The 72,089-nt window shown below is 45.2% G+C and overlaps 1 pseudogene; it reads left to right on the forward strand.

Annotated features, from left to right (window-relative positions):
• Positions 1-18,878: 18,878 nt before the first annotated feature.
• On the forward strand, positions 18,879-20,563 carry LOC140070243 (3-galactosyl-N-acetylglucosaminide 4-alpha-L-fucosyltransferase FUT3-like; annotated as a pseudogene).
• Positions 20,564-72,089: the final 51,526 nt, after the last annotated feature.

Genomic DNA, 72,089 nt, shown 5'->3' on the forward strand with positions numbered 1-72,089 from the left:
CTAGTGAAAATGGGATTTAGTGACAATATTTTGAGAGCCATTAAAGCTTTATACTCAATACCATCAGCTAGGGCAGTGATGGCGAACCTTTTAGAGACCGAGTGCCCAAACTACAACCAAGACCCACTTATTTATCGCAAAGTGCCAACATAGAAATTTAATTTGTGATTTATATTCCCTGCTCTGTCACAGCTTTCATTGATATCAGTACCCCGAGGACACCAATAAAGCATAAAATAAAGAAATTTGGATGATCATTGTAACTTCCCTCCAGGGTCCCATAAACAGGAAGAATTGTCAGGGCCGGAGCCAGAGCTACAATGATAATCCAGATCTGTCCACACCTTCCCACTCCTCCAGCAGTCCCAGATAGCACTGCCACGTTAAAATTGCTCTGTGCACAGCAAGTCCTGGGCTGTCTGGGACTGTAGGAAGATACCTGGAGTCCTCTCTGGTGATGGCCTGAGTGCCCACAGAAAGGACTCTGAGTGCCACCTCTGGCACCCGTGCCATAGGTTCGCCACCACTGAGCTAGGGTATACGCTAATAGTATGCTATCTGACCCTTTTAACATCACTAATGGCACGCGCCATTGTGTCCCCTTTCTCCCTTAATATTCATATTATCCCTAGAACCCCTATCATATTTACTCAAGAACAGCCCCTCCATTAGTGGAATACAAATAGTTAAAACTAGACATACAGTATCTCTTTATGCGGATGACATTATCCTATCCCTAACCAATCCAGAGGAATCTGTCCCCGCAGTCATGGAAGTAATCCAGGATTTCGGTAGGATCTAATATTATAAGTTAAATACGGCAAAACCTCAAGCCTTGCCAATGTTCTTACCGCAGGGCACTTTGTCTTTGTTAACCCCTTCGTGTCTATGCCATTTTAGACCTTTAGGACCAGGCCTGATTTTTTAAATTTGCCCTGTGTCATTATAGGAGGTTATAACTTTGCGACGCTTTAACATATCCAGGGGATTTTGAGATTGTTTTGCCGTCACACATTGTACTTCAAAGTAATAAAAAAATTTTGATGATATCTTTTGTGTTTAGTTAAGAAAAAAATTGAAATTTGGCAAAAATTTCTGAAAATTTTTCATTTTCAAAGTTCAAAATTTTCTGCTTTTCAGGTAGATAGTCATAGCACCCAAGTAACTTTATAACTAACATTTCCCGAATATCTGCTTTATATCGGCACAGGGTTTTATGCATCCTCTCTCTTTTCTAGGTTGCTAGGAGGTTCAGAATTTTGGGTGCAATTTTTCTCATTTTTATGAAAATCGCCAAAACCCCTATTTAGAGGCACCTTCTCAGCTTTAACTGACTTTGAGAGGCCTAAACAGCAGTAAAACCCCATGTATCACGCCATTTTAGAAACTACACCCCTCAATGTGTAAAAAATCAACTTTAAGAAGTGTGTTAACTAGAGATGAGCGAACATGCTCGTCCGAGCTTGATGCTCGGTCGAGCATTAGGGTACTCGAAACTGCTCGTTGCTCGGACGAATACTTCGCCCGCTCGAGAAAATGGCAGCTCCCGCCGTTTTGCTTTTTGGCGGCCAGAAACAGAGCCAATCACAAGCCAGGAGACTCTGCACTCCACCCAGCATGACGTGGTACCCTTACACGTCGATAGCAGTGGTTGGCTGGCCAGATCAGGTGACCCTGGGATAGACTAGCCGCTGCCCGCGCTGCTCGGATCATTCTGTGTCTGGATGCCGCTAGGGAGAGAGCTGCTGCTGGTCAGGGAAAGCGTTAGGGTGTTCTATTAGCTTACTGTTAGGCAGGAGTGATTCTCAAAGAACCCAACAGCCCTTCTTAGGGCTACAATAACGTTCTACTTTTTTTATTTTAATTTGCATCTAGTACCATTTTGTGAGGAATTAGCAGGGGGACTTGCTACCGTTGTGTTTAGCTCTTAGTGGCACACATATCCATAGCAAAGACCGAAGTGGGAAAATTTAGTAGGGGTTGGATTTCAATTAGGCACTAACTCAGTGTCATCTCATCTGGCATAGTAGTGTGCTTTGATACTTGGCTAGAAAATAGCCATAGGAGAATACAAAGAGCTTACTTACGCCTACAGTAGCGTTCTATATATTTGATTTCTGGTTGATCTGCTGGTGGCTGTACTTTCTGCAGTGCATGTACTAGGCAATTCTGAGCAATTTGTAGTGAGACTTGCGACCGCTGTGTTCTGCGCTTAGTGACGCACATATCCATAGCAAAGACCGAAGTGGGAAAATTTAGTAGGGGTTGGATTTCAATTAGGCACTAACTCAGTGTCATCTCATCTGGCATAGTAGTGTGCTTTGATACTTGGCTAGAAAATAGCCATAGGAGAATACAAAGAGCTTACTTACGCCTACAGTAGCGTTCTATATATTTGATTTCTGGTTGATCTGCTGGTGGCTGTACTTTCTGCAGTGCATGTACTAGCCAATTCTGAGCAATTTGTAGTGAGACTTGCGACCGCTGTGTTCTGCGCTTAGTGACGCACATATCCATAGCAAAGACCGAAGTGGGAAAATTTAGTAGGGGTTGGATTTCAATTAGGCACTAACTCAGTGTCATCTCATCTGGCATAGTAGTGTGCTTTGATACTTGGCTAGAAAATAGCCATAGGAGAATACAAAGAGCTTACTTACGCCTACAGTAGCGTTCTATATATTTGATTTCTGGTTGATCTGCTGGTGGCTGTACTTTCTGCAGTGCATGTACTAGGCAATTCTGAGCAATTTGTAGTGAGACTTGCGACCGCTGTGTTCTGCGCTTAGTGACGCACATATCCATAGCAAAGACCGAAGTGGGAAAATTTAGTAGAGGTTGGATTTCAATTAGGCACTAACTCAGTGTCATCTCATCTGGCATAGTAGTGTGCTTTGATACTTGGCTAGAAAATAGCCATAGCAATAGGATAGCATTGTTTGGTTTTAAAAACTCAAAAAAAAACAAAAAACACAAAAAACACAAAAAAAAACAAAAAAAAGTTAAAAAAAAAATAAAGTTATAACTCTCATTTTAAAAATGTTTAACCCGAGGGCTAGGGGTAGAGGACGAGGGCGGGGACGTGGGCGTCCAACTACTGCAGGGGTCAGAGGCCGTGGTCCTGGGCGGGGTGAGACACCACCTGCTGATGAGGGAGCAGGGGAACGCCGCAGAGCTACACTCCCTAGGTTCATGTCTGAAGTTACTGGGACTCGTGGTAGAGCACTGTTGAGGCCAGAACAGTGCGAACAGGTGATGTCGTGGATTGCTGACAATGCTTCGAGCAATTTGTCCACCACCAGTCAGTCTTCCACGCAGTCCACCCATGTCACCGAAATCGCCACTCCTCCAGCTCCTGCACCTCAGCCTCCTCCCCCCCAGTCTGCCCCCTCCCAGGAAAATTTGGCATTTGAACCGGCATACTCTGAGGAACTGTTTTCTGGACCCACAGTCACAAACCACTTGTCCGGTTGCTGCTGAGCAATTTTCCGATGCCCAGGTTTTCCACCAGTCACAGTCTGTGGGTGATGATGACCTTCTTGACGTAGTGGAAGTGTGTAAAGAGGTGTCGGACGATGAGGAGACACGGTTGTCAGACAGTGGTGAAGTTGTTGTCAGGGCAGGAAGTCCGAGGGGGGAGCAGACTGAGGGCTCGGAGGATGATGAGGTGACAGACCCAAGCTGGGTTGAGAGGCCGGGTGAACACAGTGCTTCTGAGACGGAGGAGAGTCCTCGACCAGAACAGGTTGGAAGAGGCAGTGGTGGGGCCAGACGGAGAGGCAGGGCCAGAGCTGGTGCATCAGCGCCAAATGTGTCAACTAGTGAAGCTCCCGTGGCGAGGGCTCTTGCGGCGAGGGCTAGATCTTCAGAAGTCTGGAGGTTCTTTAAGGAAACACCGGATGACCGACGGACTGTGGTGTGCAACATTTGCCAAACCAGGCTCAGCAGGGGTTCCACCACTACTAGCTTAACTACCACCAGTATGCGCAGGCATATGAATGCTAAACACCCCACTCAGTGGCAACAAGCCCGTTCACCTCCGGCCGTGCACACCACTGCTCCTTCCCCTGTGTCAGCTGCTAGTCAGCCCCCTGCCCAGGACCCTGCCACAAAAACCCCATCGTCGCCTCCACGATCCTCCACAGCATCCACCAGCGTTCAGCTCTCCATACCCCAGATGCTGGAGCGGAAACGCAAATATAGTGCAACCCACCCGCACGCCCAAGCCCTTAATGTGCACATCTCCAGATTGCTTAGCCTGGAGATGCTGCCCTATAGGCTAGTAGAGACCGAGGCCTTTCGCAACCTCATGGCGGCGGCCGCCCCTCGGTATTCGGTCCCCAGCCGCCACTACTTTTCCCGATGTGCCGTCCCAGCCCTGCACCAGCACGTGTCAGACAACATCATCCGTGCCCTGACCAACGCCGTTTCTGACAAGGTCCACCTGACCACGGACACGTTGACGAGTGCTGCCGGGCAGGGCCACTATATATCGCTGACGGCACATTGGGTTAACTTGGTGGAGGCTGGGACCGAGTCTGACCCTGGGGCTGCTCATATACTGCCGACGCCGAGGATTGCGGGGCCTACCTCGGTCCAGGTGTTTCAGGCCTACTATGCCTCCTCCTCCTCCCACCCCTCCTCCACCTCCTCCTCCGAACTACCATCCGTGGGCACGGCGCCATCAGTCGGTAGCTCTAGGCACAGCAGCAGTGCCGTCGCTAAGCGACAGCAGGCGGTGCTCAAACTGCTGAGCCTAGGCGACAAAAGGCACACCGCCCAAGAGCTATTACAGGGCATCACGGCGCAGACTGATCTGTGGCTGGCACCGCTGAACCTCAAGCCGGGAATGGTTGTGTGTGACAACGGCCGTAACCTGGTGGCGGCTCTGCAACTCGGCAGACTGACACATGTGCCATGCCTGGCCCATGTGTTAAATCTGATAGTTCAGCGTTTCCTCAAGACATACCCCAATCTGTCTGATTTGCTCACGAAGGTGCGCCGCATCTGTGCGCATTTCAGGAAGTCCAGCCCAGATGCTGCCACTCTCAGGGCAGCGCAGCGCTGCCTCCAACTGCCCGCTCACCGACTGTTGTGCGACGTGCCCACGAGGTGGAATTCAACACTGACCATGTTATCCAGAGTTTACCAGCAGCGCAGAGCGATTGTAGACTGCCAGATGTCAACTTCCACCAGAACTGGTAGTCAGGTCAGTCAGCTTCCTCAAGTCTACAATGAGGAGTGGACGTGGATGTCTGATATCTGTCAGGTGCTGAGTAACTTTGAGGAGTCAACACAGATGGTCAGTGGCGATGCCGCCATCATCAGCCTCACCATCCCGCTGCTTGGCCTGTTGAAAAACTCTCTGGTCAGCATGAAGTCGGAAGCTTTGCGCTCGTCACAAGAGACAGGGGAAGAATATTCCCTTGTTGATAGCCAAAGCACCCTCAGGTCTGTTTCTCAGCGCATATCGGAGGAGGTGGAGGTGGAGGAGGATGAGGAGGAAGAGGAGGAGAATGTTGGCGAGACACAAGAGGGGACCATTGTTGAGTCCTTCACTGTTCAGCGTGTATGGGCAGAAGAAGAGGAGTTGGAGGAGGAGGAAATGGACAGTCAGGCCAGTGAGGGGAGTGAATTCTTACGCGTTGGTACTCTGGCGCATATGGCAGATTTCATGCTAGGCTGCCTATCCCGTGACCCTCGCGTTCAAAGAATTTATTCCAGCACCGATTACTGGGTGTTCACTCTCCTGGACCCACGGTACAAGCAAAATCTTTCCACTCTCATCCCTGCAGAGGAAAGGAGTGTGAGAATGCATGAATACCAGCAGGCCCTGGTGCACAAGCTGAAACAGTATTTCCCTTCTGACAGCGCTAGCGGCAGAGTGCGTAGTTCTGCGGGACAAGTAGCGAGGGAGAGTAGGCGAGCAGGCAGCTTGTCCAGCACTGGCAAGGGTACGCTTTACAAGGCTTTTGCCAGCTTTATGTCACCCCAGCAAGACACTGTCACCTGTCCCCAGTCTCGGCAGAGTAGGGCTGATCTTTACAGAAAGATGGTGAGGGAGTACGTAGCTGACCATACCATCGTCCTAAATGATCACACAGCTCCCTACAACTACTGGGTTTCAAAGCTGGACATGTGGCACGAACTGGCGCTGTACGCCTTGGAGGTTCTTGCCTGCCCTGCCGCTAGCGTCTTGTCCGAGCGGGTTTTCAGTGCAGCTGGTGGCATCATCACCGATAAGCGTACACGCCTGTCGACTGACAGCGCTGACAGGCTGACGCTTATTAAAATGAATAAAGGCTGGATTTCTCAGAATTTCCAATCTCCACCAGGTGAAGGAAGCTCAACCTGAATAATTGATCCACTCCTCCTCCTCCTCATTTTCCTCCTTCTCCTCCTCTTTGTACAGTAAAGCAGAGGAAAATGGCTATTTTTTGACAGGGCCCACTGGCTCTTGCTATAGTACTTCATGCATTTAATTTTTCTGGAGGGCCACCTACCCGGTCCTCTGTTTGAAACAATTTTTGTGAGTGCCACATACAGGCACTCAATCTATTCCATTTTTCTGGAGGGCCACCTACCCGGTCCTCTGTTTTAAAAAATGTTTGGGACTGCCACATACAGGCACTCAATCTATTCCATTTTACTGGAGGGCCACCTACCTGCTCCTCTGGTTTGAAAAATGTTTGGGACTGCCACATACAGGCACTCAATCTATTCCATTTTACTGCAGGGCCACCTACCTGCTCCTCTGGTTTGAAACATTTTTGGGACTGCCACATACAGGCACTCAATCTATTCCATTTTACTGGAGGGCCACCTACCTGCTCCTCTGGTTTGAAAAATGTTTGGGACTGCCACATACAGGCACTCAATCTATTCCATTTTACTGGAGGGCCACCTACCTGCTCCTCTGGTTTGAAAAATGTTTGGGACTGCCACATACAGGCACTCAATCTATTCCATTTTACTGGAGGGCCACCTACCTGCTCCTCTGGTTTGAAAAATGTTTGGGACTGCCACATACAGGCGCTCAATCTATTCCATTTTACTGCAGGGCCACCTACCTGCTCCTCTGGTTTGAAACATTTTTGGGACTGCCACATACAGGCACTCAATCTATTCCATTTTACTGGAGGGCCACCTACCTGCTCCTCTGGTTTGAAAAATGTTTGGGACTGCCACATACAGGCACTCAATCTATTCCATTTTACTGGAGGGCCACCTACCTGCTCCTCTGGTTTGAAAAATGTTTGGGACTGCCACATACAGGCACTCAATCTATTCCATTTTACTGGAGGGCCACCTACCTGCTCCTCTGGTTTGAAAAATTTTTGGGACTGCTACATACAGGCACTCAATCTATTCCATTTTACTGCAGGGCCACCTACCTGCTCCTCTGGTTTGAAACATTTTTGGGACTGCCACATACAGGCACTCAATCTATTCCATTTTACTGGAGGGCCACCTACCTGCTCCTCTGGTTTGAAAAATGTTTGGGACTGCCACATACAGGCACTCAATCTATTCCATTTTACTGCAGGGCCACCTACCTGCTCCTCTGGTTTGAAAAATTTTTGGGACTGCCACATACAGGCACTCAATCTATTCCATTTTACTGCAGGGCCACCTACCTGCTCCTCTGGTTTGAAACATTTTTGGGACTGCCACATACAGGCACTCAATCTATTCCATTTTACTGGAGGGCCACCTACCTGCTCCTCTGGTTTGAAAAATGTTTGGGACTGCCACATACAGGCACTCAATCTATTCCATTTTACTGCAGGGCCACCTACCTGCTCCTCTGGTTTGAAACATTTTTGGGACTGCCACATACAGGCACTCAATCTATTCCATTTTACTGGAGGGCCACCTACCTGCTCCTCTGGTTTGAAAAATGTTTGGGACTGCCACATACAGGCACTATCCAAATTAAATTGTCTCCATAGCAGCCTCCACACGTTGTCTCCATTGCTACCTCCAAAAGTCGTCCATATAGCTGCCTCCATACATCGTCCCTTTATCAAACGAGGTGTGTCAGGCAGAAATTTGGGTTGTTTTCATGGATTCCACATCAAAGTTGTTAACTTTGTCGCCACCCTGCTGTGTTATCCACAAAATATACTGGCAAACTTTTACCATTTAGGGATATTATTTCAGCGCTTCTTGCGCATCTGTTTACATTCCCCTCACCCGGCATATCCTAAACTTATAAGAACGCTACTACACTTGATCTTATACAAAAGGTTCTTAGAAGTGCTGTTTGGGGAGTAGCCTAGAGACAGGGGCTTGGATTGGCGAAAGCTCGCCTGGCAGCGGAGCGCCAGCTCCATGCGCATCATGCGCTTCTTGCGCATCTGTTTACATTCCCCTCACCCGCCATATCCCAAACTTATAAGAACGCTACTACACTTGATCTTATACAAAAGGTTCTTAGAAGTGCTGTTTGGGGAGTAGCCTATAGACAGGGGCTTGGATTGGCGAAAGCTCGCCTGGCAGCGGAGCTCCAGCTCCATGCCAAGATCCAACTAACATAGTTTTAACTGCAGCACCTTTAATCTACTACTAGTTCACTGCCTCCATACATGGTCCCCTTATCAAACGAGCTGTGTCAGGCAGAATTTTGGGTTGTTTTCATGGCTTCCATGTTAACTTTGTCGCCACCCTGCTGTGTAATCCACAAAATATACTGGCAAACTTTTATCATGTACCGATATTATTTGAGCGCTTCTTGCTCACCTCCTTTGGTTCCTCTCTGCCACCCATTGGTTTGAAGCCTGAGTCCATTTAGGGTATGTCGCCATGACACTCTCTAGCCTGCTGCCGCTGCCTCTGCATGCCGTCCCCTATAGTGTCAGGGTCAATTATTGGATGTTTTAGATGCTATCTAGCTTCATTCTGTCACTCTGTCATGGCCATGCTGTTGCCCATAATTTTGGCATAATGGTGCGATTAGGCAGCCTCAGAGGCATCCATGCATGCTGCCCCTGCTGTTTCCTGTCCATTTCCGTGGTGTTTCCATCCTTTTCTGAGGTTCCCAGGTGTTTGGCCAAGCTTCCCTGTGCAGAGCCTTGGTCCCCTTGAAAAATGCTCGAGTCTCCCATTGACTTCAATGGGGTTCGTTATTCGAGACGAGCACTCGAGCATCGGGAAAAGTTCGTCTCGAATAACGAGTACCCGAGCATTTTAGTGTTCGCTCATCTCTAGTGTTAACCCTTTAGATGCTTCACATGGGTTAAAACAATATGAAGGTGTAATTTACAAGCTGTAATTTTTTTAGACAATGCATTAATTTTGGCCAAAAATTAAACCGTTACAAAGTATTAAACGACAAAAATCTCCACAAAGTTTGATACCCAATTTCTCCCGAGTATGAGGATGCCCCATATGTGGTGGTGACTGCTGTATGGGCGCACAGCCGGGCATAGAAGGGAAGCTGCGCCATTCAGAGCAGATCTGCAATGTCACATTTTACAGGCTATAAAATGTTTATTTTTTTTTGTAATTTGGACATTTGGGAGATTATTATTTTTTGTGGATGAAATCCACTTTTCAGGGACATCATTTACAGGGGAGGGTTCTCAATAGCCAATAATCAGATTTTATTAACTCTTTCTTGGTGGTGGTTAAAAAAATCATTAATTCTTGTTTATGGTTTTTAGCATTTTTTTCGCCAGACGTTCACCATACCATAAAAATAATGTATTATCTTTATTCTACGGGTCATCACGATTACGGCGATACCCCATTTATATGGCTTTTTTATGGTTAACTTGTTTTGCAGAATATAGAACTAATTTTGTGAGAAATGGGCTTGTTTTTGTATCGCTATGTAACAATGGGCAGAACATTTATATTTTTTTGTTTACAGAGCTGGTTTATAGCTTATTTTTTGCGGGACAAGCTGTACTTATTCTTGGTTTCATGTCGGGGTAAATTTTACTTTTTGATTACTTTTTATGCGCTTTTTATGAGGTCAAAGTTTTTTTGTGTTTTTTTTTACCCCGTTCACCGTACGGGTTTAGTGACGATTTTATTTTATTGTACGGGTTGTAACGGACGTTGTGATGCCCAATATGATGTGTTTTTTTGATGATTTTCACTTTTTTATGTTTCATTGTATTATTGCATGGGATGGGACTTCAAGGGACTTTTATTCTTTTTTAATAATTTTTTTTAATTGCACTTTGTTTTTTTAAACTTTTTTTTACTGTTTTATTTTGTCCCAGGGTGGGACATGAACAAGTGATCATTTGATCACTTGTTCATTGTAATATACTGCAATACTAATGTATTGCAGCATATTACATAGTCAGCCTATGCATTCTGCATAGGCTGACATCAGCACTGTTAGATCGTGCTTACAGCACGATCCTAACAGGCTTCTAGTAAAGGCAACCCTGGGGTCCTTATCGGGCTTCAGGGTTGCCATGGCAACGATCGGCACCTCCGTACCATGCACAGAGGGTGTCAATCGTCACGGCGATTCATTATGACATAGTATCACGTCAGGGTGCGCGAAGGGGTTAAAAAACAAATTCCCATTTGAATACACGACATACAATATTTGGGATTAAAGGTGACACATCCTTCATTCAAAATGTTTCCGGAAAACTATGAGGCAATATTAGATATGCTAGAAAGAGAGACCAAGGCTATGCTTAATAAGGAGGTATCATGGCTGGGAAGAATTGCCACATATAAAATGATGCTACTCCCCAGGCTTCTGTACCTGTTCCGTACACTCCCTATACCCCTACCAGGTGCCAGAGCCCAAAAAATATTGTCCAATTATATTTGGAAAGGTATGAAACCTCGCCTTACTCATAGAATAATGTCCAAACATAAGTCAGTAGGCGGACTAGGTGTCCCATGTATTAAAAGCCACTACATAGCTACGGTTCTACAACAGGTATTTCAATGGATGACGACTACAACCACACTACCCTGGATGCAGATGGAGCAAGATATAGCTTCTATCACAGACCCTAAAACTCTATTCACTGCTAGCCTTTGGGAACTAACAAATGACAAACCTATGCTCCCCCTAACCCGAAATATGGCTCAAATCTGGGAGCGTATACACAGATCGGGACAGGGAGAATATGCAACTCTGCCTCTATCTGAACTATCCATAGACGCAATTGAGTACCATATTCAGGATATAGATCTTAGAGGTTGGGAGAAAGCGGGAATTACTACTGCTAAACACTTAACCAAAGAGGGAAAAGTCATACCTTTTGGTGATCTCCAACATCAATACCATCTCCCAAATAAGGCGATTTTCCCCTATCTCAGGGTAAAACATTTTTTAGAGTCAGTTAGAAGCAAATCTTTCATTTATGATCAGAAGTTACTCCGTATGCAATCTCAGAAAGGGAAAGGATTAAGACTAGAGATGAGCGAGCACTAAAATGCTCGGGTACTCGTTATTCGAGACAAACTTTTCCCGATGCTCGAGTGCTCGTCTCAAATAACGAGCCCCATTGAAGTCAATGGGAGACTCGAGCATTTTTCAAGGGGACCAAGGATCTGCACAGGGAAGCTTGGCCAAGCACCTGGGAACCTCAGAAAAGGATGGAAACACCACGGAAATGGACAGGAAACAGCAGGGGCAGCATGCATGGATGCCTCTGAGGCTGCTTAATCGCACCATTATGCCAAAAGTATGGGCAACAGCATGGCAATGACAGAGTGACCAAATGAGGCTAGATAGCATCTAAAACATCCAATAATTGACCCTGACACTATAGGGGACTATGCAGAGGCAGCGGCAGCAGGCTAGAGAGTGTCTTGGCAACATACCCCAAATGGACTCAGGCTTAAAACCAATGGGTGGCAGAGAGAAACCAAAGGAGGTGAGCAAGAAGCGCTCAAATAATATCGGTAAATGATAAAAGTTTGCCAGTATATTTTGTGGATTACACAGCAGGGTGGCGACAAAGTTAACAAGTTTGATGAGGAAGCCATGGAAACAACCCAAAATTCTGCCTGACACAGCTCGTTTGATAAGGGGACCATGTATGGAGGCAGTGAACTAGTAGTAGATTAAAGGTGCTGCAGTTAAAACTATGTTAGTTGGATCTTGGGATGGAGCTGGCGCTCCGCTGCCAGGCGAGCTTTCGCCAATCCAAGCCCCTGTCTCTAGGCTACTCCCCAAACAGCACTTCTAAGAACCTTTTGTATAAGATCAAGTGTAGTAGCGTTCTTATAAGTTTGGGTTCTGGCGGGTGAGGGGAATGTAAACAGATGCGCAAGAAGCGCTGAAATAATATTGGTAAATGATAAAAGTTTCCCAGTATATTTTGTGGATTACACAGCAGGGTGGCGACAAAGTTAACATGGAAGCCATGAAAACAATCCAAAATTCTGCCTGACACAGCTCGTTTGATAAGGGGACCATGTATGGAGGCAGCTATATGGACTACTTTTGGAGGCAGCTATGGCGATGACGTGTGGAGGTAGCAATGGAGACAACGTGTGAAGGCAGCTAAAAAGACGACGTGTGGAGGCTGCTATGGAGACAATTTAATTTGGATAGTGCCTGTATGTGGCAGTCCAAAAAAGTTTTCAAACCAGAGGAGCAGGTAGCTGGTCCTCCAGAAAAATTACATAGATTGAGTGCCTGTATGTGGCAGTCCAAAAAAGTTTTCAAACCAGAGGAGCAGGTAGCTGGTCCTCCAGAAAAATTACATAGATTGAGTGCCTGTATGTGGCAGTCCAAAAAAGTTTTCAAACCAGAGGAGCAGGTAGCTGGTCCTCCAGAAAAATTACATAGATTGAGTGCCTGTATGTGGCAGTCCAAAAAAGTTTTCAAACCAGAGGAGCAGGTAGCTGGTCCTCCAAAAAGATTAAATAAATTGAGTGCCTGTATGTGGCAGTCCAAAAAAGTTTTCAAACCAGAGGAGCAGGTAGCTGGTCCTCCAGAAAAATTACATAGATTGAGTGCCTGTATGTGGCAGTCCAAAAAAGTTTTCAAAGCAGAGGAGCAGGTAGCTGGTCCTCCAAAAAGATTAAATAAATTGAGTGCCTGTATGTGGCAGTCCAAAAAAGTTTTCAAACCAGAGGAGCAGGTAGCTGGTCCTCCAGAAAAATTACATAGATTGAGTGCCTGTATGTGGCAGTCCAAAAAAGTTTTCAAACCAGAGGAGCAGGTAGCTGGTCCTCCAGAAAAATTACATAGATTGAGTGCCTGTATGTGGCAGTCCAAAAAAGTTTTCAAACCAGAGGAGCAGGTAGCTGGTCCTCCAGAAAAATTACATAGATTGAGTGCCTGTATGTGGCAGTCCAAAAAAGTTTTCAAACCAGAGGAGCAGGTAGCTGGTCCTCCAGAAAAATTACATAGATTGAGTGCCTGTATGTGGCAGTCCAAAAAAGTTTTCAAACCAGAGGAGCAGGTAGCTGGTCCTCCAAAAAGATTAAATAAATTGAGTGCCTGTATGTGGCAGTCCAAAAAAGTTTTCAAACCAGAGGAGCAGGTAGCTGGTCCTCCAGAAAAATTACATAGATTGAGTGCCTGTATGTGGCAGTCCAAAAAAGTTTTCAAAGCAGAGGAGCAGGTAGCTGGTCCTCCAAAAAGATTAAATAAATTGAGTGCCTGTATGTGGCAATCCAAAAAAGTTTTCAAACCAGAGGAGCAGGTAGCTGGTCCTCCAGCAAAATTACATAGATTGAGTGCCTGTATGTGGCACTCCCAAAAATTGTTTAAAACAGAGGACAGGGTAGTTGGCCCTCCAGAAAAATTAAATACATAGAGTACTATAGCCAGAGCCAGTTTAAATAGCCAGTTTCCTCTGCTTTAGTGTACAAAGAGGAGGAGAAGGAGGACAATGAGGAGGAGGAGTGCATACATTATTCAGGTTCAGCTTCTTTCACCTGGTGGAGAATGGAAATGCGGAGAAATCCAGGCTTTATACATCTTGATAAGCGTCAGCCTGTCAGCGCTGTCAGTTGACAGGCGTGTACGCTTATCGGTGATGATGCCACCAGCTGCACTGAAAACCCGCTCGGACAACACGCTAGCGGCAGGGCAGGCAAGAACCTCCAAGGCGTACAGCGCCAGTTCGTGCCACATGTCCAGCTTTGAAAGCCAGTAGTTGTAGGGAGCTGTGTGATCATTTAGGACGATGGTATGGTCAGCTACGTACTCCCTCACCATCTTTCTGTAAAGATCAGCCCTACTCTGCCGAGACTGGGGACAGGTGACAGTGTCTTGCTGGGGTGACATAAAACTGGCAAAGGCCTTGTAAAGCGTTCCCCTGCCAGTGCTGGACAAGCTGCCTGGTCGCCTACTCTCCCTCGCTACTTGTCCCGCAGAACTACGCACTCTGCCGCTAGCGCTGTCAGAAGGGAAATACTGTTTCAGCTTGTGCACCAGGGCCTGCTGGTAATCATGCATTCTCACACTCCTTTCCTCTCCAGGGATGAGAGTGGAAAGATTTTGCTTGTACCGTGGGTCCAGGACAGTGAATACCCAGTAATCGGTGCTGGAATAAATTCTTTGAACGCGAGGGTCACGGGATAGGCAGCTTAGCATGAAATCTGCCATATGCGCCAGAGTCCCAACGCGCAAGAATTCACTCCCCTCACTGGCCTGACTGTCCATTTCCTCCTCCTCCAACTCCTCCAACTCCTCTTCTTCTGCCCATACACGCTGAACAGTGAAGGACTGAACAATGGTCCCCTCTTCTGTCTCGCCAACATTCTCCTCCTCTTCCTCCTCATCCTCCTCCACCTCCTCCGATATGCGCTGAGAAACAGACCTAAGGGTGCTTTGGCTATCAACAAGGGAATCTTCTTCCCCCGTCTCTTGTGACGAGCGCAAAGCTTCCGACTTCATGCTGACCAGAGAGTTTTTCAACAGGCCAAGCAGCGGGATGGTGAGGCTGATGATGGCGGCATCACCACTGACCATCTTTGTTGACTCCTCAAAGTTACTCAGCACCTGACAGATATCAGACATCCACGTCCACTCCTCATTGTAGACTTGAGGAAGCTGACTGACCTGACTACCAGTTCTGGTGGAAGTTGACATCTGGCAGTCTACAATCACTCTGCGCTGCTGGTAAACTCTGGATAACATGGTTAGTGTTGAATTCCACCTCGTGGGCACGTCGCACAACAGTCGGTGAGCGGGCAGTTGGAGGCGGCGCTGCGCTGCCCTGAGAGTGGCAGCATCTGTGCTGGACTTCCTGAAATGCGCACAGATGCGGCGCACCTTCGTGAGCAAATCAGACAGATTGGGGTATGTCTTGAGGAAACGCTGAACTATGAGATTTAACACATGGGCCAGGCATGGCACATGTGTCAGTCTGCCGAGTTGCAGAGCCGCCACCAGGTTACGGCCGTTGTCACACACAACCATGCCTGGCTTCAGGTTCAGCGGTGCCAGCCACAGATCAGTCTGCGCCGTGATGCCCTGTAATAACTCTTGGGCGGTGTGCCTTTTATCGCCTAGGCTCAGCAGTTTGAGAACCGCCTGCTGTCGCTTAGCGATGGCACTGCTGCTGTGCCTAGAGCTACCGACTGATGGCGCCATGCCCACGGATGGTAATTCAGAGGAGGAGGTGGAGGAGGGGTGGGAGGAGGAGGAGGCATAGTAGGCCTTTGAGACCTGGACCGAGGTAGGCCCCGCAATCCTCGGCGTCGGCAGTATATGACCAGCCCCAGGGTCAGACTCGGTCCCAGCCTCCACCAAGTTAACCCAATGTGCCGTCAGCGATATATAGTGGCCCTGCCCGGCAGCACTCGTCCACGTGTCCGTGTTCAGGTGGACCTTGTCAGAAACGGCGTTGGTCAGGGCACGGAGGATGTTCTCTGACACGTGCTTGTGCAGGGCTGGGACGGCACATCGGGAAAAGTAGTGGCGGCTGGGGACCAAATACCGAGGGGCGGCCGCCGCCATGAGGTTTCGAAAGGCCTCGGTCTCTACCAGCCTATAGGGCAGCATCTCCAGGCTAAGCAACTTGGAGATGTGGACGTTGAGGGCTTGGGCGTGTGGGTGGGTTGCGCTATACCTCCTTTTGCGCTCCAGCGTCTGGGGTATGGAGAGCTGAACGCTGGTGGATGCTGTGGAGGATCGTGGAGGCGAAGATGGGGTTTTCGCACGGGAGGTGTTTGGGCCGGGGTCCTGGGCAGGGGGCTGACTAGCAGATGACACAGGGGAAGGAGCAGTGGTGTGCCCGGCCGGAGGTGAACGGGCTTGGTGCCATTGAGTGGGGTGTTTAGCATTCAGATGCCTGCGCATACTGGTGGTAGTTAAGCTAGTAGTGGTGGAACCCCTGCTGATCCTGGTTTGGCAAAGGTTGCACACCACAGTCCGTCGGTCATCCGGTGTTTCTTTAAAGAACCTCCAGACTTCTGAAAAGTCTACGGGCAACATTTGGCGCTGATGCACCAGCTCTGGCCCTGCCTCTCCGTCTGGCCCCACCACTGCCTCTTCCACCCTGTTCTGCTATAGGACTCGCCTCCGTCTCAGAAGCACTGTGTTCACCCGGCCTATCAACCCAGCTTGGGTCTGTCACCTCATCATCCTCCGATCTCTCAGTCTGCTCCCCCCTCGGACTTCCTGCCCTGACAACAACTTCACCACTGTCTGACAACCGTGTCTCCTCCTCGTCCGACACCTCTTTACACACTTCTTCCACTACGTGAATAATGTCATCATCACCCACAGACTGCGACTGGTGGAAAGCCTGGGCATCGGAAAATAGCTCAACAGCAGCAGGACAAGTGGTTTGTGACTGTGGGAAGGGTCCAGAAAACAGTTCCTCAGAGTATGCCGGTTCAAATGCCAAATTTTGGTGGGAGGGGGCAGACTGGGGGGAAGGAGGCTGAGGTGGAGGAGCTAGAGGAGTGCCGATTTCGGTGACATGGGTGGACTGCGTGGAAGACTGACTGGTGGACAAATGGCTAGAAGCATTGTCCGCAATCCACGACATCACCTCTTCGCACTGTTCTGGCCTCAACAGTGCTCTACCACGAGTCCCAGTAACTTGATGAACCTAGGGAGTGTACCTCTGCGGCGTTCCCCTGCTCCCCCATCAGCAGGTGGTGTCTCACCCCGCCCAGGACCACGGCCTCTGACCCCTGCAGTAGTTGGACGCCCACGTCCACGCCCTCGTCCTCTACCCCTAGCCCTCGGGTTAAACATTTTCCAAATTAAAGTGTAAACTTGAAAAAAAAAAAAATTGTGTTTATTTTTTTTTAGTTTTTTATTTTTTTTAACAAAACGATGCTATCCTATTGCTATGGCTAGTTTCTAACCTACACTGACAGCACACAACTGGATTTTGTGCTTTGCAAGATGAGTTTGAGCTATAAAATGAAATAATACAGCTAAAAAAAAAAAAAATCAGCAGACTCTGCCTAATTCTACTCAAACCCCTAATAAATTGTCCCACTTCGGTGTTTGAGGTGGATATGCGTGTCACTAAGAGCTAAACACAGCGGTCGCAAGTCCCCCTGCAAATTCCTCACAATATGGTACTAGCTGCACTACTAGTGCCAGCAAGCCCAGCCACAAGCAAACAAAAAAAAGGAAAATATAACGCTATTGTAGGCCTAAGTAAGCCGTTGGGGTTCTCCTATGGCTATTTTGTAGCCTACAATGAGAGCACACTGCTTTGCAAGATGAGTTTGAGCTATAAAATAAAATACAGCTAAAAAAAAAAAAATCAGCAGACTCTGCCTAATTCTAGTCAAACCCCTAATAAATTGTCCCACTTCGGTGTTTGAGGTGGATATGTGTGTCACTAAGAGCTAAACACAACGGTAGCAAGTCCCCCTGCAAATTCCTCACAATATGGTACTAGCTGCACTACTAGTGCCAGCAAGCCCAGCCACAAGCAAATAAAAAAAAAAAGTATAACGTTATTGTAGCCCTAAGAAGGGCTGTTGGGTTCTTGTAGACTCACTCCTACCTAACAGTAAGCTAATATAACACCCTAACGCTTTCCCTGACCAGCAGCAGCTCTCTCCCTAGCGGCATCCAGACACAGAATGATCCGAGCAGCGCGGGCAGGGGCTAGTCTATTCCAGGGTCACCTGATCTGGCCAGCCAACCACTGCTATCGACGTGTAAGGGTACCACGTCATGCTGGGTGGAGTGCAGAGTCTCTTGGCTTGTGATTGGCTCTGTTTCTGGCCGCCAAAAAGCAAAACGGCGGGAGATGCCATTTTCTCGAGCGGGCGAAGTATTCGTCCGAGCAACGAGCAGTTTCGAGTACGCTAATGCTCGAACGAGCATCAAGCTCGGACGAGTATGTTCGCTCATCTCTAATTAAGACATTATACGCTTAGGCTTTGGGAAAGAGATTTAGGATGCACTATATCCCCTATACAGTGGGGTAAAACCTTCTCCATTATTCATAAGACTCTAAAATGCACAACTCACATAGAAAATGCATTTAAAACTATACTAAGGTGGTATTATACACCAGACCGCCTGCACAAAATCTACCCTAACACATCCCCACTATGTTGGAGAGGTTGTGGTGGAATAGGCACTCTATTGCACACTCTATGGGATTGCCCTACCATACAGCCATACTGGAAAGCGGTATATGATATTATAGAGCAATTGACGGGACGAATATATGATAAAACTCCTGCTTTAACACTACTCGGAGTTGGCCTACATACTTTCCCTCCGATACAGATGGCAATGACCTGTAAGATCTTAACCCTAGCTAGAATAGTGGTAGCCAGCTATTGGAAATCTCCTCTTTGTCCACCAATAACGCAGCTAATCACCAAAATAGAAATGACTCATGGATATGAGAAGGCACTGATCTTTGGTTTCCTCAAATCCCAACCCATTGAAAAAATTTGGGCCCCCTGGGTAAAATTTAAAATTAAGCAATAAATATAAGAACGCTATGCGAGAGACCTCTCCGGAAATAGGGTAAAGAAATGGTTTCCCTTGCCTCTGTGAATGCAAATAAAATAATAATGTAATAAGTTTATGTGAACACAATTATTGCCTTGTGAAGGCTGTCTTAGGTCATTGACCACTGACAAGAATAGACATTGTACAAGTTTGTGAATGACAGCTGTAGCTGGACTCTGCAAGACTTCCCCCATCACTAAAGACTAGTTATATATTTAGTTGCACATTCTAGCTTTATCATCAGCTTTATGTAAAGGACATATATGGCATCATGCGTTCTCTTATGTCATAAGTCACATGTTTATGTAGATTGTGAGGGGCAGTCCCAGGATTTCACTATATATAATAAAGTTTATTTGAATGCTCTGGGGGGAGAAGGTGGATGAAGCACTAAGCAAGCACGTGTCACCTGTGTCTCTGTCCCTACTCCCTACCCCCACCATCTCCCATGGGGGGGATGACTATGTTCTCTCTGTATGTCTGTCAGTCTGTCTGTCTCACTCTCTCACACCCATAGATAACTTGCTGTAAGCCGCTGCAATGACACCTCCATAACAGTAGTCTAGCCCTTGGAAAATATACTAGTGAACATGAAAGAAGTAGTCCCTACTTTGACACTTATTGACTGAGAAGATCTGATTGTTAGTTCTGTTAATTATTGTTTGTGTTCCATGTTAAGAAACAACACGCCAAACAAATAGACCGATTAGTAATGTATATCGGTACCCGCAAATACTAGGAAAGCGACCAGAGGAATTGAGCGCATATATGCCAAACTAAGAGGTTATATATTCAGTTAATATGCAAAGCTGGATTATAGTGATGTGTAATTAGAACGAGAATTATAAACTTGAAAACTTGAAATGTGGAACTGTTTAATGTTGTTCAAATTATACATGTATTGAAAAATGCTAATAAAAAATATTTTGGAAAAAAAAAAGATCCAAATCTCAGTTACCACAATTGCCAAGGCCTCCCAATAAGTATTGGATCTAGTTTAATGTGGAGCCGCCCCCGCATCTGAAAAATCTCACCATCATGGACAATCTCATCAATATGACCATGTCCTTTAGGGCAGATTCTGACATCTTTACTCCCTATGGATGACTGGAAAAGTCTGATGACAAAGTAAATTTTACCATTCCTCAGAAGACCCGATTGGTTGCTTGGGTAGCAAGTAACTGGGGAGCAAAACAGAGAACTGAGTATTATACAGAGTTAAATAAGCATATCAAAGTAGATGTCTATGGAAAAGGTCATTTAGATCTTCCAAGACATCAAACATTGCAAACTCTGTCCACATATAAGTTTTACCTTGCTTTTGAGAATTCAATTCATGAAGATTATATTACAGAAAAACTCTGGAGAAATTCATTCCTTGCAGGAACAGTCCCAGTTGTTATGGGTCTTCCACGTAAAAACTATGAACGTTTTGTCCCACCAGACTCCTTTATTCATGTAGATGATTTTTCTAGTGCTCAAGAATTGGCTTCTTACCTCCTCAGTCTGGACAAAGATGATCAAAAATACCTGCTGTGTTTTAACTAAAGGTCTAGATATCAACCGGTAAACCTGAAAAGTTTATGGGTTTCTAGATATTGTAAAGTATGTAAAGCACTGAAAGAAGCCCCATTATATAGAACAATATCAAGTATTGCTGAATGGTTCATATAGCCATGAAATTCATAGATTACCCAAATTGTCAAGGATTGGTAGAGGGATGTGTTTGTTTTTCAGAGATAAACCCCTTTTGTCCATTAGCTTTGTGAATAAGATGTAGTTCAGGGGTCAGGAACCTATGGCTTACAAGCCAGATGTGACTTTTTCGATGGCTGCATCTTGCCCGAGAGCCATAGGTTCTTAAATAAAAAGTGATTGGTACTGTGTGCATATAAGATGCACACAGAGCTGATTACTGGAGCTGATTACTGTCTACCTGCATCCTTTGTGTGACCGAGGCACCATTGTTGTTCGTTTGGCACCTTGGTCAAAGAGAGTGCAACGAGGAGCTGGCTGCAGGGAGTTCAGGTAGGTGAGTATTATTTTTTTTTCTCTTTTGCTGTGACTACCTATCTCCTGGGGGCATGTGCTTGGGCTTCCTATCTACTGAGGGGAATGTGCTGTGGCTTTCTATCTACTGGGAGCATGTGTAGGGACTCCATATGTACTGAGGGCATGTTTGGTGACTACCCATATTATGGGGGCTTGTGCTAGGGGCTACCTATCTAATGGGGGGCATGTGCTGGGGCTACCCATGTACTGGGGGGCATGTGCTGTGACTACCCATTTACTGGGGGTGAATATCCTGTGGCTAATTGGGGTCTGTGTGTTGTGTCTACGTATTTACTGGGGGCATGTGCTGTGGCTACCTATCTACGGGGGGGGGGGGGGTGTATATTGTATGGTTCTTATGGAATGACATTTTACAATATGTGGCATTCATGGCTCTCTCAGCCAAAAAGGTTCCCAAGCCCGCTGATGTAGTTGCTCATGGAGAAGTGTAGTTATACCAAAGTCTTTCTTATACACATTAACAATTTACATTTACATTTATATTCAAACATTGTGTGAAAGAATATTTAAAATAAATTGAATAGTATTTAAAGGAAATGTGCTTCTAAATTTATTCCAATAGGTAACAGGTATAGAGGGGTTAGATTACATATTGAGTGGCTTACAGCTACAGTTAAAAGGGGACAATGAGGCTCTGGTGGCTGGAGACCAAGAGACTGCGGAAATACTAAATTACAGGCCTGTAAGCTTAACTGCAATTGTGGGGGAAATATAGGAAGGGTTAGTAAAAGACTGCATACAGGAACAGGAATGTGACATCACATATTATAATAAGTGATAACCAGCATGGGGTTACTATGAATAGAAGTTGTCAGACTAACCTGATCTGCTTCTATGAAGAGGTGAGTAGATGCCGGGATGGAGGAGCTGCTGTGGATATTGTGTTCTTGGACTTTGCAAAAGCCTTTGACACTGTCCCTCATAGACGCCTGATGGGTAAAATAAGGTCTAGTGGTTTGGCAGGAATCATTTGCAATTGGATAGAGAACTGGCTGAAGGATCGTATCCAGGGATTTGTGGTCAATGATTCCTACTCGGAATGGTCACCAGTTATGAGTGGTGTACCCCAGGGTTCTGTGCTTGGCCCACTACTATTTAATATATTTAATTATATAGAGGTAGGAATTAATAGCACTGTGTCTATTTTTGCAGATGACACCAAGCTGTGTAGTGTAATACAGTCTATGGAGGATGTTCATAGGCTGCAAGGTGACTTGGACAAACTGAGTGTTTGGTCATCCACTTGGCAAATGAGGTTCAATGTGGATAAATGTAAGGTTATGCACCTGGAGGCTAATAATCTACAGGCAACATATGTCCTTGGCAGAGTAAATATGGGAGAGTCTCTCATTGAGAAGGACCTGGGGGTCCTAGGAGATCATATATTAAATAACAGCATGCAATGTCAATCAGCTGCCTCTAAAGCCAGTAGGACCTTGTCATGTATCAAAAATGGTATGGAGTCCCGGGATAGGGATGTAATATTACCACTGTACAAGGCATTGGTTCGGCCTCACCTGGAATATGCTGTCCAGTTCTGGATGTCCTGGAGTTGGAGAGGTTTCAAGGGCCACAAAAATGATAAGGGGGTATGGAGGGTCTCAGTTACAAGGAAAGATCAAAAGAACTAGATTGATTTAGTCTGGAAAAGAAACGACTAAGACGGGACATGATTAAATTATATAAATATATGAATGGTCCACATAAATAAATATGGTGGAAATAATATGTCTCAGTTTGGAGAAATCAAGGTTTAATCACCAGATGCGACAGGGCTTTTTTGCTATGAGAACTGTCAATCTGTGGAATAGCCTGCCCTAGGAGGAACCTTCCTTGGTTGAACTTGATGGACATGTGTCTTTTTTCAAGCCGGAGCAATCCGAAGAGGAACCAAAGGAACACAAAGCAAGAAGAGGAGCAAGAAGAGGAGCAAGAAGAGGAGCAAGAAGAGGAGCAAAAAGGGTGAGTCAGAAAATTGAGTACAATCGGGCTGGGACTGGCCCACAAGTGAACAGGTAGATCCACTGGTGGGCCCCCAGGCCCTGTATTAGTGGTGCTGTACAAGATATCCTTAATTAACTTCATACAGATATTCATCTCAATATGTATTCATACAATTATATGCAAAAATATAATCCAAGCAGCACACAAAAAAGAAAAGCTGGGTGCCCGATAACCAGGGCCGGGATTCAGGTCCTCCAAAAATTGTATATAGAAAGGTAATAATAGCACTCCAGATGTAGAATTGTGAAAAAAGATAAGTGGATATATTCATATTCAAAGGGACTTTTCGGCTCCAAGTGTGAGCCTTCCTCAAGCTAAATACATATAGTGACAACCTCATGTATATATATATATATATATATATATATATATATATATAGCAGGCATAGAGTGTCAGATGACACAAACCAGGCCCCTTCCCAAACAAAGTGCTATAGTGCAGGTGTGGAGTGTCACATGACACAAAACACGCCCCTTCCTAAACAAATGCTATAGTACAATGAAGTCTAGATACATTGTAACAAAATATATCTAAATACACATATTTGTGCCAACACATGTATAAAAGTGCAATCAGTATATTTAAAAAAAGCATTTTTTCACTGTTAAGAGATATCGCCGTGATGTATCAGTGTTCTGTGACAATCCAGTATATATAACAACACACTGGGGCTCATTTACTAAGGGTCCGTGGATCACACTTTCGTCCGGTATTCCGATGATTTGCAGCGCATTTAAAAGGGGTTTGTGTTGCACAAGATCGGATTTTGGCGCAGCCGGCTTTCATGCAACACAAAATGGGGGGGGGGGGGTGGCGGGCCGTTAGATGATCCGACTTATTCGGACTGAGGGGGGGATTTAACTATTAAATTGTGTCGCAAGCCCAAGCACTTACATCAATCGGGAAGAAGAAGGTGACCTCCAGAGGACCTGAGTTGGGAGCGACACATGCGGGATATCGAGCGCACGATTTTAGTGAATCGCGGCACAGTGCATGTTCGTCGGACATTCCAGTTCGCGGATCGCAATGTGGACAGGTAAGTAAATGTGCCCCACTGAGTTAAAAACATGCCCTTTCAGGGCGATGGAAGTGTTTCCCCGTCATCTCCCATAGTAGAAATACAGCTGATCGCTGTTGGCATAATAATAATAAACATGTGAGTTCAGCCGTGAACCGCACAATGGAACGCAATAGTGGAAGTATTCATTGCGGGTACGCCGTACTATTCCATAAGCACAACACATCTAACTGTATAATCATATACAGATGTTCAATTTTAGCCCGGATGTTCATACAGATATTCATCTCAATAATCCTATGTATTCATACAATTATATGATTATATGGATATGTAACAAACTGTGTTCACCGCATAGACTAAAAATCATGCTATCTTTATTCTATGGGTTGATACGATTAAGGGGATATCAGACATGAATATTTTTTCTTATGTTTTACTAAATTTGTCAAGTAAAACCCTAATGTGGGGAAAAAATCTATCATTTTTGCATTGCCGTCTTCCAAGTGGCATTACATTGTTATGTTTTTGGCTACGGAGCTGGTTGATATGTTTTTTGATCACTTTTTATAGCATTTTTTGTGGGAAAAATCATAATTTTTGGAGGGATTATAGCAGTTTTTTTTAACTGCGTTCATTGTTCGTGTTCAATAATTATTTATTGTTATTCTACGGATTGTTACGGACTTGGTGATACTATATATGTGGGGTTTGTGTTATGATTTAGACTTTTTTTGCGTTATACGTCTCTTTATATGTTATGGGGCTTATGGGCATTTTTATTGATTTCATACTTTATTTTTTATTGAAAAACTTTTTTTTTTAACTTTTGTTTTTTACTTACTGATGTATTGCAGGGTGCCGATCGTGGGAAAAAGACCGCCCAGAGGCACGTTAAATGCGCGGAAGTTGAGGAACACAATAAAAAAATTTATCAATATATAAAAATAGCATCCAAATGTCCAAAACACCACTTTTTAGTATTCCGCAACACATAAATTTTTTTATAAAAAGTGATCAAAATGTCATACAGTCCCCAAAATGAAGATTTCACCATGCCCTCCAAAAATGACACCTCACACAGCTCCGTTTGCCAAAGTGTGAAAAAGTTATTAGTGTCAGAAAATGGCAAAATGTAGAATATTTTTAAAATCCTATTAAAACAAATCATACCTGTATAAATCATACCTGTATAAATCATACCTGTATAAATATCCCCGTAATCACACCAACCCAAATAATAAAGTGGAGGTGTCATATGGGGCACACAATGAAAGCCGTAAAAACACGACTATGTTAAATGTGTTTGGTTATATATTAGTTCAATTAATTAGTTAATCTACTGTGTCATTCGCTGCAGCTCATGTTTTGTTTGCCAGGGCTTGGTCATAAATGTATGGCCCAGATTGTTGCTTGCATCAGGGACTGGTGGCACAGCATGTCCCTGACATGTTTTATCTTCTGTAAATTACTTGAAAAAAAATGCCAGGCCAGGGAAAACCTCTGGGTCGGCCTATGTCTGCTCAGCCCTGGGCATGGTGAGCAGTACCAAGCCACTTTGTAGCTAAGGGCTGTCTAATGCACCTTTACACCTATCCGCGTTTTCTACTGGCTATCTAGGGCTCTCCTCCAAACTATCATTGCCTTCGCGCCATGTTGGGTTAAGAACATCATCATCACTCTTGTCACCTTGTCTCCACATTGCAGAAAGACAACACTTTGTTTTCATCACCATCATGGAAGATTTCCTGCGATGATCCAATGTCCAAAAAAGTTGTTGGGAACTCAATGTTTGAAACTGGGGCATGGACAGGTGGATGGTCCATGGAATCTCAGCTAGGAAAGCATTAGTGACACATCCATGACCTGGTGCTGAGACGTCCTTGCTGATTTGAATGGGGTTGAGGTGGAAGTCATTTCACAAAAGAGGTAGAACTGGTTGAAGACAATCCAGTGGAACTAGAGGCACGCTTTGTGATGTAATTTGCCTATGCCTTAACTTTGTTTCAGCTCTCTATTCTTGCTATTCTTGCCATACACATTCAATACCTGACACTGCCTTGAAAAGGCCAATTATTTAAAATTTCTAGCTACCCCTTTCAGTTATTCTAGCTACCTCCTCTCCCACAAATAGTGCTAGTTCATCATTACCCATGCCGAATTCTAGCACAGTGACATTAACAGTATTTTTTTCTTTTATTATTATTATATTATTTATTTGTATTATTTATTAGTTTTTTTTAACCCCTTCCCGCCGCAGCCCTCTTTCGTTTTTGCATTTTCATTTTTCACTCCCCACATTCAAAAATCTGTAACTTTTTTTTTCTCCATGTACAGAGCTGTGTGACAGCTTATTTTCTGCGTAACAAATTACACTTCAAAATGGTAGTATTCAATATTCCATGCCATGTACTGGGAAGCGGGAAAAAAAATTCCAAATGCAGTGAAATTGGTAAAAAAACGCATTTGTGGCGTTTTCTTGTGGGCTTGGATTTTACGGATTGTACGTCCCAAATGACATTTCTACTTTATTCTTTGGGTCGGTACGATTACGGGGATAACAAATTTATATAGGTTTTATAATGTTTTCATACATTTACAAAAATTAAAACCTCCTGTACAAAATTTTTTTGGGGGATTTTGCCATCTTCTGGGGATAATAACTTTTTTATACTTTGGTGTATGGAGCTGTGGGTGGTGTTGTTTTTTGTGGATTTTGATGAAGTTTACAATGTTATCATTTTTAGGACTGTGCAACCTTTTAATCACTTTTCATAGTATTTTAAATTTTTTTTAAAATGGCAAAAAAGTGCCATTTTCGACTTTGGGCGCGATTTTCCGTTACGGGGTTAAACGCAGTGAAAAACCGTTATCATACTACAGTATGGCAGTATGGCAGTATACAGTATGGCAGTATATGTGTATTGTAATGAATGGGTTAACCAGAAGTAGCTTCTGGTCTTCATGAGACCCGAAGCTACCATGGCGACGGATCGCTGCTCCCCGATGACACCACGGGGAGCGACGATCCTCAGAAAGATGGCAACGCTCATGCCGGCGGCGATCAGCAGGAAAATAACCGCGATCGGTGCCGGCAATATGCAGCAAAGACTCAACGGCTATGGAGAGGGCTCGGCCCGCGAGCCCTCTCCATGCACCGGGACCCGATATGTGATGTACTATTACGTCACATGTCGGTAAGGGGTTAGTGTTGTATTTAAGTATTATTTAAGTACTTTCCTTAGCCCATTGTGGGCAGCGCAAGTGCAACTACCCTGTTATTCCCACATTTTTCAGCCCTCTAGCCCCTTCTAGCTATTTTTGAGTGCTAAAATTCAGGTCCCCATTGGCTTCGTGTTCAGCTCAAAGTTTGGCCTGAAGTCCGTGTCCTGAACCGAATTTTGTTCATGAAATTCAGACGAACGCGTCGAACTCTAATTTCAACCAACCCACTTATCTTGAATAATGATCAAAACTCAGTAGTAAGGTGAAGGATGGGGGCTTACCATATTTCAGTAGAGGATGGTGTTCATATGAGCCAGCTACACTGAGACTGCCTTATTGCTCTAAGGATATTGACCTACTAATTATTGCTTTAAATTACATCTATCACCAGAATCAAGTATTGTAAACCAAGTACACTGACACTCTTCTTTAAGCTCCCTATTTTTAAGAAAACAAGGCTTTAAAAATTATGCAAATGAGCCAGCGGGGATCCAGGCTCTATTTGCATAATTTTAAAAGCCTTTTTTTGTGAAAAAATAGGTTATAAGAGGCTAAAAAATAGAACATGCTGCAAGAGGGGACACAGACCAGTATGTCAGTGTGCTTGGTTTACAATTCTTGATCCTGGTGGTAGATGCCCTTTAACCCTTTCACGACCCGTGACGTAATAGCACGTCACGGGTCGGCCGCGGGTGCATGGAGAGGGCTCACGCGCTGAGCCCTCTCCATAGCCGGTAAGTCTTTGCTGCATATTGCAGCAAAGGCTTACCGGTAACACCCGCGATCGGTGCTAGCACCGATCGCGGGTGTTTTCACCTCGATCGCCGCCGGCAATGCTGCCGGCGGCTTCAAAAGGATGGCGGCGCGTGGGCGCCGCCATCTTTTCGAGGATCGCCGCTCCCCGTGACGTCATCGGGGAGCGGCGATCCGTCGCCATGGTAACCTCGGGTCTCGCGAAGACCCGAGGCTACTTCAGGTTAACCCATGCATTACAATGTGCTATCAGCACATTGTAATGTATGAGTAGTAAAATCCCCATATACTGCCATACTGTAGTATGGCAGTATATGATAGGATCGTGCAGACCCCCTAGGGTTAAAGTACCCTAGGGAGTCTGAAAAGTACTAAAAATAAAATAAAAAAAAGTAAAAAAAAAAAAAATTATAATAAAAAACCCTAAAAACTCAAATCACCCCCCTTTCCCTAGAACTGATATAAATATAAATAAACAGTAAAAATCATAAACACATTAGGTATCGCCGCGTCCGAAAATGCCCCATCTATCAAAATATGATAACGGTTTTTCACTGCGTTTAATCCCGTAACGGAAAATCGCGCCCAAAGTCGAAAATGGCACTTTTTTTGTCATTTAAAAAAATTAAAAAATTCTATAAAAAGTGATCACAAGGTCGAACAGTCCTAAAATTGATAACAATGTAAATGTCATCAAAATCCGCAAAAAACGACACCACCCACAGCTCTGTACATCAAAGTATAAAAAAGTTATTAGCGCCAGAAGATGGCAAAATCCCCCAAAAAAAATTTGTACAGGAGGTTTTAATTTTTTTGAATGTATGAAAACATTATAAAACCTATACAAATTTGGTATCCCCGCAATCGTACCGACCCAAAGAATAAAGTAGACATGTCATTTGGGGCGCACAGTGAAATCCGTAAGATCCAAGCCCACAAGAAGGCGGCACAAATGCGTTTTTTTACCAATTTCACTGCATTTGGAATTTTTTTCCCGCTTCCTAGTACACGGCATGGAATATTCAATACCATCTCTATGAAGTGCAATTTGTTACGCAGAAAATAAGCCATAACACAGCTCTGTACATGGAAAAATAAAAAAGTTATGGATTTTTGATCATGGGGAGTAAAAAATGAAAATGAAAAAACAAAAAAGGGCCAGGTCCTGAAAGGGTTAAAACCATATTATATAGATTTCAATCATCTTGGTACTGGGTTACCTTTCACCTTCAGCAGTGCTTAAGGACGCAAGTGAGGTTGCTAGCATTGAAACTCGCTGGTTATACCACTCAAGTGAGTATAATCTCTTCCCATAATTTGTGGTAATAACTGATTGCGCCTAAATCTCAAAAGAAAAAAAGACCTACTTGTCGAGTTCAGGTGGTCAAGGAGAAAAATCCATCAGTATAGATGGAAAGTTGTTTGATCTAGTAGATAAGTATGAGTACAGTACTCAGGAGTCTATATTGACAATTATTATGCTGTGAGGAGCATAATAATAAATAAAAAAAGGATCCAGTCAGCTTTATTTTTTAAGGTTACTCGGGGCATTTGATGTCAGCTCTAGGCTACTGAAGAGTTTATACCAAACAGTGGTGGAGAGTGTCTAATTCTATACTACCACGGTCAACACCCATCTTGAAAAGTTTTCTCCTTCCCATATACTTATGTTCCACAAACAGTAAATTGATATCACCAACCATTCCCATTTAGGTATATCCAGATAAATGGCCCAACCTGTATATAATATGTACAATGTGCAGCATAATGATAGAATTTACTCACAAAATTCTCTTTTCCTGGAGTCCAAAGGCAGCACAAGAACAATGAGATTATGGTCCTTAGGCATAATCACATAGAGACAGGTTACAATCACCATGGGGTGGAGCTAACCCCACCCATATAAGCTCCCATAGGAGCATGGGCACCTTGTAATATTAAACAGCAATAATTTCAAATATATTAAGAAGGGAGGGAGCCTTGTGCTGCCTTTGGATTCCAGGAAAAGAGAATTTTGTGAGTAAATTCTATCATTCCTGATTTTCCTTAAGGCAGCAAAAGAAGAATGAGACTTACCAGCAATATCTACTGTGAAGGGTGGGTCAAGCACACCAACTGCAACACTCTTTTGCCAAACTTAGACCCCTCTGCCACTAATGAGTCAAGCCTGTAGTGACGAATAAATGTAGAGGAGTTTGACCAGGTTGCAGCCTTGCAAATGTCATCCAGAGGAATATGACCCATCTCAGCCCATGAGGTCACTGTTGACCTGGTGGAATGGGCCCTGATTAGAGATGAGCGAACACTAAAATGCTCGGGTACTCGTTATTCGAGACGAACTTTTCCCGATGCTCGAGTGCTCGTCTCGAATAACGAACCCCATTGAAGTCAATGGGAGACTCGAGCATTTTTCAAGGGGACCAAGGCTCTGCACAGGGAAGCTTGGCCAAACACCTGGGAACCTCAGAAAAGGATGGAAACACCACGGAAATGGACAGGAAACAGCAGGGGCAGCATGCATGGATGCCTCTGAGGCTGCATAATCGCAACATTATGCCAAAATTATGGGCAACAGCATGGCCATGACAGAGTGACAAAATGAAGCTGGATAGCATCTAAAACATCCAATAATTGACCCTGACACTATAGGGGACGGCATGCAGAGGCAGCGGCAGCAGGCTAGAGAGTGTCATGGCGACATACCCTAAATGGACTCAGGCTTCAAACCAATGGGTGGCAGAGAGGAACCAAAGGAGGTGAGCAAGAAGCGCTCAAATAATATCGGTACATGATAAAAGTTTGCCAGTATATTTTGTGGATTACACAGCAGGGTGGCGACAAAGGTAACATGGAAGCCATGAAAACAACCCAAAATTCTGCCTGACACAGCTCGTTTGATAAGGGGACCATGTATGGAGGCAGTGAACTAGTAGTAGATTAAAGGTGCTGCAGTTAAAACTATGTTAGTTGGATCTTGGCATGGAGCTGGCGCTCCGCTGCCAGGCGAGCTTTCGCCAATCCAAGCCCCTGTCTATAGGCTACTCCCCAAACAGCACTTCTAAGAACCTTTTGTATAAGATCAAGTGTAGTAGCGTTCTTATAAGTTTAGGATATGGCGGGTGAGGGGAATGTAAACAGCTGCGCAAGAAGCGCTGAAATAATATCGGTAAATGATAAAAGTTTGCCAGTATTTTTTGTGGATTACACAGCAGGGTGGCGACAAAGTTAACAAGTTTGTTGTGGAAGCCATGAAAACAACCCAAAATTCTGCCTGACACAGCTCGTTTGATAAGGGGACCATGTATGCTTACAGTTCATGCCAGTCGCTGCACTGGCTGCCAGTCTCCTTTCGAATACAGTTTAAAATAATAATAACCCTCATCCATAAAGCTCTGTATAATGCTGCACCCCCCTACCTCTCCTCTCTTATCTCAGTCTATCGCCCAACCCGTGCTCTTAGATCCGCCAGTGATCTTAGATTAACCTCTACCCTAGTGCGGACCTCCCACTCGCGTCTCCAAGACTTCTCTAGAGCTGCACCAATTCTATGGAATGCTCTGCCCCGGACTATCAGACTAATACCTAACCTCCAAAGTTTCAAACGTGGTCTTAAAACCCATTTCTTTAGGCAAGCCTAAAACACTCATTAACTGCATGAAGTTTTAACTCTTCTACTAACCCGTCCTGTGTCGTCCTCCCATCTGTTATCCAGCAACCAACAGGCACCAGACTTCTCTGCAGTCCCATTCACCCTGGACCTGGTATATAAGATGACGGCTGAGTGTTTCAAGCGACAGCAATTCCATTTATTATATTTTGTTCTATTCCCTAAGAAGAATGGCTTGACCATTAAATATTCTTTTACCTCGTGTTACCCCATCATCTTCATAAACCGTAAGCTCTGGCGAGCAGGGACCTCACTCCTGTTGTTCCATACAAATGTTGTGCTCTGTTACATTACATTTGTATTTGTTTCCTATGATTTGTAAAGCGCTACAGAATATGATGACGCTATATAAATAAAGATTATTATTATTATTATTATGGAGGCAGTGAACTAGTAGTAGATTAAAGGTGCTGCAGTTAAAACTATGTTAGTTGGATCTTGGGATGGAGCTGGCGCTCTGCAGCCAGGCGAGCTTTCGCCAATCCAAGCCCCTGTCTCTAGGCTACTCCCCAAACAGCACTTCTAAGAACCTTTTGTATAAGATCAAGTGTAGTAGCGTTCTTATAAGTTTGGGATATGGCGGGTGAGGGGAATGTAAACAGCTGCGCAAGAAGCGCTGAAATAATATCGGTTAATCATAAAAGTTTGCCAGTATATTTTGTGGATAACACAGCAGGGTGGCGACAAAGTTAACAACTTTGATGTGGAATCCATGAAAACAACCCAAATTTCTGCCTGACACACCTCGTTTGATAAGGGGAGGATGTATGGAGGCAGCTATATGGACGACTTTTGGAGGTAGCAATGGAGACAACGTGTGGAGGCTGCTATGGAGACAATTTAATTTGGATAGTGCCTGTATGTGGCAGTCCCAAACATTTTTCAAACCAGAGGAGCAGGTAGGTGGCCCTCCAGTAAAATGGAATAGATTGAGTGCCTGTATGTGGCAGTCCCAAAAATTTTTTAAAACAGAGGACCGGGTAGGTGGCCCTCCAGAAAAATGGAATAGATTGAGTGCCTGTATGTGGCACTCACAAAAATTGTTTCAAACAGAGGACCGGGTAGGTGGCCCTCCAGAAAAATTAAATGCATAAAGTACTATAGCAAGAGCCAGTGGGCCCTGTCAAAAAATAGCCAGTTTCCTCTGCTTTACTGTACAAAGAGGAGGAGAAGGAGGAAAATGAGGAGGAGGAGGAGTGGATCAATTATTCAGGTTGAGCTTCCTTCACCTGGTGGAGATTGGAAATTCTGAGAAATCCAGCCTTTATTCATTTTAATAAGCGTCAGCCTGTCAGCGCTGTCAGTCGACAGGCGTGTACGCTTATCTGTGATGATGCCACCAGCTGCACTGAAAACCCGCTCGGACAAGACGCTAGCGGCAGGGCAGGCAAGAACCTCCAAGGCGTACAGCGCCAGTTCGTGCCACATGTCCAGCTTTGAAACCCAGTAGTTGTAGGGAGCTGTGTGATCATTTAGGACGATGGTATGGTCAGCTACGTACTCCCTCACCATCTTTCTGTAAAGATCAGCCCTACTCTGCCGAGACTGGGGACAGGTGACAGTGTCTTGCTGGGGTGACATAAAGCTGGCAAAAGCCTTGTAAAGCGTACCCTTGCCAGTGCTGGACAAGCTGCCTGCTCGCCTACTCTCCCTCGCTACTTGTCCCGCAGAACTACGCACTCTGCCGCTAGCGCTGTCAGAAGGGAAATACTGTTTCAGCTTGTGCACCAGGGCCTGCTGGTATTCATGCATTCTCACACTCCTTTCCTCTGCAGGGATGAGAGTGGAAAGATTTTGCTTGTACCGTGGGTCCAGGAGAGTGAACACCCAGTAATCGGTGCTGGAATAAATTCTTTGAACGCGAGGGTCACGGGATAGGCAGCCTAGCATGAAATCTGCCATATGCGCCAGAGTACCAACGCGTAAGAATTCACTCCCCTCACTGGCCTGACTGTCCATTTCCTCCTCCTCCAACTCCTCCAACTCCTCTTCTTCTGCCCATACACGCTGAACAGTGAAGGACTCAACAATGGTCCCCTCTTGTGTCTCGCCAACATTCTCCTCCTCTTCCTCCTCATCCTCCTCCACCTCCACCTCCTCCGATATGCGCTGAGAAACAGACCTGACGGTGCTTTGGCTATCAACAAGGGAATCTTCTTCCCCCGTCTCTTGTGACGAGCGCAAAGCTTCCGACTTCATGCTGATCAGAGAGTTTTTCAACAGGCCAAGCAGCGGGATGGTGAGGCTGATGATGGCGGCATCGCCACTGACCATCTGTGTTGACTCCTCAAAGTTACTCAGCACCTGACAGATATCAGACATCCACGTCCACTCCTCATTGTAGACTTGAGGAAGCTGACTGACCTGACTACCACTTCTGGTGGAAGTTGACATCTGGCAGTCTACAATCGCTCTGCGCTGCTGGTAAACTCTGGATAACATGGTCAGTGTTGAATTCCACCTCGTGGGCACGTCGCACAACAGTCGGTGAGCGGGCAGTTGGAGGCGGCGCTGCGCTGCCCTGAGAGTGGCAGCATCTGGGCTGGACTTCCTGAAATGCGCACAGATGCGGCGCACCTTCGTGAGCAAATCAGACAGATTGGGGTATGTCTTGAGGAAACGCTGAACTATCAGATTTAACACATGGGCCAGGCATGGCACATGTGTCAGTCTGCCGAGTTGCAGAGCCGCCAACAGGTTACGGCCGTTGTCACACACAACCATGCCTGGCTTCAGGTTCAGCGGTGCCAGCCACAGATCAGTCTGCGCCGTGATGCCCTGTAATAGCTCTTGGGCGGTGTGCCTTTTGTCGCCTAGGCTCAGCAGTTTGAGCACCGCCTGCTGTCGCTTAGCGACGGCACTGCTGCTGTGCCTAGAGCTACCGACTGATGGCGCCGTGCCCATGGATGGTAGTTCGGAGGAGGAGGTGGAGGAGGGGTGGGAGGAGGAGGAGGCATAGTAGGCCTGAAACACCTGGACCGAGGTAGGCCCCGCAATCCTCGGCGTCGGCAGTATATGACCAGCCCCAGGGTCAGACTCGGTCCCAGCCTCCACCAAGTTAACCCAATGTGCCGTCAGCGATATATAGTGGCCCTGCCCGGCAGCACTCGTCAGGTGGTCAGGTGGACCTTGTCAGAAACGGCGTTGGTCAGGGCACGGGTGATGTTGTCTGACACATGCTGGTGCAGGGCCGGGACGGCACATCGGGAAAAGTAGTGGCGGCTGGGGACCGAATACCGAGGGGCGGCCGCCGCCATGAGGTTGCGAAAGGCCTCGGTCTCTACTAGCCTATAGGGCAGCATCTCCAGGCTAAGCAATCTGGAGATGTGCACATTAAGGGCTTGGGCGTGCGGGTGGGTTGCACTATATTTGCGTTTCCGCTCCAGCGTCTGGGGTATGGAGAGCTGAACGCTGGTGGATGCTGTGGAGGATCGTGGAGGCGACGATGGGGTTTTTGTGGCAGGGTCCTGGGCAGGGGGCTGACTATCAACTGACACAGGGGAAGGAGCAGTGGTGTGCACGGCCGGAGGTGAACGGGCTTGTTGCCACTGAGTGGGGTGTTTAGCATTCATATGCCTGCGCATACTGGTGGTAGTTAAGCTAGTAGTGGTGGAACCCCTGCTGAGCCTGGTTTGGCAAGTGTTGCACACCACAGTCCGTCGGTCATCCGGTGTTTCCTTAAAGAACCTCCAGACTTCTGAAGATCTAGCCCTCGCCGCAAGAGCCCTCACCACGGGAGCTTCACTAGTTGACACATTTGGCGCTGATGCACCAGCTCTGGCCCTGCCTCTCCGTCTGGCCCCACCACTGCCTCTTCCAACCTGTTCTGGTCGAGGACTCTCCTCCGTCTCAGAAGCACTGTGTTCACCCGGCCTATCAACCCAGCTTGGGTCTGTCACCTCATCATCCTCCGATCCCTCAGTCTGCTCCCCCCTCGGACTTCCTGCCCTGACAACAACTTCCCCACTGTCTGACAACCGTGTCTCCTCATCGTCGGACACCTCTTTACACACTTCCACTACGTCAAGAAGGTCATCATCACCCACAGACTGTGACTGGTGGAAAACCTGGGCATCGGAAAATTGCTCAGCAGCAACCGGACAAGTGGTTTGTGACTGTGGGAAGGGTCCAGAAAACAGTTCCTCAGAGTATGCCGGTTCAAATGCCAAATTTTCCTGGGAGGGGGCAGACTGGGGGGGAGGAGGCTGAGGTGCAGGAGCTGGAGGAGTGGCGATTTCGGTGACATGGGTGGACTGCGTGGAAGACTGACTGGTGGACAAATTGCTCGAAGCATTGTCAGCAATCCACGACATCACCTGTTCGCACTGTTCTGGCCTCAACAGTGCTCTACCACGAGTCCCAGTAACTTCAGACATGAACCTAGGGAGTGTAGCTCTGCGGCGTTCCCCTGCTCCCTCATAAGCAGGTGGTGTCTCACCCCGGCCAGGACCACGGCCTCTGACCCCTGCAGTAGTTGGACGCCCACGTCCCCGCCCTCGTCCTCTACCCCTAGCCCTCGGGTTAAACATTTTTAAAATGAGAGTTATAGCTTTAATTTTTTTTAAACTTTTTTTTGTGTTTTTTTTTTTTTTTGTGTTTTTGAGTTTTTAAAACCAAACAATGCTATCCTATTGCTATGGCTATTTTCTAGCCAAGTATGAAAGCACACTACTATGCCAGATGAGATGACACTGAGTTATTAAACAAAATAAACGTAAAATAAAAAAGGACAAATGGCAGACTGTGCCTAATTGAAATCCAACCCCTAATAAATTTTCCCACTTCGGTCTTTGCAATGGATATGTGCGTCACTAAGCGCAAAACACAGCGGTCGCAAGTCTCACTACAAATTGCTCACAATTGGCTAGTAGATGCACTGCAGCAAGTACAGCCACCAGCAGATCAACCAGAAATCAAATATATAACGCTACTGTAGGCGTGAGCCGTTTGGATTCTCCTTTGGCTATTTTCTAGCCAAGTATGAAAGCACACTACTATGCCAGATGAGATGACGCTGAGTTATTAAACAAAATAAACGTAAAATAAAAAAGGACAAATGGCAGACTGTGCCTAATTGAAATCCAACCCCTACTAAATTTTCCCACTTCGGTCTTTGCAATGGATATGTGCGTCACTAAGCGCAAAACACAACGGTAGCAAGTCCCCCTGCTAATTCCTCACAAAATGGTACTAGATGCAAATTAAAAAAAAAAAAAGTAGAACGTTATTGTAGCCCTAAGAAGGGCTGTTGGGTTCTTGGAGAATCACTCCTGCCTAACAGTAAGCTAATAGAACACCCTAACGCTTTCCCTGACCAGCAGCAGCTCTCTCCCTAGCGGCATCCAGACACAGAATGATCCGAGCAGCGCGGGCAGCGGCTAGTCTATCCCAGGGTCACCTGATCTGGCCAGCCAACCACTGCTATCGACGTGTAAGGGTACCACGTCATGCTGGGTGGAGTGCAGAGTCTCCTGGCTTGTGATTGGCTCTTTTTCTGGCCGCCAAAAAGCAAAACGGCGGGAGCTGCCATTTTCTCGAGCGGGGAAGTATTCGTCCGAGCAACGAGCAGTTTCGAGTACGCTAATGCTCGAACGAGCATCAAGCTCGGACGAGCATGTTCGCTCATCTCTAGCCCTGATCTTCAAGGGAGATGGAAGTTTCGCTAGAAGATAACATTTTTCAATGGCAGATCTAATCCACCTTGCTAGCGTAGCTTTGCTGGCTTTCTGCCCCTTGTTGGGGCCTCTTAGCTGTAAAAAGAGTGCTTCGGATTCATGGAAGAAATTCGTTCTTTGGATATATATCAGAATTGCTCTTCTGACATCCAGCAGATGTCCTTTTCTCTGTTCCTCATCTTGTGGGTTTGGGAACAAAACTGGTAGACAGATTTCTTGTGTAATGTTCTTGAAAGTTTGAACTTTGGGAAGAAATCCTGGCATGGTTCTTAGGATAAGGCATTCTCCTAAGTCCCTTAAGTATGGATCCCTATGGGACAAGGCTTGTAACTCACTAACACGCCTTGCTGAAGAGATCGCCCCTAGGAAGAGAGTTTTCACTTACAACCACTTGATTGGAGCCTTTTGCAAAGGTTCAAATGGTGCACCTACCAGTTGTTCCAGAACCGTAGGCAAGTCCCAGGAAGGGGCTGGAGGATGAGGATTTGGATCCATTCTTGAGAGAGCTTTGAAAAAATGTCTTATCAAGGGGTTACCTGAGAAGATATTCTGCAATTGTGCTTTTATTGCATTAAATTGAACCTTAAGAGTATCGATCTTGAGGCCTTTTTGATATCCTTCTTGCAGGAACTGAAGTACTGAATTCAAGGAATCAGGAGTAGTGGTGTTTTGAGCACACTATGACTTAAACAGAGACCAGACTCTATTGTAGACGTTCACTGTAGAAGGTCTGCTTGATAATAGCAGAGTGTTTATGACTTCCTTTGAAAAACCTACATTTTTCAAGTTTTCCCTGTCAGTCTCCAGGCCGCTAGTTGAAGCATCCCTGCAAGAGTAAGTTTGATAGGATCTTCTTTTGAAAGCGACCACGCAAGTGAGAACCAGGCCCTGCGTGGGCGAAAAGGAAGGAAGGCTATGGCTTCTGCCTTGTCCTCTCTGATTTTCGTCAGGACCCTCGGTATGAGAACCACCGGGGGAAATACATATATCAGGTGATGTGACCATCTGATTGATAGACCGTCCAGAGCCAGGGATTTCGGGGAGCGAAATATCGTGCAGAAGTGAATGCATTTTGAGTTCTTGTCAATAGGGAAAAAATCTGATGATTTAGTGACCATTCCGCTTGTGGAAGACAATTCCTGCTGAGGCTGTCAAATGATTCAGACGACCTTTGATGTGGACTGCTGTGATGGACGGGACATTCATCACGGAGCGACTTCTGGTGCCGCCTTGTTTGGTTATATAATAAACCGTGGCTAGGTTGTCTGACTGCACCAGAATCTTGAAACCACGTAATATTGGCTGGAAATGTAAGAGGGCCAATCTGACCGCCTTCAGCTCTTTGAAATTCTAGGATAGGTAAGAATCTTTCTTCTTCCACTTGGCCCGGAACTGGAGATGATCAACATGGGCACCCCAACCCCAGGAGGATACATCCGTAGTGAGGACCTTCTGTGGCCGGGGAACCAAGGACACCCCTTTGAGGAGAGAGGACGGCGTCTGCCACCAGGAGAGATCTGAGATCGTCTGTGAAGAGACTGTTAGATATGATTGAAGATCCTTTTTGCCCCATCACCAAGCCCTCCAAAGATCTCTTTGGAGGGACCTCATTCTTGCTCTGGCACAAGGCACTGCGTCGATTGTCGAGGTCATCTTCCCCAGAACTTTCATAGCGAATCTGATAGTCACTGTCTGCTGACTTTTGAGATTGGACACCATTTGTTGGATAGACTGTATTCTTTCTGGAGATAATGAGATTCTCCAGTTGACAGAATCTACGATGAACCCTAGAAACATTATGTTGCGAAATCCATGATCTAGCAGTGTCCATAAGGTTCTCTGAAGTTGAGACTCCAGAAGTGCTTGGGATGAGGCCTTGACCAGCCAGTCATCTAGGTATGGGATGGTGCATATATTCTGTAGTCTTAAGACTGAAGTTAGCACTATTACCACTTTGGTGAATACTCTCGGAGCCGACAAGATTCTGAAGGGGAGGCACGTGAATTGAAAATGATGAATCCCCAGTCCATCTTTGATGGCAAATCTCAGGTCCTTCCTGTGAGGAGGAAAGATAGGAATGTGTAGATATGCATCCCGGAGGTCGATTTTGGCCATGATATCCCCCTTCTGTAAAGTCGTCATCACTGAACGAATGGTTTCCATCCGAAAAGCCTTCTGGACCAGGAAGCTGTTGAGGAATGACAGGTTGATCACTAGTCTCCATTTGCCTTCTGGCTTTGGAACTGGAAACACACGAGAATAAAAACCTTGTCCCCTTTGATCAGCGGGGACTGGCTCCAGGTCTGCTTTGTGGATGAACTCTTGGATCAGCTGCCAAAGGACCTAATTGGATCCTGTGTTGTACACAAACCTGTTCGGAGGGAACTGTTTGAACTCCAGTTGATCCTCTGCGTATCACTGAGGAAAGACAGGCGTCTGACGATGTTTCTGACCATTGAGGCCAAAAGTTTCCTAACCTTGCCCCACCTTTGGTAAGGGACTCCTGGCGTCAAAGGCCCGACTTTGAGGCAAAACCGTCTTTCTTACCCAAGGAGGGTTCCTTAGGAGTGTTGCTTAGGAGGAAGTTTCCCTAATTTGGCTTTTGGAGATTTTCTCCTTTGTGAACGGAAGAATCTAGTCGTTTGCCTCTTCTTCTCAGGGAATTTCGCTCCTTTGTTTCCTTCTAGCGATTCCAATATTGTGGATAGCTGAGGACCAAACATCGAGGCCGGCTGAAAGGGTAAATTGCAGAAGTTAATCTTAGATACCACATCACCATTCCACATTTTGAGCCACAGGGCTCTTCTTGCTGAATTTGAGGCTGCTAGGGATCTAGATGAGCACTTGAGGACCTCAAGATGAGCATCAGCAAGAAATTCGACTGCGGATTTCAGTATCAGCATAGTGTCTGATAACACCTCTCTGGGGGTACCTTCATCAATATAGTGGTAAGTAGTGGTAAGATCACTTAGCCAGACCCTGAGGGCTCTGGCTACTGGAATGGAAGCCAGGGAAGCTTTACACTGTAGATGTATATGACTTTTTCAAACTAGAATCTGCCTTGCGGTCCATTGGATCCGACAAGAGAGAAGAATCTTCTGTAGGGAAGATAGCTTTCTTGGATAATTGAGCGACTGCTAAACCTCCTTTGGGGATATTCTCCCAATCTTTATATGCAGACTCTTCAAGCTTGTAGAGGCTCTTAAACCTAGAACCTAAGTCCATCCTCTTATCTGGCTTAGACCAGTCCCTTTTCATCCAGTCTGAAAGAATGGGGTGACTAGGGAGAACCTTGTTTTTCGACACAGGAAACACACAGTTGTTCCTTTTTGGATTTATGATCTACATTTCTGTCAGATTCAATTGTATCCTTAACGGCTTTAAGCAAAGCTGGGAACTTATCCTTATTTAATAAGTAAAAGTCCTCTGGATCTTCCACATCAGAGGAAGATACATTCATTTCAGAATCATTATCAGATGAATCATACAAAACAACTGAACCAGAGGGGGATTTCCCAGTTACCTTCTCCTTTTTGCATCATTGAATGCGTTCGCCAGTTGATGCTTAAAACATGCAAAGAACTCTGCCAATGGGTCACTGGTAGGAGGAGGTGGAGAAATACAGCCGTTACACAAATCGCCATCCATGTCATCTGACAGGGGTTGCTGGCTGTAAGAGCAGAGTCTGTGATGAGACTTGCGGGATCTCTTGCGGCTTGTTCTTGAGTTAGAGGCTGACATCTAACAGATAACAGATAATACAAGCAGAGATAAATATGCACATATTCACGACTAGAAAGGTGCATAGCCCCTCACCATGTGCTAACCACAGTAGCAGAGGGGTCCGGGCTTGATGGCAGAGTGCAACCTGAAACTAGACTCGGGTGAGTTTTTAAACTTACCGCTCCTCCCCTTACTTCCAGTCATGCTGAGCGCGTGGGACGCCGATCTGGAACCTTTCTGCATTGTCTGCAGGGGAACACAAGGGGAGATGCACATACCTGCCAAAACCAGAAGTCGCGCAGGGCCACGCGACGTCACTTCCGGTCTGCCCGGAATACCATCCAGCCTGGCCCTGAGCGATGCCGAGGTCCCCGGAGGCCAGCCCACACCCGGATTGGTATCAGGACTCCCACGGCATGCGACCACCGCAGCCGGATAAGAGAGGAAAGGGGGGTATAAACCCGTGTGCCCCTCCGTTGGCCAGGGGGAGCACACCTTCTGAGCGAGGGATGCTACTACAAAGTGTATACAATCCGGGTGTTAGGGCTCGGAACCCTTACTGCGTCTTACATCTTGTCTCTTGGGAGACCTAGAGAAAATAAAATACAAGGTGCCCATACTCCTATAGGAGCTTATATGGGTGGGGTTAGCTCCACCCCATGGTGATTGTTCATTGCTGTGCTAACCTGTCTCTATGTGATTATGCCATGAAAATGAAAAACCTTTGAGAAAAATCAAGAGAAATCTGACCACCCACAAAATAAATTCTATACAGAAAGCAATAGTTATTATCAATACACTTTATGTGTAGATCTTCTTAGTCCCAGTAGGGGGTGTGAAGAATGTGTGGATTTGTTTAAAGTCCATATAATAGAGAACTCAATAAGGAAGAGATGTTTGTAATGATAAACTTTCAGACTCAGAATGGGGTTTGATGTATGCAAACTAAATTGCAGTAATAACCAAGGGTTGCAGTACGGGTTATTATGTTGTAAATTTTGTATATGTTTGTCTAAACATCTTATGTAGAGTGTTTCTGTCAGGAAAAAAATTACCTTTTCTCAACAAACATGAGATAATCTGTGGATAACATTTCACGCAGGTTGCACTTCAAAGAGGCACATGAGGGAATACGCAGAATGAAGTATTAACTTTTTAAAAATATTTTTGGCTACAGTGGCTGATGCGGTGGCTCAGTGACGTCATGACTGCTTTGGTGGCCCTCTGACTATATAGGCCAATGATAGGACACTCCCTATTAGCTATTGTGGGGCACGATGAGTGTTGGTTATTTTGCTTATTTTTGTTTTTTAGAATAAACACATATCCAAAATAAGTGCAAATGCTAGATAAAGTTTTAAAGTCATACCAACATAAAATCATAAGGTATATGATCACATCAACTATCCGTGAATCAGCTGGTGCATATATTAGTAATCGGTACCTGGCATCTCAATGTGTACATAAACGTGTCTTCAGTATGTAGGGATCGCGTCTCACATTGTATACTATGCATGGCCGGAAGATAATAGTCACGCATGCGCAGTCCGAAGAAGTGATTGCGGCGGCCATCAAGAGTAATAGCAGCCCTTGCTGTCATTAGTATATAACTATACACAGTGATATTGGGCAAAATTTATATGCAACGACCAGGTATGCAAACTGTATACAGCGCTATCGGGTAAAATATGTATAATAAAAGGTAATAATCTTCGGGTGACATAACAAATAGAAGAGACAGCCCAGTAGCCAGGCATGTCAAATATGAACATAACGGTAACAAACAGGCCCTTTCCTTTATAGGAATAGACCTTGTGAGACCACCAACAAGAGGAGGTCGCTGGGAGCGCCTTAATCTACAATGTGAGGCCAGGTAGATTTCCTCCCTCAAAACTGTATCCCCACTGGTCTCAATGAACAATTGAACTTCACATGTTTTTTATAAAATTCCTTTCGATTAGATGATCACCCTTTGGTTATTTGCCCCTCATCCTTAATTTCTTTAAACCTTTAAAGGATTTTCCATTTTGAACTATAAAGCTATATGTATTAGCATTACTTTTTGTCCATTTCAACAGCCAAATACGTTTATTTACGCAATTTTGCGCTCTTTCAGTCCACCTATAGGCTACTGTAGGGGACATCTGTTATTTTTTACATCGATACAGTTTGGCGCAATAGGGGTTGAAGTGATATCCATGTTTCATCCCCACTCTCCCTGCAGTATAACCTGCCCCTAGGAGGTTTGGATTATCATATATCCTCCTAGTTGTGTTATCTGCAGTGCCGCTATGTGCGGCCCATGCACAGTTGCTTCTTCCAGTTTTGAGCTAGAGCATTTCCGCTCCGCTCTCTCCCAAAGGCGAACAAGCGCCTCTCATTGGTTGGTGATGCTGCTCCACATGATTGACGAATTAGAATTGTTGGCTTAGTATCTTTGTATATATCTATTTAGGTGGGCATGAATAATTTCTTCCCCTGATAGGCCCACAAGGGCGAAACATGCCATGTCAGCAACTTTTGAGCATTTTCACCACTTCTATTGCTTAAATGGGACCACTGATCACTGAAAGGTCCCATTGGGACCTTCTAGGTTTTTAGGGACAGGTTTCTGTCAGGTTGGTAGTCGCTAGGACTATGGCCCCAAGTTGAGGCTAGTAGGGCATCTTACAATTAGTTTGTACCAGGTACCCTGGTCCCGGAGTTGCTCCATTTTTACACAAACATTACTTGCCCACTCTTGCCGTTTTGCATGCTGGTTATACTATACACATTCTATAAGATCAACTTGATTATTTACTGTGATTATTTAGGAGAATTAAAACATGGTTTTAACTGTCAAGGATTCAGTTTGTGGTTTGTAATACTGCTGGTATTATACATGATATTGTATTGATTTTATATGATAATTTAAGTAAAGGTTACATTTTATATTCAATTGATGAACCATTTGGATTTTCACATATCAGAGAGCTTGATTAATTTAAAGAACAACTGTAAAGTATAAAACTTTTGCATACACTGTACTAAGCTAAAATAAGCAATTCTCTAATTTACACTCATTAGCTATATGCAGCTGTTTGCCTGCTAGCAGGGGTTTACATCGTCCCTCTGGCTGTCTTTGTTGGTTGGTTGCCATGGGAATCCGTATCTATATGGTGGAGAGGAGTAAAAGGTGGGTGGATGTTGTTGGAAGGGGTTAGTAGCAGATGTGCATGCTCCTGATCAGTAGATTGCAGGGTACGGGAGAGTATCAGTCCCGGAAGCATATAAAAATCTCTAGGACCTACCTGCTTCACCATTCCTAGCTTCCTCATGTTACCTATTACAGGTCTAACTGGAAAAAGGTTGCAATGACCGAAACATCGTAAAATTTTTGATCTGCTTTGTATGTGATACTATTTCTTCATGTACTATGGTGAAGGCTTACTATTTTTCACATTCATGGAAATATTTATACCAATCACAGAAGAAAAATAGAAATAGAATCTACATGTGTGTTTGTCGATTTGTCCAGAAGGCAGAATCAATTTGTATAATCATTTGTTCTCAAAAAACTCAACGGCTATCAAAGTCATCTTTACTTTACTCATGTATTAAATACATTTTGTAAGGGGTGCAAACTAATCTTATGCAAAATTCTGTCCACAGCCTGATGTCATGTACTTAGGAAACTTTGTGGTACTGAGATGAGGATTTACAATGAAATAGAGTACAACATCAAACTGTTTATCCTCAGAAGTCGATGATTCTGGTCGACCAGAAATTTCTGCTGTTTCCTGTAAGCATCTATCAGTTCGCTAGGACTTAGAAATACAATTCTCTGAACCACGAAAATTAATAATGCACTTAGGCATACAACCTTACGGGGTCATCCCATCAACGCATCATTGAAATAGTTTTCTCTTCAAAAAGGTTCACCATTGCATTTGCATCAATCTGAAATGTTTCCAATCTAACTGATCAAAGTAAAATGAGGTTTGACAGTAGCTGTAAAGGGTGGACACAGACAGGGACAGTGCAGCCTAAATTTCCACACTGCCAAACTTCCACATGCCTATTGCTGTAGAGTATCCTAAGAGATAACTGGACAACCATGGAGATGTTACCTGTGAACACATTCAAGGAAAAACAAACATAAGACACAGATGGAAGGTCAACAAATACAGTAACTTTTATTACAGTCATATAAAACTTAAAAAAGATAGATAGCTGATGATAAAAGTAGTATTATGATAAAAGTGACCATGCCACAATTCATCAGGCAACATACATAAAATCCCAACATGGACAATAAGTGCACAACACACACAGTGCAGATAATAAATAGATCAATATAACCAGGCTCATATTTAGGACATCACAGGCATTAGAGACACTCCAATAGCCCGTCACATGAACCTTCATCACAATGGTGACCTGAGGGCTTTACGTTTCCTGCTCCCGTCCCAGCTTCCGATCCCAGGTGTTAGCTCGTGTCATCATCCACGCTGGTCCAGGAGGGCCTGACAGTAAGATCTGGCCATGGACCCGCCAAGGTGCTGCTTCCAAAACTGGCTGATCTTACCAGTGTTGTGGTCCATCAGTCCCAGCAGATTGCTTTGCAAGGACAACAGCTTGGAAAAGTCACCGCCATGCTGCAACAGTTGCTTGCCACTCAGCAGCAGGTCAGACTCCTGCAACTACTCCTGTGACTACTCCTGCTACCCTGGCTTGTCTACCTGCCGCTGAACCAATGCTAAGACTATCCATGCCCACCAAGTACTGTGGGGACCCCAAGCTGTGCAGGGGCTTTATTACTTAGTGCTCCTTGCACATTGAACTTATGCCATCTCAGTTTGTCACTGAACGCTCCAAAGTGGCATTCATTGTCAGCCTCCGCTTGGGAAAAGCCCTGACCTGGGCTACCCCTCTATGGGACAGAGGCAATCTAGTCACAGCTACTCACACTACATTCCTGGTGGAATTCTGGTCAATGTTTGGAAAATATGCACAAGCCTCCTCAGCTGAGACTGCGCCAAGGGGACTCGTTTGTGGGAGAGTATGCATTTCAGTTCGGCACCCTGGCCTCTGAACTCACCTGGAATGGTGCAGCCCAGTCTGCGACCTTTAAAAAAGGACTTTTGCCTCAAGTTAAGGACGCATTAGCCGCTCATAACCTGAAGTCTGGGAAACGCCAGCACCTAGGGATCTTGGGAGAAGCATCCCAAGGTGTGAGCAAAGCTTCTCCAAGCCTGACTATTCCTGTGGTCCTCAGCTTCAGCACCCGCACTCAGATTCAGGTCTCTGCTTTCTTGGACTCTGGTTCTACGGGGAACTTCAGGGATGCCGCTCTGGTGGTTCTTCTGGTGGTTCTTCTCAAGAAGCCTCTGGTCATCTCCTCAGTCAGTGGATAAATTCTCTCCGATCAAGTCCAGTGCCGCACTGAGCCAATCTCTCTGCCAGTAGAAGTTTTTCATAAGGAGAGACTGTCCTTTTACATGCTGCCACGGTCCACCTCTTCTCTCCTGCTGGGTCTTCCGTGGCTGCAACTCCACACACTGGTCCTTAACTGGAAGACGGGGGAGATCCTTCATTGTAGAACACAAGATTGCCTAAGGCAAAAATGGTTTTCCCATCTCCAAGTGTTATTAAAATATAACTTTTATTATGATGTTTAAAATTAACCAAAGTTGAGCAAATAAAGTGCTAACTAAAAACCCAACGATGTGTGGAGATTTGTTATTGTGGTCAGTTTTCCTAATTTGGATACTTGTACCCTGTGTCCTCTTTTTCTTCAGTATGTACACAGTCTGAGTTTACATAGGTTATTGACACTAGGTCTCAGTATTCTCCCTAGAGCTCACTATATGTGAGATAGATCTCTAGTGGTTCAACGTAGTTCAGCTGTTTATCAGTTCTGATTATATTGCAGGAGACTACACTAAGGTATTAAATTCTGACTCTGTAGTAGAGTATTGGCCCTCTCTGTCTGCAGTTCAGAGAACACCCCTAGCTAAACATTAGCTCCAATCTTCCACACACACATTGTATCTAAAAATAATATTTCTATCAGCCCCCCTTAGGCAATCTTCTGTTCTATAAAATTACCCTGCCAAGTGATTTTTTGTCCCTGCAGTTCTACCTGTCTTGGCCTCCTCCATGACTCCCAAGCCCTTAGAGGCCTACCCACGTGTTACCAGGACTTTGCCGAGGTTTTCTCCAAGAAACAAGCATAGACTTTGCCACTGCACCGTCCCTACGACTGCCTTGTGGATTTCCTGCCGGGTGCCTCTCCTCCCTGAGTTTGGGTGTATCCTCTCTCAGTTCCAGAGACTTCTGCTATGTCAGAGTATATTAAAGAGAACCCGCAGAGAGGCTTTATCCAAGAAGGATGGCTCACTCCGTCCTTGCATTGACTATTGCGGGCTTAACAAGGTCACAGTTAAGAACCACTATTCTTTGCTCTTGATTGTGGAGCTCTTTGACCGCCTGCACAGCTAAGGGTCTTCTCCAAGCTGGACCTTCGTGGGGCCTAAAACCTCATCCGGATACGTAAGGGTGGCGAATGGAACACAGCTTTTAACACTCCTGATGGACATTTCGAGTACCTAATGATACCATTCGGACTGTGTAATGCGCCAGCTGTCTTTCAAGAATTCATCAATGACATCTTCAGAGATCTGCTGTACACGTGTAGTGGTCTGTCTGGACAACATAGTGGTGTTCTCCCCAGACCTTTAGGCCCACCGGTCCCCCGTACGGCAAGGCCAAACTCTCACTTGCGTTTTTTTCTCTAGGACTGTTTCCCCCGCAGAGAGGAATTACTCCATAGGAGATAGAGAACTGTTAGCCATCAAAATTGCCCTGGAAGAATAGTGATATTTACTGGAAGGAGCTCACCATCCAGTTTGTGTATATACAGACCATAAGAACCTCCTATATCTACAGACAGCCCAGTGCCTTAATCCCAGGAAAGCCAGTTGGTTGCTCTTCTTTTCTTGCTCTCAACCTCGCTCTCAACCTGTTGATCCACTTTCATCCTGCAGAGAAGAATATCAAGGCTGATACCCTTTTCTGTGCCTTATGATGCCATTGGAGAAGAGCCGGTCCCTCGGCATATTATCTCTCCTGAACAACAGATTATTGCCCCTTTGGTGGATCTTCGGCAGCTTCCCCCCAGCAAGATGTATGTTTGACCTGCACTCCGGAAGAGGAATTTGTCTTGGGGACATTCTTCGCGTCTGACTGGGCACACTTGGGTGCAACGCTCTGTGGCTCTTATCTCCCACTACTACTGGTGGCCTAACCTAGTCAAAGATGTTTGGGATTTCATGGGGTCCTGCACTTTATGTGCCCTTACTAAGCCTTCTCACTCAAACCGGCTGGCCTGTTGCTTCCGTTGCTGATACCCTGTCGCCCATGGTCTCACATGGCTATGGACTTTGTCACAGATCTTCCACCTTCCTCTGGAAATACTGTCATCTGGGTGGTGACTGACCGGTTTTGCAAGATGTCAATTCCTATTCAATTTCTTCCGTCTGCTCCACGTCTTGCCAGTTTGTTCTTTCAGCACATTTCCAGCTTCATGGACTTCCTCTACACATTAGGGCACATTTACTTACCCATCCCGTTGCGATCCCCGAGGTGTGTTGTCCAACGAGGATTCAGAACTGTCGTGATTCATTAAGATTCATTTCCTGCATGTGTCGCTTTCCCGTTCAGGTCACATTTGCCACCAGCCCTAACTAGCTGCCTGTCCCCGACCTCGAGCCTGCTTTGTGTTTCTGTACCTCGACTCTGGCTGCCACCACGGACAAGTCGCACCTGTGGAACGACCTGTTTGCACCACGCCGCAGCAAAACCATCCTGCTTTGCGGCGCACTCTGGTAAAGACCAGTTGCCACTTAGATTCCGGTCCCAGGTGTCAGCTTGTGTCACCATCTGCGATGGTCCAGGGGGTTCACTACCCCAGAAGCCTGACATATATTCTGATTGAGTGTTTGTGCTTGGCATGCACCATTTACAGCAATTTAACTTTTTTTTTCACCCATCTTTTGCTATTTGACTGGTAATAGGGTGGTCGCTTTGCTATTAATTGTGTTAACATGCCACTTGTAGGTCGCCTATGGTTGTCACTGCACCGGCATCCTATTAATATAGCTGTGTTGCATGGTTACTAAATAACAAAATGCTCCCGTGATGGCGCAGCGATGCTCCCCCTTTATTAGTTTGTTCATGTGACATGCTCTTCAGGCGTGTCAAGTGACAAGCCAGTTCTCGCCAATGGTGTTGTCATTGTCACATGGGCAGTGATGTCATACTATAGTTCCCCTCCTGCGGCATATCTACAACGCAGTTAATTGGTACTGGCACTCCCACTGGAGGGGCTAATGCCTGGACCTCTCCCCTCCTGATGTCGGCTCTCAGTATTGATTTCTGATAGGCCTGACGCTGAAGTGAGGGGCGGGTAGTAATGGGGCAGCTGCCTTTTTAAACCACATGACTTTTCAGCCACATTGCGCCACTTGTTCTTTACACTACTGTGTGGGTATTTGGACCACTGTCCTTACCCTTCTGGCGACTGGAATGATACATCATGTTGTAGCGTTCTGTATATTTATACCCTGAAGAAGGCTCCACCAATGTGTGGACAGGGAAACGCATTTGGATATTAATTACTATCTGGCCTTAAATAGGGCTTTCCAGGGTCTGTTAGATGCCTCAAGGGACTTTTTGGGACTGCCCTTGTAAGGGCAGGAGCTATTATCTTGGGATTAAGGGACAGTACAGCTATAGGGATATCTAAGTGCAGTGCTGCTATCCTAATCTTGGCCGGATAACCCTCGGGAGTTGTTACCTGGAGCCCCATTGGCCTTCCCCTTTTTTTTTGTTTTCCTCCTGCCTTCGAGAAGACTGATAAGATTCATCTATTTATTATCTGCACGGTTTGTGTTGTGAACTTGTCCATGTTGGGATTTTATGTATGTAGCCTGATGAATAATGGTATGTCTATCTTTTTTATAAGTTTTTCTTTTTAAGTTTTATATGGATTTAATAAAAATTTTATTTTATACACCTTTCATCTCTTCCCTTCTAATCTATTGTGGTCGGTGAACTTATAGGGGCTCATTTACTAAGGGCCCGATTCGCGTTTTTCCGACATGTTACCCGAATATTTCCAATTTGAGCCGATTTTCCCTGTATTGCCCCGGGATTTTGGCGCACGCGATCGGATTGTGGCGCATCGGCGCCGACATGCATGCGACATCGGGGGGTGTGGCCGAGCGAAAACCCGATGTATTCGGAAAAAGCGCCGCATTTAAAACAATAAAAGTGTCGATTGGGACGCACTTACCTTCACTTGGTCCAGCTCGGTGAACTTGAGTGCGTTCTGATGCTTTTCAGCGCAGCAGCGCCACCTGGTGGGCAGCGGAGGAACTACCTTAGTGAATCCCGGCCGGATCTGAATCCACCGCAGAGAAGGCGCCACTGGATCGCAAATGGACCGGGTAAGTAAATCTGCCCCATTGTCTGGATTGACAGAGAAAGGTGCACATTAACTTACCTGGCCGAGGGAGTTCAGGTTCCGCGGACCCTTTATAAATAAGTTTTTACACATCCTAGATGACAATAAGATAGCAAACGAGGTACCAACTCACAAAAATGGAAGAGTAGTCGGGGAAAAAAACGCAAAGTATCAAAAACAATTAGAATCACAAAGTACAACTGTAGCTGGGGACAAAGGTTTAGATTTGACAGGCAAAACAACATGGTATACACAGAGCTGAAATCAGAGTACTCCAGGTATTACACCTAATACTTGCACTTTGTACATTGGTGCTTTGTAATTGTTTTAAATCCTATTGCCTTCTGTATTTCCAATAAATTATTTTTTGACTATACATTTGTGAGTATTTGGTTGTTTGCTTGTTGAGGAGATTGGACATCCACAATGACCGCAAAGTGAAACACAAATGTGAAACATTCCCTTTGAAACCTTCCCTTTGTGTAGCCGAATGTTTTAATACCTACCCCTCCTCTTTAGAATTATGGAAAGGAATTGCAGTTAATGAGGTAAAGGGTATTTCTGAACCAGGTGGGCTTATCTGTAGATTTCAAGAAAGTGGTGCAGTACTTTTTATAGATGTATATGTAACATCCATGCCGGTGGCATCCTCTGTCTCTAGAGACGCTGATGTTATCTGTGCATGTTATTTAACTGTTCTGTGTGAACACTAGTTTCGCTGCCTTGATGTTAGGAGTTGTTTGGAATTCAAAAGATAATTTTTTCAGAATACTTTATTACTAGAGATGAGCGAGCACTAAAATGCTTGGGTGCTCGTTATTCGAGACGAACTTTTCCCGATGCTCGAGTGCTCGTCTCGAATTACGAACCCCATTGAAGTCAATGGGAGAATGGAGCATTTTTCAAGGGGACCAAGGGTCTGCACAGGGAAGCTTGGCCAAACACCTTGAAACCTCAGAAAATGATGGAAACACCATGGAAATGGACAGGAAACAGCAGGGGCAGCATGCATGGATGCCTCTGAGGCTGCTTAATCGCACCATTATGCCAAATTTATGGGCAACAGCATGGCGAAGGCAGAGTGACCAAATGAGGCTAGATAGCTTCTAAAACATCCAATAATTGACCCTGACACTATAGAAGACGGCATGCAGTGGCAGGCTAGATAGTGGCATGGCGACATACACCAAATGGACTCAGGCTTCAAACCAATGGGTGGCAGAGAGGAACCAAAGGAGGTGAGCAAGAAGTGCTGTTCCTATGTGAACAAAAGGTTGACGGTACATTTAGTCGATAACACAGCATGGTGGCGACATAGTGACCAAGTTCCATAACGTATCTGGTGAAACACCCGAAAAATGAGCCTGACACAGCTCGTTAGATAAGGGGACGACATGTGGAGGCAGCCATGGAGACGACTTCCATGATTAAGAGTGACAGTATGGGGCATCCATATTGCGCTGCTATGATTGAAACTTCAGGTCTCCAGCATGGCGGCGACAGATGCGCTGAGTTCCATTATGTATCTGGTGAAACACCTGAAAATTCTGCCTGACACAGCTCGTTTGATAAGGGGATGATGTGCTGTATATCCTCTCGCGCTCCAGTGTCTGGGGTATAGAGAGTTGAAAGTTGCGCATGGAGACATTGGTGGACGCTGTGGAGGATCGCGGAGGCGAAATGGACAGGAAACAGCAGGGGCAGCATGCATGGATGCCTCTGAGGCTGCCTAATCTTGGGATGGAGCTGGCGGTCCGCTGCCAGGCGAGCTTTCGCCTGTCCAAGCCCCTGTCTCTCGGCTCCTCCCCACTCAAATGGCCCTGGGGCCAGAAGCGTTTACTTTGATAAAATTATAATTTTCAAAGCAGGTGGGGGCTACAAACAGCACTTCTAAGAACCTTTTGTATAAGATCAAGTGTAGTACTGTTCTTATAAGTAATTGGCTTGGTTATGGCGGGTGAGGGGAATGTAAACAGATGCGCAAGAAGCGCTGAAATAATATCGATAAATGATAAAAGTTTGCCAGTATATTTTGTGGATTACACAGCAGGGTGGCGACAAAGTTAACAAGTTTGATGTGGAAGCCATGAAAACAACCCAAAATTCTGCCTGATACAGCTCGTTTGCTAAGGGGACGATGTATGGAGGCAGCTATATGGACGACTTTGGGAGGCAGCTATGGAGATAATGGGGCAGATTTACTTACCCGGTCCGTTCGCTATCCAGCGGTGCGTTCTCTGCGGTGGATTCGGGTCCGGCCGGGATTCATTAAGGTAGTTCCTCCGACGTCCACCAGGTGCCGCTGCTGTGCGGAAGAGCATCGGAACGCACTCAAATACAACGGCCTATCCTGGATGAAGGTAAGTGCAAGCTCCACAACACTTTCGGTTTTTTAAATGTGGCGGTTTTTCCGAATTCGTCGGGTTTTCGTTCGGCCACGCCCCCAAATTTCCATCGCGTGCATGCCGGCGCCAATGCGCCAAAATCCGATCGCGTGTGCCAAAAACCCGGGGCAATACAGGGAAAATCAGCGCAAATCGGAAATATTCACGTCGGGAAAACGCGAATAGGGCCCTTAGTAAATGACACACAATGTGTGGAGGTAGCAATGGATACAACGTGTGGAGGCAGCTACAAAGACGACGTGTGGACCTATGGAGACAATTAAATTTGGATAGTGCCTGTATGTGGCAGTCCAAAAAAGTTTTCAAACCAGAGGAGCAGGTAGGTGGTCCTCCAGAAAAATTAAATAGATTGAGTGCCTGTATGTGGCACTCCCAAAAATTGTTTAAAACAGAGGACCGGGTAGGTGGCCCTCCAGAAAAATTTAATACATAGAGTACTATAGCTAGAGCCAGTTGGCCCTGGCAAAAAATAGCCAGTTTCCTATGCTTTAGTGTACAAAGAGGATGAGAGCTTCTTTCACCTGGTGGAGAATGGAAATCCTGAGAAATCCAGGCTTTATTCATCTTGATAAGCGTCAGCCTGTCAGCGCGGTCAGTCGACAGGCGTGTACGCTTATCGGTGATGATGCCACCAGCTGCACTGAAAACCCGCTCAGACAACACGCTAGCAGCAGGGCAAGAACCTCCAAGGCGTACAGCGCCAGTTCGTGCCACATGTCCAGCTTTGAAACCCAGTAGTTGTAGGGAGCTGTGTGATCATTTAGGACGATGGTATGGTCAGCTACGTACTCCCTCACCATCTTTCTGTAAAGATCAGCCCTACTCTGCCGAGACTGGGGACAGGTGACAGTGTCTTGCTGGGGTGACATAAAACTGGCAAAGGCCTTGTAAAGCATACCCCTGCCAGTGCTGGACAAGCTGCCTGCTCGCCTACTCTCCCTCGCTACTTGTCCCTAGAAGTACGCCCTCTGCCGCTAGCGCTATCAGAAGGGAAATACTGTTTCAGCTTGTGCACCAGGGCCTGCTGGTATTCATGCATTCTCACACTCCTTTCCTCTCCAGGGATGAGAGTGGAAAGATTTTGCTCGTACTGAGGGTCCAGGAGAGTGAATACCCAGTAATCGGAATAAATTCTTTTAGGGTCACGGGATAGGCAGCCTAGCATGAAATCTGCCATATGCGCCAGAGTCCCAACTCACAAGAATTCACTCCCCTCACTGGCCTGACTGTCCATTTCCTCCTCCTCCAACTCCTCTTCTTCTGCCCATACACGCTGAACATTGAAGGACTGAGCAATGCTCCCCTCTTCTGTCTCGCCAACATTCTCCTCCTCATCCTCCTCCACCTCCTCCGAAATACGCTGAGAAACAGACCTGAGGGTGCTTTGGCTATCAACAAGGGAATCTTCTTCCCCCGTCTCTTGTGACGAGCGCAAAGCTTCTGACTGATGATGGCGGCATCGCCACTGATCATCTGTGTTGACGCCTCAAAGTTACTCAGCACCTGACAGATATCAGACATCCACGTCCACTCCTCATTGTAAAGTTGAGGAAGCTGACTGACCTGACTATCAGTTCTGGTGGATGTTGACATCTGGCAGTCTACAATCGCTCTGCGCTGCTGGTAAACTCTGGATAACATGGTTAATGTTGAATTCCACCTCGTGGGCAAGTCGCACAACAGTCGGTGAGCAAACAGTTGGAGGCGGCGCTGCGCTGCCCTGAGAGTGGCAGCATCTGTGCTGGACTTCCTGAAATGCGCACAAATGCGGCGCACCTTCGTGAGCAAATCATACAGATTGGGGTATGTCTTGAGGAACCGCTGAACTATGAGATTTAACACTGGCTTCAGGTTCAGCGGTGCCAGCCACAGATCAGTCTGCGCCGTGATGCCCTGTAATAGCTCTTGGTGGGTGTGCCTTTTATCGCCTAGGCTCAGCAGTTTGAGCACCGCCTGCTGTCGCTTACCGACGCCACTGCTGCTGTGCCTAGAGCTACAGACTGATGGCGCCATTCCCACGGATGGTAATTCGGAGGAGGAGGTGGAGGAGGGGTGGGAGGAGGAGGAGGCATAGTAGGCCTGAGAGACCTGGACCGAGGTAGGCCCCGCAATCCTCGGCAGTATATGACCAGCCCCAGGGTCAGACTCGGTCCCAGCCTCCACCAAGTTAACCCAATGTGCCGTCAGCGATATATAGTTGCCCTGCCCGGCAGCACTCGTCCACGTGTCTGTGGTCAGGTGGACCTTGTCAGAAACAGCGTTGGTCAGGGCACGGATGATGTTGTCTGACACGTGCTGGTGCAGGGCTGGGACGGCACATCGGGAAAAGTAGTGGCGGCTGGGGACCGAATACCGAGGGGGGGCCGCCGCCATGAGGTTGTGAAAGGCCTCAGTCTGTACCAGACTATAGGGCAGCATCTCCAGGCTAAGTAATTTGGATATGTGGACGTTGAGGGCTTGGGCGTGTGGGCGGGTTGCACTGTACTTTCTCTTGCGCTCCAGCGTCTGGGGTATGGAGAGCTGAATGCTGCGCATGGAGACATGCTGTGGAGGATCGTGGAGGCGAAGGTGTGGTTTTCGCACGGGAGGTGTTTGGGCCGGGGTCCTGGGCAGGGGGCTGACTAGCAGAGGCAGCAGATGACACAGGGGAAGGAGCAGTGGTGTGCCCGGCCGGAGGTGAACGGCCTTAGTTCCATTGAGTGGGGTGTTTAGCATTCATATGCCTGCGCATACTAGTGGTGGTTAAGCTGGTAGTGGTGGAACCCCTGCTGATCCTGGTTTGGCACAGGTTGCACACCACAGTCCGTCGGTCATCCGTTGTTTCTTTAAAGAACCTCCAGACTTCCGAAAATCTAGCCCTCGCCACGGGAGATTGACTACGTGAAACATTTGGCGCTGATGCACCAGCTCTGGCCCTGCCTCTCCGTCTGGCCCCACCCATGCCTCTTCCAACCTGTTCTCGTCGAGGACTCGCCTCCGTCTCAGAAGCACTGTGTTTACCCGGCCTATCAACCCAGCTTGGGTCTGTCACCTATCATCCTACGATCCCTCAGTCTGCTCCCCCCTCATACTTCCTGCCCTGACAACAACTTCCCCACTGTCTGACAACCGTGTCTCCTCATCGTCCGACACCTCTTTACACACTTCTTCCACTACGTCAACAATGTCATCATCACCCACAGACTGCGACCGGTGGAAAACCTGGGCATCGGAAAAGAGCTCAGCAGAAACCGGACAAGTGGTTTGTGACAAGGGTCCAGAAAACAGTTCCTCAGAGTATGCTGGTTCAAATGCCAAATTTTCCTGGGAGGGGGCAGAATGGGGGGAAGGAGGCGGAGGTGGAGGAGCTGGAGGAGTGCTGATTTCGGTGACATGGGTGGACTGTGTGGAAGACTGACTGGTGGACAAATGGCTAGAAGTATTGTCCACAATCCACGACATCACCTGTTTGCACTTTTCTGGCCTCTACAGTGTTCTACCACGAGTTCCAGTAACTTGAGACATGAACCTAGGGAGTGTAGCTCTGCGGCGTTCCCCTGCTCCCTCATCAGCAGGTGGTGTCTCACCCCACCCAGGACCACGGCCTCTGACCCCTGCAGTAGTTGGACGCCCACGCCCTCATCTTCTACCCCTAGCCCTCGGGTTCAACATTTTCAAAATTAATGTGTAAACTGTAAATTTTTTTTGTGCTTTTTTTTTTTTTTTTTTGGGCTTTTTTGTGTTTTTGTTTTTTTAACAAAACGATGCTATCCTATTGCTATGGCTAGTTTCTAACCTACACTGACAGCACACAACAGGATTTTGTGCTGTGCCTGATGACTTTTAGTTTTGAAGAAAAGAAAAAGCAGACTGTGCCTAATTCAATCAAACCCCTAATAAATTGTCCCACTTAGGTGTTTGAGATGGATATGTGTGTCACTAAGAGCTAAATAGAACGTTCGCAAGTCTCCCTGCAAATTCGTCACAATATGGTTCTAGCTGCACTACTAGTGCCAGCAAGCCCAGCCACAAGCAAATAAAAAAAAATAAAGTATAACACTATTGTAGCCCTAACAAGGGCTGTTGGGTTCTTGTAGAATCACTCCTGCCTAACACTAATCTAATAGAACACCCTAACGCTATCCCTGACCAGCAGCAGCTCTCTCCCTAACGGCATCCAGACAGAGAATGATGCGAGCTGTGCGGGCAGGGACTAGTCTATTCCATTGCTATCGACGTGTAAGAGTACCACGTCATGCTGGGTGGATTGCAGAGTCTCCTGGCTTGTGATTGGCTCTGTTTCTGGCCGCCAAAAATCAAAATGGCGGGAGATGCCATTTTCCCGAGCTGGCGAAATATTCGTCTGAGCAATGAGCAGTTTCGAGTACGCTAATTCTCAAACGAGCATCAAGCTCGGACGAGTGTGTTCGCTCATCTCTATTTATTACCCCTGAATCTTTTTTCTTGGATCCATAAAAGGTTATGGCTATAGAGAACTTGGAATGTCCTACCAGTCTTAAAGCCCTTCAGCGTTGTCTGGGTTTTTCTAACTACAACCGCAAGTTTATTTATTTATTTATTTTTGTGATTAGACCATTGATGGGTCTTATTAAAAAGGGTACTGATTTAACAGTAGATTGTTTACTGCTATGGAGGTCTCTTCTGGAGTTACCGACACAAGGGCTTTTGACAGTGTCGAGTCGGAATTCTTGCTGGCAGTGCTGCTTAGAATGGGCTTTAGGCCCAAATTTATTGCACTGGTCCAACTTCTGTATGTGGAGCCTAGGGCATGTATCAGGGCAAATGGAAAATTGTCAGATAGTTTTGTATTGGAGCAGGGGACAAGGCGAGGCTGCCCTCTATCCCCCCCTCTTCATGCTGACCATTGAGCCTCTAGCTTGCCAGATTAGAGGAGCCCCTAATATAGTAGGATTTAAATGCAATACCATAGAGGAACACGTCGCTCTATGCGAAGATGACCTCCTGTTATTCTTAGGGGATGTATACAACTCTTTGCAACCGGTGATACAGATTATTACAGAATATGGTAGATATTCCAATCTCAAAATAACCTGGGACAAATCAGTACTGCTTCCAGTAGATGGGCTTAACCCGGAAACGCCTCTTGATAGTAGTTAGAGAATTTAAATACCTAGGGGTGGTGGTGTCTACTAGGCCTCAGGACTATGTACAGAATAATCTTCTCCCGTTGCTGGATCGCTTTCAGGTCAAAGTAAATACCTGCAAGCTACCATTATCTGAGGTAGGCAGATGTAATCTTATTAAAATGGTTCTGATGCCACAGTTCCTTTATGTCATCCATAACTCGCCCGTGTGGATTCCCAGGAAGTATTTTTATAGGATTGATTCCATATTTAGGGGATTGATTTGGAAAAAATGCCACCCCAGAATTAGGCTGGAGTAAGGAGGCGGGGGGTCTAGCAATGCCAAACCGTTAGGTTTATTTTATTGCATCACAGCTATAACATTTTCAATGGGCCACAAGAATGGGGATGAGGATGGGGACTTGACCTAGGGGGAAAGATGATTGCCGATGACTCACCGTGGGACATGTTCTGGAGACAGGAAAAGGGGAAAGAGTGAGACTATTATACCAAACTGGCTCTACAATACAAAGTGTGGGATAGGGGGAAGAATAAACTGGGCCTGGTAGGCCCAAGTGGCTATTCATCCATCTGGCACAACGCTATGTTTGGGGAATTCCTGAAGATAGAGGAACCACAGTTCTGGTCCAATAAGGGCATTGTGACACTGAGAAAGATTCAAACTGATGGGGAGCTAAAAAGATTTGATGCTCTTAGAGAGACGTATCAAATACCTTTTTTAGATATCTACAGTTACGACACGCATACAACTCCCAAAAACAGAGTCTAAGCCTGGAAATATGAAGGCTGGGAGTATTAGAGACGCTGCTGCTTCCTGATTCCTCTAAGGGCCTAATTTTCCTTTTATATGGAGCATTGCAGGATGAATCTCTTAAGGGTGTTAGACTCCCAAGCAGGTCTAAATGGGAAGGATAATAAGTACCAACCAAAAGCGTACAAGACCAAAAAGTCGTACACAAAGAACCATAAAGTAATTCAAAATACAAATCTTTATTAACACATATAGAAAATCAAATGGGAAGGAGACATTGGACCAATCTCTGATGATCAATGGGATACTATCCTTTCCCTAACACCAGTGCTCTCCCTTAGTGAAGGCAAGCGGTTCTCACAATTGCTGTTGTTACACAGAGCCTATAAAACGCCAATCTTGTTAGCAAAGATCGGGGCCTGGCCAGACTCCAATTGTCCAAAATGTAGCATGTTGGATGCACATCTTATGCATATGTATTGGGAATGTTCCAAGTTGGGAGAATACTGGGAACAGGTGCTGGATCTTATTTTCAAGGTATACTGAATACGTCTAGAAACATCTCCATGGGTATGTCTGCTGGGGCTTTTGGAAGACGATATGACTATTACGACTGACATTATAGGCATGTCTTGTATGCTTTATCAGACCCAGAAGCTAATAGCAACCAAGTGGATACAGCCAATCCCTTCCACTATCAAAGAGCTGAAAGAGCGCCTTAATGATGTAATCAGGTTAGAAAAAGGAGTACATAAAAAAAGAAAAGCCATGAAAAAGTCATATTGGGGTCCATATGTATTGTTGTACCAGGGAATGGGAGGAAGGGATATAAGGGAGGGAGGGTAGAGAATGGGAAGGTGTTGTCAAGTTTTGTTGTCATTGCCTTCATATAAGCAGGTTAAGTAAAGAAAACTGGGATAAGATTTATAGGGGAATTAAAGGGATATCTCTGAATGACAATTTTAAGTCTATACAATTAAGCATTCCTTATAGAGTATACTGCTCACCATACATACTGTTTAAAGCTGGTCTGAAAGTAGACGCAAAGTGCCACCATTGCAAACAAGATCTTGCAGATATCGTAAATATCCTGTGGTTCTGTCCTTATATAACGTAGCTATGACAGGAAATCTTTCCAGAGATTCAAGGAGTTTTGGGCCTTGACCTGCCCTTTGAACCTATGCTGGGAATCCTGGGTTATAGCTCAGAAATAGCCACTACGAAAAGTCATAAAAGTTTGGTATCGAAACTGTTATTCCTGGGCCGTTTGATCATTATTAAAGAATGGAATGGGGTTAAAAAAACAGCGTTAAATAAATGGCCGGAACTTAGTGGAAAAAGTTAGAAGGTATGAATCTGGTATTAGAATCGATTGGAAAGAAGCTGAAATATGGAAGGAGTGGAAGGTATTTGAAGGGGAGTCCCCGGAAGCGGTAGTGTCTCATTAATTCTTTTTTTTTCTTTCCTTTCCAGCATACTCGGCCAGGGTTGGGTAGAGTTGGGGTGAATAACGGGACAAGTAAATGTTTCAAGTGTGTCTTATGTAAGGTGATTGTACTAAAAAGTGTAGTCACTTTTATTGGACAAGTGCATGTACGGTGATTATCTGCTCCAGAAGCTGAAAAAACATTTACAAAACTCAAGAAATGCTTTGTTATTTTGTCAGTCTTCATTCAACCTGATTTAAATCATCCATTTGTTATAGAGTTGTTAAAATGATCAATAAATCTGACCTCATTTATTATTATGTCTCCATCAATTCCAATTTAAATTTTCATTCCACATGACCATCCGACCTCCGTTAACAAAAAAACACCATTCAGACTGTAGACGCTAGATCCTTATCCTCCTCACACTTCAAATCCGTTCATGCTATAGAGCAGGGGTCGGGAACCTATGGCTCGCGAGCCAGATGTGGCTCTTTTGATGGCCGCATCTGGCTCGCAGCCAGGGCTCCTATCCAGGGGCGTAACTACAGCTGCAGCAACTGCTAAGATGCCTGCCAAGACCAGGGGCCCATATGTCCCGGGCCCCTGTTGTGCCCCCGGCTGTAGTTATGCCCCTCGATGTAATGGCAGAGAAGCGCAGGGGTCCGCGGGGTTAATTCAGGGGCGGCACCTCCGTCTCCCTCTCTGCAGCAGCCTCCACTGGGTGTGTGTGTGTGTGATAAAGGGTGGGGGAGGAGACTGTCCACCTGCAGCCAATCCCAGGGCTGGATGTAGCAGCGCGGGAGATTCATACAGAGGAGACTAGAGAGCTGCATACTCAGGAGACATCCAGCACCTGAGGAGAAGGAATCAGCCAGAGATAAGTCCTCCCTCCCCCCAGTTTCTCCTCACACTCTGCCTTAACCCCTTAGTGTCCTGTGTGCAGGAGCAGCTATGAAGCTCCTGAGTGTCCCTTACAAACTCCTCTGCATCTTCCTCTCATATCTTCCCCCACCACTGCATTTCTACATTAATGTGAGGTTCTGCAGCAGCTTAGACACATATTGGCGTCTGTATAGGGATGTTCTGCAGCGGTTGGCATCTGTATAGGGATATTCTGCAGCATTTGACGTCTGCATAGGGATGTTCTGCAGCAGTTGGTGTCCGCATAGGGATGTTCTGCAGCGGTTTGCGTCCGTATAGGGATGTTCTGCAGCGGTTGGCGTCTGTATAGGGATGTTCTGCAGCGGTTGGCGTCTGTATAGGGATGTTCTGCAGCGGTTGGCTCATGTATGGGGATGTTCTGCAGCGGTTGGGTCGTGTATAGGGATGTTCTGCAGCGGTTGGCTCATGCATGGGGATGTTCTGCAGCGGTTGGCGTCCATATGGGGATCTTCTGCAGCGGTTGGCGTCCGTATGGGGATGTTCTGCAGTGGTTGGCGTCCATATGGGGATGTTCTGCAGCGGTTGGTGTCTGCATAGGAATGTTCTGCAGCGGTTGGCTCGTGTATGGGGATGTTCTGCAGCGGTTGGCTCATGTATGGGGATGTTCTGCAGCGGTTGGCTCATGTATGGGGATGTTCTTCAGCGGTTGGCTCATGTATGGGGATGTTCTGCAGCAGTTGGCTCATGTATGGGGATGTTCTGCAGCGGTTGGCTCATGTATGGGGATGTTCTGCAGCGGTTGGCTCATGTATAGGGATGTTCTGCAGCAGTTGGCGTCTGTATAGGGACAAGCTAGAATGTTAATTATCTATTTTTTTATTTTACAGCAAATTACCATTGTTTTGGTCCAGTTGAGGCTTAGTACGGGGGGGGGGGGAACACTCCTTGCTGTACTAATGACTGCTGGAGCCATTGTTCTGTCAGTGGCCCTTTAAACATATTGTACGGCTCTCGCAGAATTATATTTTAAAATATGTGGCGCTTATGGCTCTCTCAGCCAAAAAGGTTCCTGACCCCTGCTATAGAGGAAATTGGAGTACACATAGCAGAGTCTGTGGCATCCAATAAAATACTTTTTATTAGCTTATACTCACAAAGAAACATATTAAAATGTGCATATAAAAGATTCCATGAGGACGCACCCGCGCCCCCCCCCCCCCCCCAATTTCTGTCGCATGAAAGCCAGTCCAGCTGCACAAAAATCCGATCGTATACGACACAATCCGAGCGCAAACCCCTGTTAAATACTGGTCAAAGCTGCACAAATCTCGAAGCCGCAAACAGTCCGACGAAAGTGCGATCCATGACCCTTAGTAAATAAGCCCCTGTGTCTCAAAGTTTCATCTGGGAAATTTGGTCCATGCTATATGCTTTTAGCGAAATCATTCATTTTTGGATGCTTCGTACACAATGGGGGTCATTTACTAAGGGCCTGAATCACGTTTTTCCGGCGGTTTACCCAAATATTTCCGTTTTGCGCCGATTTTCCCTGAATTGCCCCGGGGTTTTGGCGCACGCGATCGGATTTTGCCGCATTGGTGCCGGCGTGCATGCGACGGAAATCGGAGGCATGGCCACACGAAAACCCGACGGATTCGGAAAAACCGCCATATTTAAAAAAATATGTCGCTTGACACGCACTTACCTTCACCCGGCCTGGCTTGGTGAACTTCAGTGCATTCCGACGAACTTCAGCTCAGCAGCGACACCTAGTGGACATCGGGGGAACTACCTTAGTGAATCACCGGAAGACCCAAATCCTCCACACAGAATGCGCCGCTGGATTGTGAATGGACCGGGTAAGTAAATCTGCCCCAATGTTTTTCACAAGCCCCCTCTGCAATATGTTCCAATCCTGCCATTCCCCACTGTAATCCATTGTGAATTGTAATTTGAGGAAGAAAGGATTCTAGATTTTTGCATGGTCCAAAATTCCATTCTGTACCTGGTGCATTGGAAGGGTTATGGTCCTGAGGAGCAGACATTGGTCTCTGGCAAAGATCTCCATGCTCCACATCTCCTAAGATTATATAATCACCAGAATCTTTTCAGGCCGTGTGGGCTATTGAGGGTAAGGTGGCTCCTCCACACATACTGCTTAAAATTAACACCAAAAAGTTCAATCTTTGTCTAATCAGACTAAAGAATCTTATCTCTCATAGTCCTTCATGTGTTTTGCACACTCTATGTGGGTTTTTATATGTCTTGCACTGAGAAGAGGCTTCTGTCGTCACTTACCATAAAGCCCGCACTGGTGGAGGCTGCAGTGACAGGTGACTTTGTGACTTTGTGACTTTCTCCCATCTCCCTACTGCAGTGATGGCGAACCTTTATTTATCGCAAAGGGCCTACACAGAAATTTAATGTGTGATTTATACTCCCTTCTCTGTCACAGTTTTCATTGATACCAGCACCTGAGGACACCAATAAAGCAGAAAATAGTCCCAGGTAGAGCTGTCACTTTAAAATAGCTCTGTGCACAGCAAGTCCTGGGCTGCCTGGGACTTCAAGAAGATACCTGGAGTCATCTCTGGTGATGGCCTGAGTGCCCATAGAAGGGGCTCTGAGTGCCACCTCTGGCACCAGTGCCATAGGTTAGCCATCACTGCCATACTGCTTCTCTGTAGCTTAGCCACAGTGATCTTGGGGCTCTTCTTTACTTCTTTCACCAAGGCTCTTCTCCTACCATTGCTTAAGCTGGATAGGCAGGTTGAGGAAGAGTTGTGGTCGTTCCAAACCTCTTCCATTTAAGGATTATGCAGGCCATTGTGCTCTTAGGAACCTTTACTGCTGCAGAAATTCTTTTGTAACCTTGGGAAGTTCCTTAGATCACATAATTCTCATGTGCTCTGACATGCACTGTGAGCTGTGAGGTCTTATATAGAAGGTGTTAGCCTTATCTAATCAAGTCCATTCAGTTTAATTAAACACAGCTGGACTCCAATAAAGGAACAGAACCATCTCAAGGAGCATAAGAAAGAAATGGACAGCATGTGAGTTAAATATGAGTGTCACAGCAAAGTGTCTGAATACTCATGACCATGTGATATTTCAGTTTTTATTGTTTAATACATTAGCAAAAATTTCAACATTCGAGTTTTTCTGTCAAGATGCAGAGTGTACATTGATGAGCAAAAAAAAAATAACTTTTTTGATCTTACCAGTTTGGCTGCAATGAAACAAAGGGGCTTATTTAGTAAGGCCCCTTGGCCGCATTTTCGTCGGGTTTTCCAGCGTTTTCGGGGATTGCGTTGCACGGGATCAGATTGTGTTGCAATCACACCGACTTTCACGCGACACAAATCGGGGGGTGGGCCGATGGACAATCCGACGGATTCGGAATACGCGTGGGATTTAACATTTAAAATTTTGTCGCAAGCCAAGCACTTACATGCACCAGGAAAAAGAAGGTGAACTCTGGCGGACCTGATCGGGGAAGCGACACATGCAGGATCTCGGGTGCACGATCTTTGTGAATCGCGGCAGCTGTGCAGGATTGTCAGACAACGTACCTCGTGAATCGCGCATGGAAGGGGAAGTAAATGTGGCCCAAAGAGTGAAACATTTAAAGGGATCTGAATACTTTCCATACCCACTGTAAGTAGAATCTGTCATTTTTAGGGGGTAACAGTGGTAAGTCACTGGGTAAAAGTCAATGGGGTACATTTACTAAGGGTCCACAGCCGCGAATCCGTCGGGTTTTTCCCGAATATTTCCTCTTTGCGCTGTATTTCACGGGATTGTGGCGCACGCGATCGATTTTTGCCGCAATCGCGCCGACTTTCGCGCGACAGAAATCGGGGGGCGTGGCCACCGGCCAACCCGAAGGATTCGGAAAAACCGCGGAATTTAAAAAGCCATTTGTGTAGCAAGATCAAGCACTTACATACACCAGAAAAAAGCAGGTGAACTCCGGCGGACCTCGGCGCAGCAGCGACACCTGGTGAATATCGGCGCACGGACCTTAGTGAATCCCGGCAGAACCCGAATCAGCTTTGGAGAACCCACCGCTGGATCGCGACTGGACCGGGTAAGTAAATGTGCCCCAATGAGTCAGGTCCAGCCAACTAGAAGCACTTTTAGATCTTGCAAATATGCATGTAGAATTGTGCATTATTATGAAAAAGGTATCATATTATATAACAGTGAAAATACAGTAAAAATTGGGTGTTCTGAAGTAAACTTACTGAGTAAGCATGTGGTATTTCTGTGTTAGATTAATTCACTATTAATTCACTATTGAAAAATGCCAAAGTGAATGGGTCCACAGGAAAATACTTCTCATATAACATGTTTAGACTGTGTGTCTTTGGCCGAAGGATACAGTTTGCCATTCTTCGATTAGATGAGCAGGGTTTCTTTTGGCAGGAAGATCCTCATCTTCGGTGGGGGTCAGGTTCCACTCCTGGAGAAGAGATTGTATGACTTTTACCGTTCCCTCAAATGATGAGCTTGACAGAGAAACCCCATCTGTAGGGCACGTTATTGTCTCTTAAAATTTTTGTACAAGCGCTGAACACCCTTCTGTGAAGACAGAAATTTTCTGGAATCTTTCTAAGAGTCACAAACAGACACAAACTAGTATAGCTGTATCCACGGAGATCGATGAGACCTTTGTGTATCTTTATTATATACCCTTCTTAAGGTAGGAGGGTTTATCAATTTGCGTAAGTAACTCAAGACAATATAATGGATGATATACAAAAATGTGGAAAATCGTAAAAAAATAGAACATGTACATGTGTTTCCCATTAAGACACTTATACAGACGTCATCATATTGTTTATCGGAGCTCGGATTATACTCCTCTGCATCCTTCCAAATCCAAGCCAAAGGCCAACTATTGTCCAAGAACCACAAACCACATTCCTGTATCTTATGCTGTTAGTGTGTACAAAGTTCTTTCAGGCTTATAGTGAAGAAGCTGATAAGTCAATTATTGCTTTAACTATTTCTTTAATAAAACTGAGTAAATTCAACTACTTTAACAATCTAGAAGGTGAATTGAAAACCTTCGAGAACATTCAGGAGAAATCTGAACCAACTTTATAAGTATATCAATAGTTATTCTGTAAATATAGCAATAGTTATCATGCGTACACCTCCATTATAGATAAAAGTAAGCTCCTTCTTCTTAGTACTAGTATGGAGAAAAAGAAATGGGTATTTACTATGTATGGATTTGTTCAAAGTCCGTATTATATTAAGTATTATAAGTAGAACTCAATAAGGAAGAGATGTTGATAATGATAAACTTTCAGACTCAGAATGGAGTTTAACGTATGCAAACTAAATTGGAGTAATAACCAGAATATAGTACGGGTCATTATGTTGTATAAACAAATTATCTATTTCTTCTTCTGTCAGTCAGGAAAAACATGACCTTTTTTATCACATTAGAAAATCTGTACATATAATTGCATCCATCTGAAATAATAAGCAGTTAAGTCATCATGCCAGAGTGATCCCCTAATGCTTTCTTTAGCTGGCACATTTTATTGCACATTATAAATTTAAAAAAAAAAAGGTTTAAAACAAAAAATACCAACAGTACAGTTGTAAAATGTTATAGATCAGTGATGGCGAACCAATGGCACGGGTGCCAGAGGTGGCACTCAGAGCTCTTTCTATGGGCACTCAGGCCCTCACCCCAGGACAGAGTTCACCAAACACTTCCAATCTTCCTGCAGTCCCAGGCAAATTAAGGGATGCTGCTCTCAGTGCTATTCGACACTTCGTTGGCTTTTTGGAACTGCGGGAAAAGTGAGGTTTTGACAGAACTGCATTATCTTTGGAGGTCATCATGTTGGACCTGACCATTGTTCCTTTACAGAGAGACTTTGGAGAGAAGCTACAATGATAATCTGAATTTGCCCTCCTTCTTTTAACTGGTGGCCTCAGACCGCCAATACAAGTGAAAGATGTGAAAGAACAGGTAGCAATAAGTTACTGCTTAAAATTTCATGTTGGCACATCAGGGTAAATAAGTGGATTTCGGGTGTAGTTTGGGCACTCGGTCTCTAAAAGGTTCGCCATCACTGTTATAGATAGTAATAACAATTTTAACATTTTACAGTTTATATCCATCTCACAAAGTTCAGTTACTGTAGCATATAGTGCAGTGTAACAGAATTATTTAACTGTAATTTTAACACTATATAGCTGAAAAGCAATTATGGCTCTCTGCATGTATACAGCTGAAGAGGCACATGAAATACTTCTTCAGACATTGGGGCACATTTACTAAGCGTCCATTGGACGCATTTCAATTCGGGTTTCCCGACTTTTTCCGATTTGGCCTAAATTGCCCCGGGTTTTTGGCGCACGCAATCGGATTGTGGCGCCAGCTTGCATGCAACACAAATTGGGGGGCATGGACGTCGGGTAATTCCAAACCGTGGAATTTAAAAACCAAATTGTGTTGCAAGATCAGCACTCACAAGCACCGGGAAGAAGAAGGTGAACTCCGGTGGACCTCAGCTGGGGAAGCAACACATGCTGGAAATTGGACGCACAATCTTAGTGAATCGCGGCAGCTCCGAATCCTTGTCAGACATTTCGTCGTCATTGACATCCTCGTCAATGAGACGGGTAAGTAAATGAGAAAAAACTGTAGTCCAGCACAGGTTCTGGTATCTATTTTTTTGTCATCATATTCCTCAGACTCAATAGACAAAGATTTCAACACTAATAAATTAAGTTGATCCATAAAATTATTTGCATCCACTACTGGAGAATCCATATTCTCTACAGGTGCCCAATCCAAAAATTCAACACCTATAGATGGATCCTCCAGTCCCTGGAAACATTTTTTGATGGGGATGGTGATACATTAAGGATAGTATTGAAAAGGTAAAAATTATCGCTTGGTACAAATCCTAAACCTTCTCCTAATAATCTAACATGTGTCTCCGTGAGGTTATAGCTAGACCAGTTAATGACTGTAGAGTCTAATTGTTCCTTTTGTTCTTTTGGCGTGTTGCCATTTTTTGTCCGTTGCTTCCGTCCTGCCCGTCTCCTCCCTTTTTCCCGTTTTTTGGAGGGTTTTGTTTGTCCCTGTTCATTACGGCGTGCGTTTTATCCTTATTGTTCTTCTTTTGTTGGGAAGAGGTTATGTTACAATCAAAATCCGATAGGTCTAAGGAGATAGCTTCTCAGAAACAGATGGAAGCACTAACATGAGGATTTCCTCTATTTTTGCTTTTATTTCATTTTCTCAGAATGGATCTTGGTTGTGGTCTATTCCCAGTGCGATTCCATTCCCTTCAACTGTATACCTGGTTTAATTTGTAGTCTGTTAGATCTCGTTTGAATTTCTTTTTCTTAGTTTCCATCACAGAAATTTTAAGATCTTCTATTTGTTTTTTTATATCGTTTTCAATTGCTTCCAGGTTTTCATTGGGGAAGTTGGTTTTAAATTCTTCCTTGGTTCTATTAATGTTAATGGAATCTTAAAGTCTGTATGCTAGATCACGACTAAGGCCGTTTAGGCTGAAACGCGTAGATCATATGCATGTAACTAAGGGATAGATGCTTGTATAACCTATGTAATTTTTTATTCTATTTGAAATAAAGGAGAACAAATATTTTTTTAATCCACCGGAACCTGTGCTGGACTACAGTTTTTTCTTTCGTATGAAGTCTGGAGTCTCGGGATCGTCCGTGCACAGCAGGTAGAGGACAAGTCGGGAGTGGTGAGCTGAATTTACCTTTTTTCTTCGGGTAAGTAAATGTGCCCCATTGAATCTTCATCCTCTAGTGATGATGGTAAAATTTCTCATTGGGGGAAATTTTTCTGACGTGTCTGAGGAAAACTATTCTTGTTGTTCAGAGCTCAGATTTCATTTTATAAACTGTTGTGGGAAAATGAAAGCTGAGCTCAGATAAGTTGATAAATCTCCCCCATAAAGTTCTACTTGACGGTAAACATATCTGTGAAACCAGTGTTAACTATATACACTACATTCCAGAATTTAATGATACTTCAGAGATCTGTAAATATAGGAAAGGAGACAAAGGAAAACAATTGGGTCAGCACTCACTGTTCACTTAACCCCTTCCGGACGCGCGCCGTACTAGTACGGCGCGCGACGGGTCCCGGTGCATGGAGAGGTCTCTCCTCTCGCGAGCCCTCTCCATAGCCGGTAAGTCTTTGCTGCATATTGCAGCAAAGGCTTACCAGTAACACCCGCAATCGGTGCTAGCACCGATCGCGGGTGTTCTCACCTCGATCGCCGCCGGCAATGCTGCCGGCGGCTTCAAAGACATGGCGCCACATGGGCGCCGCCATCTTGTTGTGGATCGCTGCTCCCCGGTGACGTCACGGGGAGCGGCGATCCGTCGCCATGGTAACCTCGGGTGTTCCGAATACCCGAGGCTACTTCGTTTTAACCCATGCATTACAATGTGCTAATTGCACATTGTAATGCATGGGGAGTAAAATCCACATATACTGCCATACTGTAGTATGGCAGTATATGATAGGATCGATCAGACTACCTAGGGTTAGAGTACCCTAGGGAGTCTGAAAAATAGTAAAAGTAAAAATAAAAAAAAGTTTAAAAAAAAAAAATTATAATAAAAAAACCTAAAAATTCAAATCACCCCCCTTTCCCTAGAACTGATATAAAAATAAATAAACCGTAAAAATCATAAACACATTAGGTATCGCCGCGTCCAAAAATGCCAGATCTATCCAAATATCATAATGTTTTTTCACTACGTTTAACCCCGTAACGGAAAATAGCGTCCAAAGTCGAAAATGGCATTTTTTTGCCATTTTGAAAAATATTAAAAAATTAATAAAAAGTGATCAAAAGGTCGCACAGTCCCAAAAATTATAGTAATGAAAACGCCATCAAAATTCGCAAAAAATGACACTATCCACAGTTCCGTACACCAAAGTATGAAAAAGTTATTGGCCCCAGAAGATGGCAAAATAAAAAAAAATATTTTGTACAGGAGGTTTTAATTTTTTTAAATGTATGAAAACATTATAAAACCTATACAAATTTGGTATCCACGTGATCGTACCAACCCAAAGAATAAAGTAGACATGTCATTGGGGACGCAGAGTTAAAGCTGTAAAATCCAAGCCCACAAGAAAACGTCACAAATGTGGTTTTTCACCATTTTCACTGCATTTGGAATTTTTTTCCCGCTTCCCAGTACACGCCATGGAATATTAAATACCGTCACTATGAAGTGCAATTTTTTACGCAGAAAATAAGCCATAACACAGGTCTTTATGTGGAAAAATAAAAAAGTTATAGATTTTTGAAGTTGGTGAGTGAAAAATGGAAGTGAAAAAACTAATAAAGGCCAAGTCGTTAAGGGGTTAAAAACATGGAATTTTCTTTATCCAGGATCTAGTCACTGCACTGGTTGCCCGTCTTCTTCTGAATACCGTTTCAAATAATACCCCTATTTCTCTTCTCTCATCTCAGTCTATCCCCCAAACTGTGCTCTTTGATGTTCCAATGATGTTGGATTAACAACTAGTTTAATTCTCATGCATGTCTCCAGGATTTTTACTGTGCTGCACCAATTCTCAGATTATTACCCAACCTCAAAGTTTCAAATATGCTTATAAAACTCATCTCTCTAGGCAAGCCTATCACACTGGCTAACTGCATGAAAGTTCAACTCTATAATAACTATATACAGCCTCCTATAATAAATATATACAGCTTCCCTATAATAAATATATACAAGCCCTATAACTATATACAACTCCTTTTTAATAACTATATACAGCCCCCTATAATAGTTATATACAGCCCTCTATGATAAATGTATACTGCCCACTATAATAACTATATAAAGCCTCCTATAATAACTACATACAGCTCCTCTATAACTATATACAGCCCTTCTATAATAGCTATATACAGCCCCCTATGATAACTGTATACTGCCCCCTATAATAGCTGTATAAAGCCTCCTATAATAACTGCATACAGCTATTCTATAATAAACATATACTAGTACTCTATAATAACTATATACAGCCTCCTATAATAACTACATACACCACCCTATAATAACTATATAATAACTCTATACAGCCCCCATAATAAACATACATAGTCTCCCTATAATAACTCTATACAGCCCCCTATAATAACTCTATACAGCCCCCTATAATAACTATATACAGCCCCCTATAATAACTATATATATACTCTCTATAATAACTATATACTGCCCCCCTATAATAACTATTTACAGCCAGGGTCCCTCCAGGTTTCAGTAGGCCCCTGGGCGACATGGCCTCATTGGGCTTCTTTGCAGTGAACTTATATGGCGACATTAACAATTCAGAAACTGAAACAGTCTCCTGTTCCCTAAAATATTACCAAGTTTATTATCCAAAACAGCCCTGTAATGGTCAGGGTCAATGTGAGGTCATTTAACCAACAGTAATAAAACTGAAGCTTCAACTCAGTTGCTGCAGAACATAATACATACCTCAGCTGCTGCAGAACCTAATAATACACAACTTTGCTGCTTCAGAAACTCATAATACACATCTTTTCTGCTTTAGAACCCAATAACATGCATCACTGCTGACACAGAACCCTCTCTCCTTCTCACTTATATTTGAGGTAATTAATATTTTAGTCTATAAACCAGCACACATTCATGCTTGCAGAAAGACATATGTACAGGTAGGCACACATGCAGACAGCTATATCTACATGTAGGCACACATGCATGCAGGCAGGCAGACACAGATACATGCAAACACATATGCATGTAGACAGACACACACATGCATGCAGGCAAACACAGATACATGAAGACTGACAGTATGCAGGCAGGCAAACAAACACACTGACAACCACAGATGCATGCAGGCAGACATACATGCATGAATTCAGGCAAGCACAGATACATGCAGACAGACATAGATGCATG

Source organism: Engystomops pustulosus, chromosome 7 (genome assembly GCF_040894005.1).
Source record: "Engystomops pustulosus chromosome 7, aEngPut4.maternal, whole genome shotgun sequence".
In the NCBI taxonomy this organism is placed as follows: Eukaryota; Metazoa; Chordata; class Amphibia; order Anura; family Leptodactylidae; genus Engystomops; species Engystomops pustulosus.